We start from the raw sequence: 72,089 nt of genomic DNA, 5'->3' as shown, positions 1-72,089 counted from the left end.
TTTGCTGCAGCGCCATTGTCTCCGTAGCATTCTCCTGATTGGCCCTCAGATTAGCCAACTCATCTTGCAACACTCCTAGCATTTCCCTCAGTGTTTCAGAATCTAGTTCCTCCTTATCAAACTCCAAATGTGGTTCATTCTTGGCCACATTTGGGGGAGGAGGTCGAGATGGTACAACGCTAGCAGCCTGTCCAATCTTCTTGGATGCTTTCGCCATTAGATTTTTCACAGTTTTTTGTCAAACTCTCAATGAAAGCACCAGAATGTTGACCCACGATTTAGCCAACGACACAGAGTCAAATATATCACAAAGGATAAAACGGCAAGTAAGAAAGATGACCTAAAGGAAGAGAAGAAAACACCAAGGATTTATAGTGGTTCGACCCCAAAAGATGGTAACGACCTACGTCCACTTAGTGCTATTATGAAGATTGAATCTCAAAGAAGTGATCAAAGAACTAGCGTTCTTGAGTTTCACAAACCTTGGAAGAAATACAATAAAACGATGGATAATTGGACTATAGCTCTCTTTTTTTCTCTATCTTAGCAAAAAGATCCAGCAATCAAAAGTCCCTTCCTTGAGCTATTTCATGTATATTTATAGACTCAAGGAGGGTTACATATGCCAAAGTGGCTTATCTTTCCTTAACAATCGCGTATCAAGATAATAATGAAGAAATATTGCACGAAATTATTATAAGATTACAGTTTAAGAAGGAAATAAGTCAGGTTATACGACCAGCCCGGTCGTATGTAAAAGTTAACCCCTGGCGAAACGATGTTCCTCTGGTCGATAGTCGAGCAGCACTTGTGCCACGTGTGAGAAATCCTTTCCAGGTCATCTGCAGCCGTTTTTAGGGTAAACATATCGTTTTACCCCTCATAGTATTTTATCCTTGAAACACTTAGTTCCTTGTAAATGATATTTCAGTAAACTAATTTTAATTACAGAAATGAGATCTCTATCATTTAGCACATTGAACCAAACTAAAAGTAAACCATCATTTAATTCTTCAACATATGCTATAGATGTTAATATCTATGATTAACACTCCCACTCAATTATATTACTGAGTTCCCAAGATGTATGTATGGGCTAGTCCTTAGGGTAAGCTGATAACGAATAAGTCAAAGAACTCAAATAATACAATCAGTTAGAATACTAACCACTCAGAATTGAGATTGAATTGACTTATGCTGAACTATATGAAATGACTAGAATAGATAATAACGGTATGTTTACCTATCCTATCTATTGTCAATATTGGTCCAGTCCGATGTAACAAATACATCCGATCTTATCTACTTTGCTAATTTTATAGAAAGAACTTAACACTACAATTTGTAAGTAGATCATATCATAGATTGACAAGTCAGTTTAAATCCTGGGCACTGACTAATCGTAGGACTATCTTATTTTGAACATATAATCATATTTATATTCCACTGTGATTACATCACTATAAATATGATTACCTATATGCTCGGGATTTAATAGAAGTTTATATTAAAAAAAATAATCATAAAAATAAACACATGTGAGTAAAGTGAATGACCAAGTTAGAAAAAGATTTATATTATTTTATTGATAATAAAATGAGATTAAAAAGAAATTGGGTTTTAATTACGGCATAAAACCCCAACAAACTCCCACTTGCACTAATTGAAACTAATGCCTTAATTTTACTAATCCCATTTCCTTGATATGCTTATCAAATGTAGCTTATGGTAGTGTCTTTGTAAACGTATTCACAAGATTGTTTTCAGATGCAATCTTCATAACCACCACATCACCCCTGGCCAAATATTCTCAAATTATGTGATACTTCCTTTCTATATGCTTACTCCTCTTATGAATACGAGGTTCTTTTGAGTTGGCTATTGCTCCTGTGTTGTCACAAAACAATACAAACGGTTTATCCATATCAGAAATAACACCAAGATTTGAATAAAACTTCTTTAGCCACTGTGTACTTGATAGTGCTCGACTTGCTAACCAAATCATTTGGTCTAAAATGTGTAACTATGGTTAATGTCAAGGGTTAGGGTTATATTTTTTGATCAAAGAGTTGTTGACTTTTATTTGAAAAGATTCAAACATTTATGGGATCCCAAAATATTGCAACCAAACTTTTAAGAAGGTGAATATACATCAAAAGTCACATTCAGCCAGCCTAAGCAGCAAAAATAGGGCTATAACCCTAGTTCCTCTGAGATATCCCCGGTCGTGGTGGTCAAACAGCCGCATATGTACACGCCACCACTGAAGCTCTCGAACTCATGGCTGTTCATATGTCATATATAGGGCATTCAACATGCTTACTCAACATTCACTAGCATAATTATGATCGTGCACATTTACAGAGACTCAAGCTCTGATCAATTCCATATTCAATATTCATGCCACGCCCTAATCACATGTATCATATGCATCACATACTTGGTACAATTTTCTTACCTTTGGTCCAAGCATAAGTTACCAACCCTCAAACACGATCCTGTTTCCAAGCCCCCTAGAGATATCCTAGTCACAACCATAATATAAAACCCCATAAAAAATGAGTAAATAAATACTTTCGAACAAAGTCCTAGCCTTCGGGACGTTGAATCCAACTCAATTGGGTAGTAAGATCGATCCCAAGCCCTTAGAATTAAGTTCCCATGACTAAAAACCAAGTTTGAGCCGCAGCCTGCATTCAAATAGAGCCCGAGCCCTTCTCTGTTTGTGCCTAGTGCCGCAGTGCAACACCTTGCGTAGCGGCCCTAATTGCCCATTAGCCAACTTCACCTTCTTGGGCGCCACGACTCGACCACGAACCCAGCCATTTTTCCTCATTTTCTAAATTAAAAAACCTTCCAAAAATCTATCCAAACATATCAAAATTCCAAAATCAATGTTCCTATACATCCAAAATGTCCAAAACATTGAAACCCAAGTCTTAAACTATCCAAAAACTCATCAAAACATAAAATCCAATAAAAGCATAAAAACTTGAAAAATTAAAACTTGGATTACCTCTGATTAAGTTGTTTTCCAACTAAATCCTCTAGCTAATAAGCTTCTAATCTTTCCTAGAATCGCTATGCCTCGATCCTTGCTTGAATTCGAGTCCAAAAACTCGAGTTTCCTTCGAAAATGCGATCAGTGTCAAAAAGGGAATATGAGTGAGTGAGAGAACGTTCTTTTTATTTCTGACAAGTTACTACGAGCTTAAGTAACCTCAAGCAAATCCTAATGCTCGGGGTCCCGAAAACACCCCCTGGCGTAAAATAGTCAAAATTCCCAGAATTCCCTCCTGATCTCACTATTTCCCAATTTATCATCAAATATTTATTCCCAATATCCCTGTAATGTGCTAAATACCCAAATTATCCCTTAACTCACTCCGAGTCAAGTATGGATCACGTTGTGACTTTCCTAGTAGCTTGCCTCCTAGGATCGTCTCGTACCGAGTAACCCAAGCATAACCGAATAATAATGAAGCACCACACACATACCACATATATGCAAAATATACCCAATACGGACTAAATTATGAAAATGGACCTATTAAACAGAAATGGGTCCACATGCATATTTAATACACCTAAACATGCATATCAAGTCATATTATGACATAACTCACATAATCACATAATGACACACATAAATAGCATATAATCATATAATTCCACAATTCGCCATCCTAACCCCCTAATCAAAGCCCTAAGCCTTATTAGAAAATTTGAAACGTTACACCTGGGGCCCTCGCCCTTAGCTCTGAGTAACTGGCCATAAAGCTAGTCCAACCCCTTGGTTTACCAAAGACCATAGAGTCGCCCAACGTAATAGTATGTTATTGATTTAGGCCTAAGCTTTTCGACCAACGCGCAATGCGCTATTGGCATCCTTGACTAATAAGTCAAGCCCTGATCCATGAATAGAAACCTCAATACCAAAACAGATATGGATAGACATATCCCAACAAAATACACACGTATGCATGTTAATTACATAACACCATCGAATAATCATTCTCACAATACTAATCATACATATTTAATGGGGCCTTAAGCCCTAATCACAGAATTCATACAACAATCATAAAGCACTTAAGAAAGTATCATCCAATAAGTGAAGCGATAGGATAAATACAATTGTCCTTAGGGCCCAAGCCCTAGTCATGATAATTGACAATGGTTGGGACAAACCCTAATCACATATAACACGTATTGGGTTCAGTTTTCTTACCTCAGGTCCAAGTAAAGTGTAAATAAGAACGACCCTCGAGCACGATCCCAGTTCCGAGCCCCTAGCGATAACCTAGTCACAACCATAATATAGGATTCCATCAATAATGAGCAATTAAAGGCTTCCAGACTGAGTCTTAGCCTCCGAGGCCTCGAGTTCCACCAAATCGGGTAGCAAAATCGATCCTGAGCCCTAAGAAAAGGTTCCCATTTTTAAAAAGCTTCCTAAGGACAAGAATGCCCAGGTGGGCCACGACCTGACCCTGAGGGTCGAGGTGCACCCTTCCTATCAAAGAGCTTCCCCATTTATCAAGGACCGAGGCCGCGAATTTCCCTTGAGGGTCGCAGCGCGCCTCCCAGACAGAGACCCCCAAAGGCCCTGGGTCCAAGCTGAGTCGCGGCCCCTCAAGAACAAGGTCGCGACTTGGCCCCACGAACCCATATTTTGTCACACTTTTTAGCAGCCAAAATCAATCTTAGCTAACCCAATTTCACCCCAAACCATAGTTCAGTCCCCGCAATAGTTCTAACATCTTTCTAGCAACAAAACCCAACAAAATACAGTCTTAAAAATCATCACAGCATCACTTTCAATTCTTGAGCTAAAAGGTTCAAGAACACCTTAAAACAACCATGGATTCTACAGAAATTTAACCATAACAGAATGTTTGAATGGTTACCTTAGCTATGAGTGAAGTTCCTCTAGCCACAAGCTTTCCATATCCCAGTCCCACGCCTTTAATTCTTGTGTTTCTAGCCAAAATCTTCTTAATTTTTCCAAGGACTAGTTGAAGCGACTTAGAGAGAAAGAGAGTGAGAGGGTGAAGGTCGGTCAGTGGGGAGCTACTACGTGTTTCTTTGTGTATTGTTTCCTAAGCTTAAGTGACTTAAGTTAATCGTAAGGCTCGGGGTACCAAAACATCCCCAATGGAAAAATGGTCAAATTCCCCAATATTTCCTCCTAAATTCACTAGCTTCAAATATATCTCCAATTATTTATTTCCATTACCCGATAACCCAATTAAATGCCTAATACCCAAAATACCCCTCGACTTACCCTGAGTCGGGTATTGGGTCTCGTTGTGATTTTCCTGCTAACTTTGTCCCTAGGATAGCCTCGTGCCGAGGAACTCAAATAAACTCACATAATAATGTGGTCCCACTCATCTATCGCATATATGCACATAAATATACAACTATGCCCGCAACGGGCCAAATTTCCAAGATTGCCCATCTAATAAGAAATGGGCCCAGATGCATATTTAATACCCCTAAATATGCACAACTAGTCATATTATCACATATTTCATATAATTACGATTAAATATAACAAATAAGCATATAACTCCATATATTTCCATCATGGCTCCCTTATCAAGTCCCTAAGCCTTATTAGGTAATTTTGGGATGTTACAACTATGCCCTCACAGAAATTTCGTCCTCAAAATTTTACCTGAACTACTCGGGATACTTAGCTCGTATATCCGTCTTCAGCTCCCAGGTTGCCTCCTCGACCTTGCTGTTCCTCCACAGCACCTTAACTAAAGGTATAGTCTTGTTCCTCAGAGCCTTGTCATTCCTGTCTAGAATCTATACTGGTTGTTCTTCGTAGGACAAGTGTGCTTCCAATTCTAGATCCTCATAACTCCGTACATGAGTTCTATCAGACACATACTTCCTCAAGATGGAAATATGGAATACATCATGCACACTAAACAGTGCAGGGGGTAAGGCTAACCTGTAGGCCACCTGCCCGATCCTCTCCAAGATCTCAAATGGTCCCACAAACCTATGGCTCAACTTGCCCTTCTTCCCGAATCTCCTCACCCGTCTCAGAGGTGAACCCCTAAGGAAGACATAATCTCCCACTTTGAATTCTACGTTCCTCCGCCTTGGTTTTGAATAGCCCTTCTGTCTACTCTGAGATGCGAGCATTCGAGCTCTAATTTTTTCGATAGCCTCGATAGTCCTCTAAACTGCATCAGGACCTAAGTATTTTCTCTCACCCATCTCATCCCAATGAATTGGTGATCTGCACTTCCTACCGTACAACATCTCATAACGTGCCACCCCAATGGTAGACTGGTAGCTGTTCTTATAGGAAAATTCTATCAAAGGCATATATTTACTCCAGGACCCTTCAAACTCCAACACACATGCTCTTAGCATGTCCTCCAATATCTGGATAGTCCTCTCAGTCTGACCATCGGTCTGGGGATGATAAGCTATGCTAAACTTCAATTGTGTACGTATTGCTCTGTACAAACTTCCCCAAAACATGGAAGTAAAGATAGGGTCCCTATCAGACACGATAGACCTCGGAGTCCCGTGAAGGCGAATGATCTCTCTCACATAGAGATCTGCATACTGGTCAACCGTGTAATTCATCCTCATAAGTAGAAAATGAGCTGATTTCGTATATCGATCCACGATGACCCAAATACAATCATGCTGGCCTGCTATCCTAGGCAACCCTACCACGAAATCCATCGTGATATCCTCCCACTTCCACTCTGGTATATCCAGAGGTTGCAACTGCCCTACTGGCCTCTGATGCTCTGCCTTGACCTATTGATAGGTTAGTCACCATGCCACATATTCAGTCACATCCCTCTTCATCCCAAGCCACCAATATAAAGCTTTAAGATCGTTATACATCTTCGTGGTGCCCAAATGTAGAGAATAAGGGGTAGTATGAGATTCATCCAAAATCTCTCGTCTGACCTAGACATCCATCGACACGCAAATCCGATCATTGTATCTCAACATGCCCACACCTGACACCGAATAGTCCTTAGCTACTCAAGCTCCCCATCTATGGGTCATCTAACTGCTTCTCCTTGATTCTTTCCAAGAGAGTAGATTGTAAAGTGATGACGGCTAATCGACTGACCACTAACTCAATCCCTGCTCTAGTCATGTCATCAGCCAATTTCCTTGATATCTGCCTGGCACTATACAGCTGTCCCAGACCCTTTCGGCGTAAGGCATCTGCTACCACGTTCACTTTCCCAAGGTGATAGAGGATCTCAAAATAATAATCCTTTACCAGCTCTAACCAACGTCTCTGCCTCATGTTCAGATCCTTCTGGGTGAAGAGGTATTTTAAACTCTTGTGGTCAGTGTATATCTCACACTTCTCACCATACAAGTAGTGCCACCATACCTTCAATGCAAAATCCACCGCTGCAAGTTCTAAGTCATGTGTGGAGTATCTTTGCTCATATTCCTTCAACTGCCATGATGCATAAGCAATCACCTTCCCTGTCTACATAAGTACACAACCCAAACCCTTCCTCGAAGCATCACAGTAAACTACAAACTTATCTCGATTTGTAGGAAGGCTCAAAACTGGAGCGGTGATCAAACTATTCTTGAGCTTCTGAAAGCTGTCTTCACACTTGTCTGACCAAACAAACTTCTGATTCTTGTGAGTTAACTCTGTCAGTGATGACGCAACCTTAGATAATCTTTCCACAAAGCGTCTCTAATACCCCGCCAATCCCAAGAAACTCCTAATCTCTAAAGCATTCCTCGATCTTGGCCAATCTCTGACCGCTTCCATCTTCGCTGGATCTACCTTAATTCAAACCTTACTTACTATGTGACCTAAGAAAGTCACCTGTGGCAACCAAAACTTGCATTTCCTGAACTTCGCATACAACCTGTGTTCTCTTAACGTCTATAGTACCAATTTGAGGTGTTGTTCTTGTTCTGTCTCTGTCTGAGATTATATCAATATATCATCAATAAAGACGATCACAAATTGGTCCAGTTAGTCTTTGAACACCCTATTTATCAAATCCATAAATGCTGCCGGGGCATTAGTCATCACAAATGACATCTCCAAAAACTCATACTGCATGTACCTGGTGCGAAATGTTGTCTTTGGTATATCCTCCTCTCTGATCCTCAGCTGGTGATAACTAGATCAAAGATCTATCTTAGAGAATACCGTTCTACCCTGAAATTGGTCAAACAGATCGTCAATCCTTGGCAGAGGATATCTGTTCCGTCCTTTTTCTTCACAAAGAAGACTGGTGCGCCCCATGGCAAGAAACTGGGCCTGATAAAACCCAAGTCCAGTAATTTCTGTAGTTGAACCTTTAGTTCCTCCAGCTCAGCTGGAGCCATCCTGTAAGGTGCCCTAGACACTGGCTCTGTCCCTGGCGCCAATTCAATTACGAACTCATTCTCCCTGTGTGGAGGTAACCCTGGCAAATCCTCTGGAAACACGTCTAGAAACTCACAGACTAATCGGGTCTGTTCTGGTCCCACTGGCATGACCTGGGTGGTGTCCACTTCGCTAGCTAAGAATCCTATGCATCCCCCCTGTAATAGGTCTCTTTCTCTAAGTACATATATAATAGGTACATGGGGTCCATGCACAGTGCCAACGAAAACAAAAGGGTCCTCACCTTCTGGCTCAAAGGTTACCATCTTCTTCTTGCAGTCTATCGTTACCCCAGACCTATCTAACAATTCAAAACCCAGAATTATGTCAAAATCGGTCATCTCCAGCTCCACCAAGTCAACTGATAATTCCCTACCATCCATTGTAACTGGTAGTGATCTAACCCATCTCTTTGAAACCACTAACACCCCAGTAGACAACATCGTACCAAACCCCACAAGTTAGAAGTCACATGGTCTACATAATCCATCTACAATCCTACTAGCAACAAAAGAGCGCGTAGCACCCGAATCAATCAAAACAGTATAGAAGGTTCCAACACTAGAAAGCTGACCTGTAACTACTGAGGGACAAGCCTTGGCCTTTGCTTGAGTCAAGGTGAACACCCGAGCTGGTGTATGGCTATCCACCCTCTTCAGCTCCTCCTTTCTGGCTCTCGGATAGTCTTTCTTTAAATGCCCATACTACCACAAACAAAATAGGCCTTCACCCGAAATTCCCTGATATTGCTCCTCCTGCACCTAGCACACTCTGGGAATGCCCTCCATGTCTCATTGCCATTATGGCGGCCCATCTGTATGCCCCGTGGCCTCCTATTCGGCCCTAGAGATGAAGTTCTATCCAGAGTCTTCCTCTTCTGATCATTAGGGCCTCCGCCCTTACCAAAACCTAAAAATGGAGGTCCCGACCTCCTAGAATCCCTTCTGGCTGCATTATCACGCTAGAACTTGTTCTCTACGCTCTCAGCTACAAATGCCTTCTCCACAGCCTGTGCATAGGTAGTCATTCCTGGCACAATAGTAATACGAACATCTCAGTCTATCATAAGCTGTAGCCCATGAAGAAATCTCTCTCTTCTGGTCCCATCATTGGGCACCAGATCCCCGAAAAACTTTGCCAACCTGTCAAACTTCAGGGCGTAATCAGTCACTATCATGTTACCCTAAAGTAACCTGCTGAACTCCTCAGCCTTCATAGCTTTAACTGTGTCATTATAGTATTTCTCATTGAATGGGGTTCTGAACTCTTCCCATTCCATGGTGGTCACTGCTCTGATCTGGGATACCACCTCCCACCATATTTGGGCGTCCTCTCGAAACATATAAGTGGCGCAGGCCACTCTCTCGTTAACACCTACCCTCATAAAATCCAAGATGGTGGTTATCATGGTCATCCACTGCTCAGCCTTCAGTGGATCTGAGCCACCCTCAAAGACTGAAGGGTGTTGCTTCCTAAAACCTCTAATACAGGGGTTCCAACCTATCTTCCCCTGCCTGGGGCTGTACCACTGCTGGTACCTCTGGCTATATTTTTGTCAATACCGTGGGCAATACATTCCCTGCGGGAACCTATTGCTGTCTCAAGAGGCGTATCTCTTCTTCCTACTTCTCTAATCTGGCTCGCATGTTTGCAAGCACCTATTGCCAGTTTTTTGGAGCTGGCAGTGGGGCCTGGACCTGGTCATTCCCTTCTCTGGACTATAACGTCCTCCGAATCTAGGACCGTTATATTGTGTACTTTAGATAGTCCTCGACTTGCTAACCAAGTCATTTGGTCTAAAATGTGTAACTATGGTTAATGTCAAGGGTTAAGGTTAAAAATTTTGGTCAAAGAGTTGTTGACTTTTATGTGAAAATATTCAAACATTTAAGGGATCCCAAAATATTACAACCAATCTTTTAAGAAGGTGAATATACATCAAAAGTTACATTCAGCCGGCCTAAGCGTAAAAAACATGGCTACAAACCTAGTTCCTCTGAGATATCCTCGACTTTGGTGGTCGAGCAGCAGGATATGTACACGCCACCACCGAAGCTCTCCAACTCATGGGTGGTCAAGCTTTCCTTACACCTTACCTACACCATAAAGCACCCGTGAGCCAATGCTCAGCAAGAAAACTCAACATGTGCATAAGCAAAAAATATAAACTTCTAGACACTTATCTAGCTTGCCCAGCTATAATAGTAACCTACATAAACAATCATTTAGTTACGAACAAGTGCTCATTGGACCAATTAGGGATCGCTACCCTGAACAGTTGGCCATAGAGCCAGCCACGGGGCCTATGCCCTACCTATGTGACCATAGAGTCACCTAGGGCCCTCGCCCTTAGCTCTGAGTAACTAGCCATAGAGCAATCCCAACCCCTTGGTTTACCAACGACCATAGAGTTGGCCAAAGTAATAGTATGTTGCTGATTTAGGCCTAAGTCAAGCCCGAATCTAGGAATAGAAACCTCAATACCGAAACAGATATGGATAGACATATCCCAAATTTTTTTGCATGCATGCATGTTAAGGGACCCGGGCTGCGACATTCCCTTGAGGGTCGCGGCGCACCTCCTAGACAGAGACCTCCTAAGGCCCTGGGTTCAAGCTGAGTCGCAGCCCCTCAAGAACAATGTCGCGACTTGGCCCCACGAACCCAGATTTTGTCACACTTTTCAGCAACCAAAATCAATCCAAACTAACCCAATTTCACCCAAAAACCTTAATTCAATCCCCACAATAGTTCTAACATCCTTCCAGCAACAAAACCCAACAAAATACAGTCTTAAAATTCATCAAAACATAACTTTTAATTCTTGAGCTAAAAGGTTCAAGAACACCTCAAAACAACCATGGATTATACATAAATTTAACCATAACAGAATGTTTGAATGGTTACCTTAGCTGTGAGTGAAGTTCCTCTAGCCACAAGCTTTCCAAATCCTAATCCCAAGCCTTCGATTCTTATGTTTCTAACCAAAACCTTCTTAATTTTCCTAACGACTAGTTGAACCAACTTAGAGAGAAAGAGAGTGAGAGAGTGAAGGTCGGTCAGTGGGGAGCTTCTATGTGTTTCTTTGTGTTTTGTTTCCTAAGCTTAAGTGACTTAAGTTAATCTCGTGGCTTGGGGTACCAAAATATCCCTGAGGGAAAAATGGTCAAATTCCCCAATATTCCATCCTAAACTCACTAACTTCAAATATATCTCCAATTATTTATTTCCTCTACCCGATAACCCAATTAAATGCGTAATACCCAAAATACCCCTCGACTCACCCTGAGTCGGGTATTGGGTCCCATTGTGAATTTTCCACTAACTTGCTCCCTAGGATCGCCTCGTGCTGAGTAAATCAAATAAACCCACATAATAATGTCATCCCACATATATATCACATATATGCACATAAATCTACAACTATGCCCGTAACGGGCCAAATTTCCAAGATTTCCCTTCTAAAAAGAAATGGGCCCACATGCATATTTAATATCCCTAAACATGCACAACTAGTCATATTATCACATGATTCACATAATTACAATTAAATATAACAAATAAGCATATAACTCCATATATTTCCATCATGGCCCCCAAATCATGGCCCTAAACATTATTAGGTAATTTTGGGACGTTACAATTTCCTTAGTTGCTTGAGACGCAGGTATATACTTAGCCTCCATGGTGGAATTTGAGATCGATGATTGCTTTACACTTCTCCATATCATAGCTCCACCCCCAAGAGTAAACACCATTATAGAAGTTGACTTCCTGTAATCGACATCAGTCTGAAAATCTGAATCAATGTAGCCTACAGGTCTCAGAACACCACCCTTGTAGACTAACATATAATCCCTAGTCTGCCTTAAATACTTCAGAATATGCTTTACTGGTATCCAATGTTCTGGTCTTGGGTTTGAATGATACCTGCTCACTACTCCCACTGCATAGCAGATATTTGGTCTAGTACACAACATAGCATACATCAGACTTCCAACTGTAGATGCATAAGGAACACTTCTCATTGCATCTTCCTCTTCAAGATTCTAGGGAGACTACTTCTTTGAAAGATAAATTCCATGGTAGGACGGTAGACACCCTTTCTTGGAATTTTTCATTGAGAAACGTTAAAGCACTTTATCAATGTAAGTTGCTTGAGATAGAGCTAAGAGTTTGTTCTTTCTATCACTAATGATTTGCATACCTAGAACATAACTTGCTTCACCCAAGTCCTTCATCTGGAATTGAGTGCTCACCCAATTCTTCACATCCAATAATTTCTTAACATTGTTTCCAATGAGTAAGATATCATCTACATGAAGAACCAGGAATACCACTATTTGATTTGCCTTCAGTTGATAAAAACAAGGCTCATCAATTTGTTCAAAGCCATAGGTTTTGATTATTTCATCAAATCAAAGATTCTAGGAACGAGAAGCTTGCTTAAGTCGATAAATGGACCAATTCAACTTGCAAAATTTTCCTTCTTGTCCAACTACTTTATGTCCTTCTGGCTGATCCATATAAATGACTTCTTCAAGCTTCCAATTAAGAAAAGATGTCTTGACGTCCATTTGCAAGATCTCATAGTCGAGAGTGACTGCTATGGATAGGAGGATGCGAATGGACTTGAGCATGGCTACCAGACTAAAAGTTTCCTCATAGTCCATGCCTTCTCTTTGGGTATAACCCTTTGCCACTAATCAAGATTTATATGTTTCAATATTTCCAACAACACCTCATTTCTTCTTGTAGATCCACTTGCACCCAATGGCTCTATAGTCACTAGGTGCTTCCACAAGATCCCAGACAGAATTTGAGTCAATGGACTCCATTTTCTATTTCATGGCTTCGAGTCATAGTTCCTTTTCAGGGCTAGCCATTTCCTGTTTGAAAGACAATGGATCATCGTCACTAGTGTCTCCAACAACCATATTGGTTTCACCATCCAAACCATAGCGAACAGGGTTCCTAGAAACCCTCCCACTACGACGAGGTTCCGTGACTATTTGCTCAGGAACAGTGGTACTTTATTCATTTAAATTGACCTACGTCGGTTGGACATGAAGAGTGGAAATTTAATCATAAACTTCCATTGATGATGAAGGAACATTGGCCGGAGTCAATTCTTCAACCATTTCCTCTAAAACTACTTTGCTGCGCGGTTTGATGTTTTCGACATAGTCATTTTCCAGGACAACAACATTCGTAAAAGTAAAAACTTTCTTTTCTGAATGAATATAGAAAATTCCACCCCTAGTGCCTTTAGGAAAGACAACAAACAAGAAAACTTTGGTTTGCGGTTCTAGCTTTCCTACCTTTTTCCCTAGGACGTGGGCGGGACACCCCCAGATTCTAAAATAACGCAAGCTAGGTTCACAACCATTCCAACGTTCTAAAGTTGTTTTGGGGATTTATTCCTATGGTAAAACATTTAGAATTTCGTTTGCAGTTTCAATTACATGTCCTTAGAATGAAGTTGGTAGAGTTGAGTAACTAAGCATGCATCTAACCATTTCTAGTAAAGTTTTGTTTCGGCGTTCCGCTACACCATTTTGTTGCGGAGTACCCGGGGCAATAAGTTGTCATAAAATCCCAATTTTAGTTAAATGATCTTGGAACAACATATCCAAATATTTTACCCAAAAATTACTCTTGATGACCTGGCAGGATTGACCTACACGCGGTAGGCACGTGACAACTTTAAGTAGATAAATCATATTCTACCATCGTCCAGAAAGTTATTTTATCAAGTATCACGCTTAGGTGCGTCCAGTCTGGTCATATATTCTCATTTACTTGCTTTTGGATATGCAATCTTGTAATATTTTCATTAATTGCATTTTCTTTTATTACCTTGATATGCAAGTCTTAATTGTAATTAAGGCCCATGAGCCCATGTAATCTTCTTGAGCCTATAAATAAGAATCAAAGGGCTCAAGGAAGGGACTTTTGAACTTTTGATCTTTGTATTCTGAGAGAAGAATATAGTGTGATTTTCACTGAAGTTGTAATCTTCCCAAGGCTTGTGAAACTCGTGAACCCTAGTTCATTGATCACAGTGTTGGGATTCAATATCAATAAGAACACTAAGTGGACGTAGGTCATTACCATCCAATTGGGACCAAACCACTATAAATCATTTGTGTCGTTTGCTTTCCATTTGATTTTTCTTCTTGTTTTCAACTCATTTTCTATCATTTATCTAACTCCATGTCATTGACCAATTTGAGGGTCAACATTTTGATGCTTTCATTGAGAGACGAACTCAAGATTTCAAGAAGATAAAATGGCTAAGACATCCAAGAAGACGGGGTAGATTTATGGCGCTGCATCCCCCTAGCCTCCTCCACCAAATGTGGCCGAAGATGAGCCACAGTTGGACTTTGAAGAGGAAGAAATGGATTCTTAGACCCTGAGGACAACACTGAGTGTGTTGCAAGAGGAGTTGGCCAATCTGAGGGCCAATCAAGAGAATGTGACTGAGATATTGGCATTGAAACAGAGGGAAATTGAATGCCAACGCCAAGAATGAGCGGCAGGCAGACATGGACCGCCGGCAGAAAGCTGCCACTGCTGCCCTAGAAGCAACCATTCACTTGGTCTAGGGGCAAGTTCTGCCAAATTCTCAAACGGATCAGCCACCAAGCGCACCACCAGAATGGGCCCCAAACCTGAGTCCTCCGCTTCAGCCAGGGACCCCTCAAAGGCCGGAGTAACCACTTGTTGCTCAAAAGGATATCCCAATTCAGGATCCTGAGCAGCAGCCACCTTCTCGCACTGGTCGAGATAATCCCCAGCATCAAAGGCAGAATAGGGCCGGGCAACCTCCTCGAACCCATAGACGCCCAATGGATGATGAGCAAAATCCACCGAGAAAGGGCAACATCCTTTTGCTAACAGAATGTACGCCGAATCAGGCTCTGCGATCAGAGGACCCCCACAACATGATAATACCTGGGGACTTACCAACCAGCGCAGGCCTCACCCTAACGCTTGGGAGGTTCCAGCTAGAGGGGGCAACAACATGACAGGCCGGTCGCGCCATAGTCGGTCATAGTTTAGTCACGACCATGATTATAATGAAGCTGACTCCAGCAGAAGGAATGCTAGTTGAGGGAGAGAAGAAAGAGGTGGAGAAAGGAATCCCCCACCAAGAGAAAATAGGCCTGCCAGCCAGAACGCTAGGGGGCAACCTAACATCTTTGATCGGTTGGGCGCTAGCGAGCAAAGTTGCAGAGATGATGACCTAAGGGATGTGCTCAACGACAGGCGTGAAAGACAAGATGAGTACGCTCCTTCGACACCAGTTGCCACAGCGATCCTTGATGCCGTACAGGCCCAGATCGATGCATTAAACAAGGCTATCCAACAGCTGGTAGGGAGCCAGACATCCCACATCGAGTATGATTAGAGAAGAGGCACTCCGTTCATACAAAGAATAGCTGTGGAGGAAACCCCCAGCAAATTCAAGATGCCATTATTGCCAAACTACGATGGGTACGGGGACCCAGTATCTCACGTGAATAAGTTTGAGATACAAATGGATATCCAGAAGGTGTCAGATGATGCTCGCTGTTGAATCTTTCCGGCCACCCTATCTGACATGAGTGGTTTTTTAAATTCCCTCCTGCCAGCATAGTATCATGGGAAATGTTCATGAGGGAATTCTACGGACAATTCTACGCTGGTCGTGTGCACGCAACTGAAGCCAATCAGCTGGTCGAGATACGCCAGAAGGAGGGAGAATCCTTAAAGGAATATGTCCAGTGTTTCATGCGAGCAGCAGCTGGGGCTAAAACAATTGGCAATGAAGGGAAAATGATGACCCTTATTGCTGGAGTAAGGTGCCATTCTCCCCTCTCGGACAACTTAAGAAAGAATGGGATGAAGAGTATCCAGGAGTTTCTTGATCGAGCAGATTGATACATTAAGCTCGAGGATGCAATTGCCAACGAGGGGAAATCGCCGGCGAAAGACAAAGGTAACGACCCAAAATCACTAATTTGGCTTAAGGGCCTTGATTAGTGTGCCGGGAGGGCATAATTGGTTTGTGTGTGAATTTATTAGTTTAATGCATGATTTTATGATAAGCATGCTTGTATGATTATATGTTATATTTGTGAAAGCCACATTATTATGTGGGTAAATCTGCAGCATGCGACTTGAGGCGATCCTAGGGAGCTAGTTCGCAGGAAAGTCACAACGGGGCCTAATATTTGACTTGGGGCAAGTCAAGGGGGTATTTCGGGTACGAGATGGTTATTTGGGTTATCAGGTCATGGAAATAAATAATTGGAGATATATTTGAGGTTAGGAAGTTTAGGCGGGAATATTGGGGAATTTTACTATTTTGCCCCCGGGGATGTTTCCGGTACCCCGAGCCTCGGGATTGGTTTAATTGCTTGAGGATAGATAGATCAAACTTAGAAAATAGTGGAAACTCAAGGAACCGACCCTTTCCTTTCTCTCTCCTCCTCTCTTCTTCTCTCCCAAGGAAATCACTGAATACTAAGGGGATTTGACTGGGAATTGAAAGGTTTGAGCTGAGGAATTGGAGGATTAACTCAGTGAAGCTAGGGAATCAAACTAGAAACTAAGGTAAGCACCGCATTTCATTTTGATCAGTTGATTATGAGGTTTTTGGGCTGAAATCTAAGGGTTCTTAGGTTCTTAATTTCAAGGTTGAATTAAGGTAGAAAGCTTGGGAGCTTGCTCAGAATTTGCTTAGAGAAGTGGTTCTGCAGTGGAGGTAAGCTTGAATTTATGATCTAATGGTTGAATTCTGGTGTTTCATGGCTGGTTTTTATGTTCTTAAGCTTCTGTGTTTTAGAAATTAAAATGGGATTTTAATGAGTTTCTACGCTAGGCTTTTGCTGGATTATGTTGCTAGAATCATGTTAGAAGTTTTGTGATCAATGGGTTTTGGAATTAGGATGGTTTGGGGTGGTTTTCAGCAAGGTTGGGATGTTAAAAAAGGTGAATTTTCTTGGCACAAGGGGCTGGGCCGCGGCTCTGTTCTAGAGTTGCGCGGCCCTGCAAAGCAAAGAAGAGACAAGGAGGCTCTGTGGTAGGGAAATGCCGCGGCGCGTGTTTTGATCAGAGAGGCTTAGCCTCTATTTTAGGGGGTGGGCCGCGGCCCTTAAGGGCATTTTTGGTTATTTGAAGGTTTTAAGCGCAGGAACCTAACCTAGGGTGCTCGGGATCGATTCCACCACTGTGTTTAGTGGAATTCGATGTCCCAGAAGCTAGAACTTCACCCAGAAACCTTTATTCGAATATTAATGGAATCCCTTATCTTGAATGTGACTAGGTAAAAGCTAGGGCTCGAGAGATGGATTGTGCTCAAGAGGCATTTCTTGTAATCGAAGCGTTTGGAAATTAAAGGTAAGAAAACTGCACCAAGTTGTGGATTCATAATGGGACTAAGGGTTCCCTGTTTTGTATGCTTTATAGAGGATGGTATAATGCCATGTAAATAGTAGACAAATGGCCAAAGAGTGCCAAAGTTTACATTAGCGCACATGCAGCAGCTCGGCCACTGGTAGCTCAGGATGGCTTATTATACACTGAGCTTGGTTTAAGCGGGCTGGAGTCAGTGGGGTAAATAGAGGGTGCGACCTAAGGGTGTCGACCCTCTTTATTGTGTAATCTAGTTGTTGTGGTTGATTGTTGAGTACGATGTCCTGAATGGCTAAGTGTTAGTTTGTGAATTCATGTTTATATCAATGAGTTATATGTTTATTAGGGATTGTTAAGTGTTTAAACATGCTTAAAGAGTTTATGATTATTATCAGTACTTGTATTATGATATTATGCTTTCTTGCTGGGCCTTGGCTCACGGGTGCTTCGTGGTGTAGGTAAAGGCAAGGGCAAGCTTGATCAGCCCTGATTTGGAGAGCTCTGGGAGCAGAATGTACATGAACAGCTGCTCAGCCGCCACTGTTGAGGGAAGACAGGGACAGGAGAACGATAAACATCTGTTTTACCTTTAGAATGGCTAGTGGTTGTCTGTAAACTGGAAATTTTGTAAACAGACTTTTAAATGTTGTTTCTTTTGGGATCCCATGTATAAAATGTTTAATTATATGAAAAATATCTTTTGAGACCAAAACCTTTAACCCTACTGCATTAATGACTTTAGCAAACACGTTTTTAACTAGTTTACTTGATTAGCAAGTCCTGCACCTTTATAAATACATAGTGTAATGGTCTTAGCTATCCAGGGCGTTACAACAAGGGACCAAAAGAAGATCCCGCTGGCAATGGCAAAGGCAACGGGAACGGTAAAAATGGTGGAAAAAGGGCAAACGCTGAACCATTGACGTTCGAAAATAAGTGCCCTAAGGGCAGCAGGTACGAGCCAAGTTTCACCAACTACACGACCCTTGTCAAGAGCAGACCAGAGGTGTATCAGGCGACCAGCTCCAATGTCCCTTACAAGCGACCAGCACCAATAAGAAAGGATATCTCCTAGAGAGATACAACAAAGTTTTTTCGTTTCCACAACGACTATGGTCATGACACCAATGAGTGTAACCAGCTGAAAGACGAGATTGGGTTCCTTATTAGACAGGGACATCTGAGGAGATACGTACGAGCCACTAGAGCTTTTCAGTGAGAGGCTCAAGGAGGCAATGAGCAGGTGCCTGTACACCAACACTCATGACCTTTACAGCCAACACCTATGGCAGGTACGTTACTAACCATCTATGGCAGCCCGCACCTTGAAGGAGACAGTGGGAAGGCAAGGGAACGATACGCTCGGACCTTACGCCATGACTAGAACATCGAGATGTTGAATGTGGAGGAACGAATGCCCAAGAAGGCTCAAGCAGAGGAAGAACTAATAACTTTCTCTGAGTTTGACCCTCAGCATATCCGATTTCCTCATTCGGATTCCCTGGTCGTGGACGTCCAGATAACCAACATGATGGTCAAAAGGGTGTTAGTTGACACAGGAAGCTCAATAAATATCTTGTACAAATATTTAGTGGAGAGAATGAAGTTATCCGTGAAGGACCTAGAGCCATGCAACCAAACCATTTATGGTTTTTCTGGCAAAGGGCTCATGCTAACAGGATCGATTTGGCTTCAGGTTATAGCAAGAACTGTGCCCGCGAATAGGACATTACTCACTACTTTATTAGTAGTTGATTTTCCTTCCACGTACAATGATGTGATTGGAAGGCCTATTCTGGTCGATCTTCGAGCTATAACCTCGGTTTGGCACCTTTCCATGAAATTCCCAATTGACGCAGGGGTAGGATGCGTGTTGGGAAACCAGCGAGAAGCGAGGGAATGCTATAATTCCTCAATATCTAAGGCAAAGAGAGGTGGATCGATGGAAGATGCTAGGAAAGGGTTGCAGTTGGCCAATGAAACACAAGCCCAATCAGGTGAGCACGTCACCAAATAGGGTGTTGCCCAAAGTGAGGATAGGGATTTGGATCCTCGCTTTGACGATTTTGATGAGGAAGTAGGACTGATTGAGGACCTCGAAGAGGTCCAACTCGATGAGGTAGATTCGACCAGGGTTGTGAAAGTTGGTAAAAACTTAGCGACAACAATAAAGAAAAAGATGGTGGAATTTTTTAAGAAAAACCAGGAAGTCTTTGCCTGGTCGCATAAAGACATGGTTGGGATTGACCCAACAGTTATCAGCCATGTCCTGAACATAGATAAAAGCTTTCCACCAGTACAATAGAAAAGAAGGCTGCTCAACGAAGGCAGATCAAAAGCTTTAAAGGAAGAAGTCGAGAAGCTAAAGGAGAATGAATTCATTAGGGTAGCATTTTATCCATCGTGGGTCTCTAATCCCGTACTAGTACCCAAGACGAAAGGCAAGTGGAGAACATGCGTAGATTTCACAGACCTTAATAAAGCTTGCCCAAAAGATTGTTTCCTGGTCCCAAGGATCGACCCACTGGTCAATGCCACTTCAGGGCATGAGATCCTATCATTTATGGATGCATACTCTGGGTACCATCAAATCATTATGCACCAACCTGTTGAGGATCACACTAGCCTTCGGACCGATACAGGGCTTTACTGTTACAAAGTAATGCCCTTCAGTTTGAAAAACGCTGGTGCGACTTACTAGCGACTAGTTAATCACATGTTTAAAGAGCTGATCAGTACAAACATGGAAGTATATGTCGATGACATGCTGGTTAAGTCGAAAAAGGTAGAAGAGCACGTAAGGGACCTGCAAGAGTGCTTCAACATCTTGAACAAATATCAGATGAAGTTGAATCTTATCAAGTGTTCCTTCAGAGTTGGATGAGGGAAATTTTTGGGATTTATAGTGAACTCACAAGGGATTGAAGCTAATCCCGAAAAAATCAAGGCCCTGATCGAAATGAAATCACCAACAAAGATAAAAGATGTTCAAAGTTTAACTAGGAGAATTGCTGCTCTAAGTAGATTTATCTCCAAATCGATTGACAAATGTGTCCCAGTTTTCAATCTACTTAGGGGCAATAAGAAATTCGAGTGGACAGAGGAGTGCGAGCAGGCTTTCCAGGCTTTGAAGTCCCATATGTCACAGCCACTGATTCCATCTAAACCGGTTGAAAAAGAAACTTTGTTCATCTATTTGGCGGTCACGAATATGCTGCTAGTGCTATCTTGGTAAGAGAGGAGGAAAATGTGCACAAAGTCGTATATTATGTAAGAAAAAGGCTAATAGAAGCAGAACTGCGATATCCGCCCATTGAAAAATTAGCCTACTGCTTGATCTTAGCCTCCAGAAAGCTGCGGCCATACTTTCAAGCTCACCCCATCACAGTACTAACCGACCAACCCCTACGGCAAGTTCTGCAGAAGCCAAAAGCTGCTAGTCGATTATTGAAATGGGCGGTTGAACTTGGGTAGTTTGAAATTTCTTACCTACCACGAGCGGCTGTAAAAGGGAAAGCTCTAGCTGACTTCATCGCAGAACTCACTGGGCTTCCAGACTGTGAACAGATAGAAGAGCCTGAACCTCAAAGCCAAACTCCCTCTTGGAAATTGTTTACAGACGGTTCTTCTAATGAACATCATGCTTGAGCTAGAGTGATTTTGGTAATGCCTAAAGGACATCGATTCCACTACGCAATTAGATTCAACTTCACAGTGTCCAACAATGAAGCCGTGTATGAAGCGCTGCTCACAGGTGTACGATTAGCCTGGTACATGACCATAAAGTCACTTGGAATCTATAGTGACTCCCAGTTGGTGGTTAATAAGATTACTGGAGAATATCAAGCCAGGGGTCTGAAGATGGTTGGTTACTTGAAAAAAGCAAAGGATTTGTTGGCACAATTTGAGAAATATACTTTCCAGCAAGTACATCGTGATCAAAACTTAAATGTTGATGCTTTGGCCAAATTGGCAAGTGCAAAGGATGCTGACACCCTGAATATAGTGCCTGTTGAACGAATTTCCGCACCAAGAATCAGAGCAGAAGAAACTTCTCTTGTAATTCAGGCAGAAGATACGTGAATGGCACCTTTCATTGAGTACTTGGCGCACGGAGTATTGCTGACGGACAAAAACAGAGCAAGGACCCTTCAAAGGCAAGCTGCTCGGTTTATCCTGGTCGATGGAATTCTATATCGAAGGGGGTACTCAATGCCACTAATAAGATGCGTCTCAAAAGAAATGGCCAAAGAATTAATGCGAGATGTCCATGAAGGTTTCCGTGGAGATCACACTGGGGGACAGAGTTTATCGAAAAAGATCCTAAGGCAAGGATACTTCTGGCAAACAATGAATGAAGACTCTATGGATTTTGTTTGGAAATGCGACAAGTGTCAGAGGTTCTCCAAGATACCATGATCAGATCCCAACGAACTAAAGCAAATGCAAAGTCCGTGGCCATTCACAGTATGGGGAATAGACTTAATCGGTTATTTTCCCACAAGAAAGGGCGGCGTCAAATACGCCGTGGTGGCTGTTGATTACTTCACGAAGTGGGCCGAAGATGAGCCACTTGAAACCATAATGAACAAGAAGGGCTGGATTTTTTGGTCAAGAACATAGTGTGTCGCTATGGATTGGCAAGAAAAATTTTCTCAGACAACGACACGCAGTTTGATAGTGATCTATTCACAGATTTTTGTGAAAGACATGGAATTATCAAAGGTTTTTCTTCAGTAGCTCATCCGCTGGAAAATAGACAAGTCGAGGCTGTCAATAAGACACTAAAGGATACTCTGAATAAAAGGTTTGAAGAAGCAAAAGGATCATGACCAGAGCAGTTGCCTGAAGTTATCTAGTCGTATAGAACGTCGCATCGAATATCAATAGGTCATACTCTGTTTTCCTTGGATTATGGATATGAGGCTACGTTGCCTGTTGAGTTAAATACGCCATCACATCGACGAATGGCATACGATCAAGACACTAATAGCCAGTTATTAATGGAATCTTTGGATTTGGTTGATGAAAGGTGCGAGCAAGCCCAACTTCGAGTAGAAGCTTAGCAACAAAAAGTCGCCCGATATTATAACTCTAAAGTGCTTGAAAGAAAATTTATTGTGGGAGATCTGGTACTTAGAAGAAAATTTATTTGAGATTGCCTCAGGCGCTCGGAGAGGTAGCTGAAATCTGCTTCGCGGTTATGCTTCCAGAACGCGTTAGAAGCAATTGAAGATGGCACCCTTATACCTCTCCAAGTTGCTGACATTGGTCTCCTCGAGCTCCTTGACGCGCTCCTCCAACTCCTTGGTCTCTTTTCTGCTGATGACCAGGTCATCTTGAAGTTTAGAGGCTTCCTTGAAATTAAGAAAAAGAAGCCTCCTTGTACTTCTCTTTGGTCTCGATGGCTTTGAGCAAAGTAGCCTGGTGCTGTCTTAGCTCTTTGGACAGCTGAGCCTTCTGTTTGAGTAGCTCGGCGTTTTTCTTCTCGGCTGCCTCGAGCTACTCACTGTATTTTTCCTCAGCCATCTTAAGCTCCTTAGAGCGTCTGACCTCGGACACTTTAAGTTCCTCAATGTGTTTGTCCTCGGACACCTTAAGTTGCTACCTAAGTCTCTTCTCATACTGAACAGTCTGGGCTCCTGAACGACGCCAGCTAGCGGTCATAGTTAACATTCCCTGAGATTAGAGAAAAAGTTAAACTGATGGCGGAAAATGACAAGATAAACAAATGAACCTCAGCAAGAAATGGCAACTTACATTGGCTATTTCATTCAGCGGACAGTTAATTATTTGGTCGACCTCCATGGAGTCAGTACCAATGATGGCCTCTCAACTGTGTCGATGCCTCGATATTTTAGTCATCCTCTCCTTGGCTGAGCAAAGCGCGATTTTCGTCAAGGCATCTCCTGTTTGATCAGGAGGTGTCAGGTCGACAGGTGCGGGAGGAGGTGTCTGGTCGGCAGGTGCTGCAGGAGGAGTCTAACCGACAGGAGCCGGGGGAGACGTCTGGTCGAGGGGGGCAGGAGGAGGTGTGGTTTCATGTGAAGGAATTGACACTTGAGGATCCCCGGTCCGAGCTTTTTTCATCAGGGGGTTCTTGCTTCTTTCGCCTCGATGTGGCCTACTCCCTGTTTTCTTGCTCAAAGAAGCAGTAGGTATAGCTATTGGAAATGTGCCCTGAAAGCATATGTAGTAGACATTGTTTTTATGAAAGAAATAAATGAATTGAATTTGTTATGCATATATTTTATGGACTATATTGTTCTGTGATAATATTAAGTAAATATCAGGAAAATTCCTAAGTTCATATATGTGATCTCAAACACGTATTGGTACGGGAGGATTGTGTTTGAGATAAATGAACTTGAATAGTTCGCAGTAAAATAAAGTTATGGAATCTTTAGATTAATTACTGCAAGAACGGTCCACTAGTATTATGAATACATGTGATCTAGATCCGGATCACTAGTGTGGTAGGACACTTTAGTGGAGGTGCTTTATATATTAGAGAATATATAGAATCGGACCAGATATGTTTATTAATACTTAGTTAAATACCGTTTCGAAGTATTAATTAAATATATCAACTGATGATAATATACAAATAGATCTTAATCCTGAAGTTACTATGAACTCCTGTTTATGTTATATGAGTTCTTTGATTCACTTGTTAGGGTCTGTCGGAATGATCAGGCTAGAAACTTTTGTTTTGGGAACTCATTAATGTAGATGGCTGGGGACATAGTATACAGATATGGAATCTATGCCTTCTCGCGAGAGATTGAATGATGGTTCTCTTAAGGGTTGACTTTTGGGACTGAAAGGTTATTGAGCTCAAATTCATAATTTAGTTATGAATTAACCTCCACTAGTAGAGTCAATGGTTCTTAAGGAAACAAGAGATAATTAAAAGGGTAAAACGGTAATTTAATTCCCGATTAATTATGAACCATTATTAGAGGGTCAAGTTGTATGCAATGATTATATCAATGGACGCTTTATGATTATAAAGTACTCAGTAAATGAAATGTCTATAATTACAAGAGTGCAGTCTCATATTTATAGTGGAATAATCATAAGATTAATAAATTAAGATTATTTAATTAAAGAGTTTAATTAATAATCTCAAATTTATTGGAGCTTTGAATTATAGGTCGATAGGTCCCCATAGCGGCTCTATCAACACAGTTCAAGGTAAGAGTTGATATGAAGGGAAAATAGTTTAAAGACATATTTAAGAAGAAATTTGTTCTTCAGGCCAAATATGCAATTATATGATAATAGTGATTAATTAATTAATTACAAATTAGTTGTAGTTAACAAAATTAATTAATATTTAATTATTGTATAATTTTTGAAATTATATTAAATAATTAAATTAATTTCGAAATTTAATTAAATAATTAATTAATTATAATTTTCAAAATTATAATAAATTAAATATTTATTTTCGAAAATTTTGAATTTAATTAATTAGTAGAATTAATTAAATATCTTTATTTGAGTGGGAGATAATAATCTGATAAGTTCAAATTGGATTTGAATTTAAAAGATTAATATTTATTCAAATAATTAATTATATTTGATAATTAATTTGAATTAGTTATCAGGTTGTTAGATCTTATCTGACAAAGTAGTTTGAATAAATAATTAAATAAAAATTGAAAAACCAACATCCCTAAAAATTAGGAAGGCTAAACGTTCACACACAGTCCATGGACTGTGTGTGGCGTGTAGGGCAATTTTCAGGGATGTGATTTTCATTTTTATTTAATTAATTAATTAATTAATGGATAATTCAAAAATTGGTTTTTGAATTTTTTCATTAATAGAATAATTAATTATTTAAAAAAGTAAATTGTAAAATGGTTACAGATTTATTTTTTAAAATTTGAATATTTTCTTTTAAGTATGACTAATGAGAAAAATCTTAAGCAAGAGAAGTGAGACAACTCTGAACATTCGCTCTCTGAAAAATAGAACGATAGTTTTCTCTCCCTGAAAATAAAGAACCAGTTCTCAGGCCTATTCTCTTGATCTCATGTGTTGACTACATCAAGTAGAATCACAAATAAACTATCCTTCATTCTCTAAGTGCCCACACATTTCTTAAGTTGTAGAGAACGCTTTGGAAGATCTTGGTGTGAGTACGTGGGAGCGGCTTGGATAGGAAGATCGTTCTAAATACGAAAAGATAGCAAGGATACTTGATAGGCTTCAAGAGGTATGATTTCTATTATTATCTTGCTTATGATTAATGTATGTATATTAATGGATCCGCATATTTAAAGGTAGTTTAAATATGTTACAAAATTTTTGTTGTACATTGGACCAACCACACCACCATTACGCTGCGTATTGGGAAACTCATTCCTAACAATAGCTTCACTGTAAAGCTCGAACAGATCTTCAGATGACATGGCTTCAAAATAGAAGCGAACAGTTGGATAACGTGGATGGAGGTATCTACTAAATCAAGAAAATAAGTTCAAGGAAATTATAAGTAAGATACCTGAGCTACAACTATTGGTCGCTACACTATTTACTGCACTACTGCTACACTCACTCTCTGGCTTGAAGAAGTCTGAATTTAAATTAGGAGTGTATTTAAAGTTGCCGTCCCCGTCAAATAAATGATAGGGAATAGGCAAACAATCTAAGAGTGAGAGGTCAGTACCGTTCTCATATGATGATTCAAGAATAGGTTCGGGGTATTCAGAAACCTTTTGTTTGCCCTTTCCTGAAGGAGCAGGGGCAGCAGCTGCTCACTGGGTGCTGGAGGGTTCCCTGATAGTCAATCCTATTGTCCTCCTCCTCGGAGGTTGTGACACATCGTGGTGCTGCTCTGGAACTTCTCCACTGGTAGCACTCCCTGCAGTTGTTTTCCTCACATCCTGGTGAGGAGCCAAAAGGCCAACTAGCCTTAGATTATTCTCCGTGACCAGCTCTTTAACACTTTTTTCTATGTCGGTCATGCTGGCCAAGGATGTTGCTCGTATCTCTTTCTCTGGCGTAGGAGCTGGTCGGTGCCATGGACCTGAGGAATACTAAAATTCGAAGGAACGTGTAGAAAAGCTAAAGGAAATTAAATGACCATTAAATGAAGAATTTATCTCATTCAGTGAAGGCCAAATTGTTGGCCACCAGATCTAGAGATAAAAAGTACTCCTGGAAGTACTTTCCCAAGTTGGACTTGTGGGTGATCTCACTCAGGAAGGTGCGAGCAGGCTCTTGGTGGTAAAAATGGAAGAACCCCGTGTTGTTGTGATTGGGGTTGGACTTGAGATCAAACAGATAGTTGAACTTGTGTGGCGTCAGGACGGGCCACTTCTTATTACTATAAATGGTATAGAGAGCAGAAAGCACGGATGAAGAGGCAAGGTTGCCCCTGCCTCGATATGATATCTCGACCAGGCCCTGTAAGCGTCCCCAGGCAAGTTTGACCAATGGTCGATGGTGGGCTTGATTAGGGTTATCCCAAGAGGTCCGTTCTTCTTGAGATAATTCCCTACCATCCTATCTGTGATGTTGCTAGGAGGTACCACGTACCATTCAACTTCTGGTCGAAGGACATCCCTAGGTTGGGCGTTTGTTTGGATTTCTGGTTGGGAAGTGTTTTCAGACTGAGGTCTGGGTGATGGATTTTTAGCCTGAGTAGCAAGCTGTTTGGCAGGAGGAGAGGTTGTTTTCCTTTTGTTTTGAGTGGTGGATTTTACTTGACCCATGTTTGATGGACTGGTTGAAGGTCTATTAGAAGGGGTATGCGAAAAAGGAATCTCTGGGATAAGTAACAACGACTGTTCCTGATCTTCAAGCAACTGGGAGAGCAAGTTGTCGTCGATCAACCTCTCACCTCCCCACTGATCGTGCATGAAAATCTGCGAATATAGAAGGGGCGATGAGAATCTACGGCTAAAAGACCAAGAAAGTATTAAAGTTGGAATAACGTTGCTCGTGTATAAAAGTTAAGCTTCTATACGACCAGCAACATTCTAACAAAAACACTAAATTCTATGCAAACAGTTTGGAAAATGGATTAAAAAGCAGAAGTGAAAAAAATTTCAAGAAAAAATTTTCGACTCTGAAAGGGCGGGAAAAACCTTGTTTTTTCTACATGCTTAAAAATCCAATTTTACATCGATTTTACGCCCTAAATTAATAATCCTAACCCCCAAACTGATTCCTAAGCCTCATGTAGTGTTATTCCCTTATACTATCATGCTTAGACTTACATACCCATTTTCCCCAAAACAGTTTCTGTCAAGAAAATTCAAGAAATCAAGGTCCGAAATAGATATAGAATAGATATTGCATGGCATCTCGATGATTGAAAAATTCAAGAAACTTACTTGGATGAAGATTGGAGTAAATCTCTGAGACGCTAAGTCAGGTGGCTGGGCAGATTCTTCGCGGATCATCAAGATCACCTGAGTTTCTGGGTTTTCTACGCATTGTTTTTCAATGTTCTTAAGTAGAAAGTGAAATGTAAAAAGTAAAAAGTGATTTTGAAGGGTTATTTATATTGGTCGAGGTGCAGTTAACTAGGTAATCATAAGGGGTAACTTTCCAAGGCATGGGTAAGTGTAATAGACGTCAAACCATTTTTGGAAAACTACAATGATATGATTGGTTGCCTTTTTTGAGAAGGCATGGACGGCTCTGACAGATTTGACAAGGCATACGAAAGGTCAACTATCTAAGTTTACTTTATGCTGGTCGTTGTAAAATAAACTTGGGGGAAAATGTTTACCCAAAAACGGCTCCTGATGACGTGCAGGATTGACCTACATGCGGCAGGCATGTGACAACTTTAAGTGGATAAATTCTATTCGACCATCGACCAGAAAGTTATTTTATCAAGTATCACGTTTAGGTATGACCAGTCTGGTTGTATACTCTCATTTACTTCCTTTTGGATATGCAATCTTGTAATATTTGCATTACTTGTATTTTCTTTTATTACCTTGATATGCAAGTCTTAATTTTAATTAAGGCACATGAGCCCATGTAATCTTCTTGAGCCTATAAATAAGAATCAAATGGCTCAATGAAGGGACTTTTGAACTTTTGATCTTTTTATCCTGAGAGAAGAATATAGTGTCATTTTCACTGAAGTTGTAATCTTCCCAAGGCTAGTGAAACTCATGAGCCCTAGTTCATTGATCACAGTGTTGGGATTCAATATGAATAAGAACAGTAAGTGGGCGTAGGTCATTACCATCCAATTGGGGCTGAACCAATATAAATTGTTTGTGTCATTTGCTTTCCATTTGATTTTTCTTCTTGTTTTCATCTCATTGTCTATAGTTTATCTGACTCCGTGTTGTTCACCAATTTGAGGGTCAACACAAATATTCTCCACCCCTATCGGATCGCAAGATCTTTAACATTTTTCCTATTTAGTTCTAAGCCATAGCTAGGAATTCCTGAAACTTTGAAAATGTTTTTGATTTCCTATGCATTAGGTAAAGACATGAGTATCTACAGTAATCGTCAATGAAAGTGAAGAAATACTCAAAACCACCCTGGCATGTACATTCAAAGGTCCACAAACATCTGAATGAACAAGTCCAAGTGGTTCCTTGGCCCTATCACCCTTTGCAGAGAATGGGCACTTGGTTAGTTTGCCTTCCAGACACGATTCACAGACAGGAAATTCACTTGTGGTGAGTTCCCTCAAAGGCCCGTCCTTTGTAAGTCTTTGAATTCTATCATAGACAATGTGGCCTAGTCTCAAATTCCATAAATACGTCATGTTATCGTTATCGGTCTTTTGGCATTTATTGACCCTAGGTTTAGCTACGTTGAATAAATGATTGATAAGAGCGAGGGGTACGTTAGGTTGCAGAATATAAAGCCCATTTTACAAACATGGAATACACAATTATGATCCATTTAATGAAATAGATATATCAAATCTTCTGAAAGTCATAACAAATTGTTCTAATTGCAACATGGAAACTGAAATTAAATTTCTACTACAATCTGGAATAAAAAATAAATCTTAAAAAATTAAATATTTATTTTCGAACTTCAGGTGAGCTCTTCCTTAAGCTTGGACCGTAGCAGATGCTCCATTCCCCACTCTGTAGGGTCCCAATTTTTCTAATAAGGCTTGGGGCCTTGATTAGCGTGTCTGGAGGGCAATAAGTGATTTATTATATTAATGTGTGAATTTGAAGAGTATGTGATTAGAAATGCATGTTTAGGTGAATTAAATATGCATGTGGGCTCCATTTGGTTATTAGGGGCATGTTTGTAATTTTAGCCCATTGAGGGTATAAATGCAATATTTGTGATTATTATGATCTTTAGCACGTGTGAGTGGTGATTTATTTGAGATGCATGATCCGTGACAATCCTAGGGAGAGGCTTAGCTAGGAAGTCACAACGGGACCCTTTACCCGACTCGGGGAGAGTCAAGGGGTATTCTGGGCATTAGACATTTAATTGGGGTTATCGGGTTATGAAAATAAATATTTGGAGATATATTTGAAGTTAGAGCATTTAGGAGGGAATGTCGGGGAAATTTACCATTTTTCCCTCGGGGACGTTTTTAGTACCCTGAGCCTTGGAGGTAACTTAAGTGACCTAGGTTAAGTAAGACAAAACATAAGAAACACTTAGAAACTTGGCATAAACTGATCCTACCTTCATTTTCTCTCCCTCTTGTTTTCTCTAAACTTTACCAAGGGAACCATTGAAGCTTAAGCAAGGAATTTGGGCTCTAGACTTGAGGATTAACTCAGTTTCAACTTGAGGATTCAAGCAGAAGTTAAGGTAAGCTTTGAATTGTGATTTTAGCCATTAAATTTTGTAGTTCTTGGCTGAGTTTTAGCTTTCTTGGGTTTTTGAAGTTGAAGATTGAATTGGAGTTTTGATGAGGTTTTAAGCTAGCTTTGTGTTAGGTTTTGTTGCTGGGGCCATTCTAGAACTACTGTGATGTTAAATTTGAGTTGTTGTATTGATTTTGGGTTAAATTGGCTGGGTTTCGGTTGTTAAAATGGGGGATTTTCTGGATTCGAAGGGGTCAGGCTGCGGCATTGTTCTTGGTGAGCCACGACCCTCTTGAAAAGATGGGAGGCGAGAAAGAAAGGCAGGCCTCGACACCCCTTTTGTTGGGCCGCAGCGCGTATCTGGGATTTTGGGGGGCTGAGCCTCTGGTTGAGGCGGGCCACCGCTCTTAAGGGGTTATTGGACCCCGAGAAGGTTTTTTGGCTCGGGAATCCAAAAGTTAAGGCTCGGGATGGATTTTGTCACCCAGATTGGTAGAATTCATGGTCCTGGAAACTAGAAATATGTTCCAAAGCTATTAAATAGATTAGGGCTTGATGGATGGATGTTGTTGATACGTTGTGACTAGGTTATCAGCGAGGCTCGGACTAAGGGACTGTGCTCAGGATATCGGTGCTCGGGAAGCTTGGGACAAAGGTAAGAAAGTTGTTGTACCCGTAGAGCTGGGTGTGGCCCTATAGTTTGTATTACAGGGCACGACCCTATGTGATTGTGATGCAGGGTGTAGGCCTATTATTTATGTTTGTATTTGTTTAAGTATTTGTTGAATATATGTTGTGTGTTGCATATTTATTAATGAACGGCGAAGGCCGGGAATGGCGAAGGCCGAGAACGGCAGGAAGCTGGGTACGGCAAGGGGCTGGGAACGGTATCAAGCACGTGGAGTGCAAGGCCAAGTATGGAAAGGGCCAGGAGCGGCGTTGAGCATGCGTAGTGCAAGTCGCTAGGGTGAGACCCTCCTTTGATGCTTGAGATATCCTCACGGTGTAGACCGCGAACCTAGGGCCTGGTAAAGCACCTAGGACGACATGGGCTCTATGTGTTTAGCCTCCTGGCTGCCTTGTTGTATGCTAATTGATAGTTATGCATATGTTGATTGTTTGTGTTGAGTTTTCTTGCTGGGCTTCATCTCATGGGTGCTCTATGGTGCAGGTAAGGGCAAGGGAAATGTTGACCAACCATGAGTACATAGAGCGTGGAGCGACATGTACATGTTCGGCCTGCCTGGCTGTCATGGCTAGTGGTATTTTTGGGAGATGCTAAGTATTAATCCAAATTTTGTAGTTTAGTCGACTTTAATCATATTTTTGAGTTGTAAATATTTCTAAACAGTATTTTGGGATCCCAAATGTATAACATTTTATAATTTCAATAAATGATTACATTTTAAAATTATATGACTTTTATTACAGTTTAGCTACACTTTTAACCTACAACCTCGATTAGTGAGTTAATTGCACGTTTAAAACTCACTCAGTAACGACTCTAAGGAAGTAGGGCATTACATACTCTAAGCTTTAAGCTGCCTTCATCCACTTCCTCCCACAATTCAAGAAGCTATAAAGAGTTACAAACATGGTTAGTAGATCCAGGATCAATAATCCAAATAGATTTATCATACTTTAAAACACATGTTTCGAAGATATATGAAATATAATAATTACCTTTGTTTTTTGTTGCTGGAAACTTGGGGCAATCCCGTTTCTAATGCCCCTTCTCTTTGAAGTGAAAACACTTACATTTACCTTTCTTGTTTTTCTTTTTCTTCCCCTTAGGCATTTGTGCACTCGTCCTTGGAGCCTTTGCAGGTCTGGGGTTGTTGTTTTGTCCATCATTCCACTTGTTTACAGCTTTCGAAGATGAAGCTTGGTTAGCTTTAGCCTTAGTTTGATCAATAGCAGCAGCAATATTCTTCTTTTTGCCTCCCTTACTTGGTCCACCCATGATAGACTCAAAAGTTTTAAGCTCGTTCATGAGCTGCGTTAGACCATAGTTGAGTTTATTCATCACATAGTAGGTGGTGAACTGTAATGACCCAACTACTCTAGACTTTTGGACCATTAATGAAAACTATACATAAACACTAATTCTTAATAACACTTACAAGTGATAAGATCATAACTTTATTAAAACTTAAAAAGAACAAAGGTCAAACTTAAATAAAATTTAAGTTAGGATATGGGATCCCATTGTTTTAAAACCAAAACATGACCTAATGATAATTTAAAAAGAGATTACATAATAAAATGCGGAAAAATACATATAAAAACAATAAGAAGAAAAACTACATCCTCGAATCGAAACTCTCGACTCTTTGAATCCATTCTGCCTCAATACACATTCCCCAAGCTGCCAAGAACCTTACCCGCCACTAAAACTATTTTCCTGCACATATAAACAAAAAGAAGTGAGCCTAATGCCCAGCAAGGAAAATCTAACATATAGCCATATACATAAAAATTCATAATGCAACATAAAACATACTATAACACTTATGTCACATACATACTATAATGGCCATTATTACTTGGGGTCCCATAAACTAAACAAGTCATATGCCCATTAGATTAGTGGGGTCTTGCTAGCTAAGCAAGTCATATGCCCATAATCTATTTGGGGCTTGTTAGTCATATAGGTCATATGCCCAAGTCTACAATCATACTCAACATAACATATTACATAACATAAAATCATAAGATAACATATAAAAGCATATAACACATAAATCCTATCCTATTTTCCTTACCAAAATAACCGGGATATGGGAACTGATTTGGGACCTTGGAACACTCCTAAAAACCATTTATAAAATGGTGAGTATATTGAAGAAAAGGGATGAAAGTGAAAAAGGGACTATGCTATCAAAAGATACTTACCAAAAACCTTGTGTTTAAGAACTTGGATTTCCTAACCAAGAATAAGGATAAGGTTAGAATGAGTAGAAGACTATGAGAATTTTTAAACATAATACAGAAATGGACTAGAGTTTGGAAATACCTTGAAGACTTATATGACCAATCTAAACCTTGAACCGAAATGTGAATAAACCTTACTTCCCCAAGTGTTTGATAAGCTTATAGTTGTCAAGCTTAGAATTCCCAACCCAAGTGTTTACACTTTCACACTCACCTAGCAACTTGCAGCCTCTGAACATAGAGTAATAGATGAATAAATGGCTGGGTACTAGGTCCTATTTATAGAGTTTAGGAATGAAAAGATCTTCATTTAACTTGAATAAAAATAATGGCTTTTTAAGTGAAAATAATTTGAATTATCGTTCAGCAGAGGCTGGAGACTCGTTCAAAAAGATGCTGGACTTATCAAGAGGTTGAAGGTTTGAATGGAGAACATTTTTGAAAACTTTCAAAATATGCTGAGAGGGGCGATATATTGCCCCCTGTAGGCGATATATCGCCTGGGCTAGTATGCCCGAGGCAATCGTGCAACGTTTCGTGTTTTTTGTATCTTCGTGCTGCGATATATCGCGCCCTATAGCTGTAATATATTGGCATACGCTGATTATTTAAACACGAAATTACACATTTTTAGCTTAATTTGAATTGAGTAAACAGCCTTGACTAAGCCCCCTAACATTTTCAAAGCTGCTGACTGACCTTAGAGTATTCCAATTTTAACCTTAATAAATTTAATCCTCAAAATACTTAATCATTAATAAACCCATACATAACATGTGTTATTATCTAATTGGTTCTTATCTAAACCTTGCAGTATAATAAATATTATCCTCAATATCAGTCATATTAATGAAACCTTAGGTTAAAATTAATATTCCTAAACTATAGGTTAAACTTAGAAAATTTACAAGTACTACTATGAGTGTCCAAATAAATCCCGGTCTGAACCAAAAATCCACAGTCATAAAGATAATACTATTATTACTATTATACTACTATCTAACTTAGCTAAGTAAAGTTCTTTGGATTCTACATGAACAGCAGGAAAGTTGGAGAGAGATTGTTGAGGATTAAGCCAACTTGAGTCTCCTCAGCTATAACTGCTCCATGCAGTTCAGCTTCCTGAAAGTAGTTTGTCATTTTGATCAGATAATCGCGGACATGTTGAGAAGGTTCCATTCGATCATTGGCATATTTCTTGGTGGTCTCAAAACGAGTCTGCGCTGACTTGGCACCAAACATGTCTTGGAGCTGATCCATGATTTCGTAGGTCGTTTCGACATTCTCCATCTTTGTCTTGAGAGTATCGACCATACTAGTCAACATGTAGTACCGTGCCTTGTTGTTAGATGCCTGCCAACACTCATACTTATCCCTCAGAGACATGGTAGCTCCTTCAGCTGGAACTTCTGGGGATTCCTCAGTCATGACGAACTTGGAGTTGTCACCAATCAACACACTTTTGATGTTTTGCTTCTAGTTAAGGAAGTTTTCTCCAGTGAGTTTCTCCATCGAAAGTTGAGAAAGGATGGGAGTAGACACAACCATACTTAAAACTAATTATTATCAATAAAATAGAAATCAATCACATTTGCTCAATATAAGTTCTATTCACTCTAATTTCAAGAAATAGCACAACATCTACCATAAATATGTAAGATATGGAAAAAAATACTAAAACAATCATATCTCTATTTCCTTAGGTTTTTAACTATTCAATGATATCGTTGTCCAGGTTGGTGAGAGAAAAAAAGTATCATTAGTTAAATAGAGTTGTAAACTCATTTAATAATGAACACCATTATTAACAACCTACTATTTGATCAAAATAAGAAAACAAAATCTTTTATTTTATGAACTAGACCCACAGTTTCGATAATCCATAGATTTAGTCCTAGTAGTCATTGTAGGGGTGAGTCTAGTAGAATTTGACCTATAATTATCTATTTAAAATCTAACCTTGTCAAAATAACTAATGAACACCTTCCGTAGGGGGACGGATCAAAGAGTCTCGAGGCCCCATTAAGCTATTGAACTTGTTAAACCAACGGTGAAGATCGAATATAATTCTTAAAATAAGCTCATTATTAACTAAAACTAGTATTTTTATTATTTTTCGAAAATTAATGATTGTGGTTCTCCAAAATTTTTTTAAAATAAATGTAACAACCTGAATTTGGTAATCGGGCTTAGGGCCTTGATTAGTGTGCCTGGAGGGAAATAAATGATTTAATATGCTAATAAGTGGATTTATGTGAATATATGATAATGATGCATGTTTAATTGAGTTAAATGTGCATGTGGGCCCCGTCTGGATATTAGGGGCATAAGTGTGATAAATGTGATAAACGTTATATATATGTGATATGTCTGTGCAGCACGATCCGAGACAGTCCTGGGGAGCGGTTAGCCTGAGAGTCACAACGGGGTAGAGATTCTGACTCGGGGCGAGTCGAGGGGGTAATTTGGGTACTAGGTGTGTTATGGGATTATCGGGACATGAAAATAAATCTTTGGAGATATACTTGAGGATAGAATGTCTAGGCGGGAATATTGGGGAAACTTACCATTTTGCCCTCGGGGACGTTTTGGGTACCCCGAGCCTTGAGGTAACCACATAGACTTAAGTGAATAAAACAAAAAGGGAGAATTGTTTAGAAGCTTTAAAAACTGACACATATTTCCTCCCAACTGAAGATAGCTCTTATTCCTTTCTCTCTTTCATTCTCTAAGACATATCAAAGGAGAACTTTGGGGGAACTAGTCATGGAATTGAGGACTTTGGCCTGTGAAGTTAAGGAGCTAGGAGCTTGGGGATTAAGGTTCAACTTGAGAGGTTTAATCCAGCAAGAGGTAAGCTTTACCATGGGAGTTATGCTTAAATTTTAGTTGTGTTTCTAAGCTATGCATGTGGTTAGAATCTAATTTGTTCTTGGGGGTTTTAGTTGAGTTTTGGAGTAGATTTTGATGGGTTCTGATGTTGTTATTGAGTTGTTATTGAGTTGTTATTGAGTTGGAATATATGTGTTAACTATCTGGGTTCGATAGATGAGTTTTGGGTGAATTGGCTTAAGGAAAGGTGTGGAAAAATGGTGAGAAAATCTGGGTTCGGTGATGAGGGTCGTGGCTCGTGTGCTCGCGCGGCTGAGGGTGGCTGAGGAGTTCATGCACGTCGCAGCGCTTGGTGTGCGCGTCGCGGCCCGTGTGTGTTGCAGGGGTGTGCTAGCCTCTGTTTTGAGGCTAGCTGCGGCTCTTGGGGGTGGGGCCGCGACCCTTAGTGCCGGTTTGAGTTTTTAAGGGTATTTAGGCTTGGGAACTCAATGGGTATGGGTCAGGATGGATTTTATCACTCGGATTGATAAAATTCAAGGTCCCAGAGGTTAGGGTTATGGTTCGGAGCTACTTGTGGGATTAGAATTTAATGGATGGATATTGTTATATGTTGTGACTAGGGATTCGGAGAGGCCCAAGTTAGAGGACTGTGCTCGGGACATCGGTGCTCGGAGAGCTCGGAACTCAGGTAAGAAAACCCTTGTTCCCATAGAGCTTGTGTGCAGGGCTGAGCCCAGTGTGTTTGTAATAGAATTGGTATGCAGGGCTGAGCCCAATATGTTAGAAACGCAGGGCGTAGCCCTTTAACTGATTATGCTATAATTCTGTATTTTCTTGCTATGCTATGTATGTTAACCTGTGAATGGTCGGCAAGGGCCGGGAACGGCGAGGGGCCAGGAATGGCGTTGGGCACGTTGAGTGCAAGGCCGAGAACGGCAAGGGGCCGGGAGCAGCGTTGAGCACGTGGAGTGCGAGTTGCCAGGGCAAGTCCTTAAAAGGATACCTGGGATATCCTCACGGCATGGTCCGCGAACCCAGGGCTTGGTAAACGCCTGGGACGGCTAGGCCGTATGTGTTTAGCCCATTGGTGGCCTGTTTATATGCTTGTTGTATGTGTTGCATATGCTATCTGTTTATGGGTTTTCTTGCTGGGCTTCAGCTCACAGATGCTCTGTGGTGCAGGTAAGGGTAAAGAGAAGATCAACCAACCATGAGTACAGCAGGCGTGAGGCGGCGTGTACATGTTTGGCCAGCCTGGCTGCCACAGCCAGAGGGTTTCGGGAGATGCTTGTAAATGAACTTAGATTTTGTCGTTTAGCCGACTTAATTCTATTTTTATGTTGTAAATCTTTCTAAACTGTATTTTGGGATCGCAGGTGTCAAACTTTTACGATTTTCAATGATATGGGGTTAATTCTAAATTTTTTTCCTCTGTTTATGGCTTAATTACACTGTTTGACTTAAAACCTCGGTTAGCGAGTTGAAAGCACGTTTTCAAACTCACCAGTAACGGCTCTAAGGAAGTAGGGCGTTACATAAATTTTTAAAACCAAAGTCCTATAATTTTCTATTGATTCTAAAATTTCACATTGAAACAAATCCAATTAAAGTAGAATTAATTTGTTGCTAATCAATATTTAAGTTTTACTATTATAATGAACCTATACAATTAAGTCAAACGCAGGAAAATGAGCCTTAACAATTAAGCTTGTATGGAGGAGGGTTGGGTCCTGTATGTCGTTCCCACTACTAAGTCCCCCATACTTCCATACAAGGTCCAAAAGACAGGAATTTAAACCTTCATTTTATTAATTGATATTAATTAATTAGGCCCACTATAGTCATGTATAGCAAATGGGCCTTCACAAGTGGAACCACCCACAAGAGAGGAATTTAAACTTTACATTTTCTAATGGGCTCAAATAAAACCTATCATTGCATGAATATTTTATTTAGCAAGATCCATATATTAATCAAACATATGGGCCACTATATGCATCTAAGCCCAATTGTAAAAATACCACATATAGTGCAAACATACATGTTATAATTGGATGAGCATAATCATGTTACTATATGAGAAAGTCTATAAATTTATGCAAAAATACAACAATTTATTCCATTTGCAAATATACCACAAGTAATTTTCTAGAATTTATCCAAAAATTTGAATTAATTAAATTTTTGCAAAAATAAATAAGTCAATTTAAATGAACTTAGAATTTATGAACAATGAACTTAGTTTAGGTTATTTTGAAAAATATTAATTTAATTTAAATATGATTTATCAACAATTAACCAAAGTTAATTTAAATCCCATTTATTAAAAAAGTATTTTATTAATTGGTTTGAAAACATGATAATTTTTTAAAATTTAACCAGTTAGAAAATTTTAAAACAAATATCATTTGGTGTTTTTGAAAAAAATATCTTAAACAGTTAAACAAATCAAATATCTATAAAATTATCTAGTTAACAAATTTTCAAATTCAAATTATTTAAATATTAAAATTTATAAAATAATAAGATATTATTATTTTCAAATGAAAGATTTCAAAAAAATATCAAGTATTTAAAAGATATCTGATAATTTAATTATAATATTTTAATACATTAAAATATTTAAAATTAATTAGTTAACCTATTTTTAAATTTGAATTTGAATCTTTGTAGAAAATAAATATTTTTTAAAAGATCAAACAACAATAATATCGTATTTAATTTTTTTTAAAATAATAGAAAAGATCTCATATTTTTGTATTAACCCATTAAAAAATACATTCAAAAATGAAATTTTAAGAAAAGTTTATCGCTGGCCGCGACCACAGGACAATCTGGGCAAAAAAAATGTGTGCTGGCCGCGGCCAGGAGTTGATGGTAGCCGCGGCCACAACCCCAAAGAATTTTTTTTTAATAAAATTTGTGTAATTTTTCACCCAAAAATGTTTTCTAAATAATATTTAGCATGTTTTACATAAAATTAAGCATTTATATAAAAATCATTTGCAAAGAAAACACAACAAATTACCCAAATATGCTAATAATCACATAAAATTCAATGTGCAGCATAAAAAACATTAAATCCATCCAATTACGCAAAACATCAAATAATTCAATTTTTACCATGTTCATGCATGAAAATAAAGATTACCAAAGACTCTGAGGCCAGTTGTTGGGAAAACTTATACAGGATCTTAATTATTTTCATGTAAATCATATATTAAACACATTAATATAAGACAACTTAGAACATGTTTCTATAGTTGAATTCAAACAAAAATAATGATAAGAACACTTACATTATACACAGCAGAATGTATTGGTCCTTCCTTCAATTTCTCTAACCCTTGAATCATTTTTGTTGCACTGTATCACCAAGAACTGAACTGATCTTCAAATTTTTTCACAGCCTTCCAAAGTATCCTTAGAATCACCTATACTAGAGTGGAAAATTCTCAACACATGAGATAGATACAAAGAGAAGAAGAATAGAAGAGAATATTGAGGCTTAGAAAATGTCTTATGCTGTAGAGAGAATCTAAAACCTAGAGCATCAATAATGGTTCTTCTGATCTTCACAATCATATAATTCAAACATCTGATTTCAACTCTCGCTTAACATTCCTTTTATAGGCTCAATTATGTTATTTATTTTAATTAAAAAATCAATAAAATAATAGATAATATCAGCAATTATGTCGACATTATCAAGGGCTTTAGGCCAGTGAAATTTCTCATTTTATTATAAGCCCATTGGACTTAAAATCAAGGCCTTTATTATTTTCTATTGATTAATTAATTAAATAATTATTTAAATCCTTTATCAAATTAATTATTTATAATTTGAACCTTGATTTAAACTTATTTATTAATTTAGACAGTAATTTGTCTTAATTAATAAATCTGCGCTAAAATCTATTTTCTTCTCTAGATTGTATAACTCAATGAAACTATCCAAAATCGGCATGGTCAACTTTGATAATTCTAATTGATAATTAAATCAATTAATTGAGACTATCTAGATGATTTTATCCAAGGTACAGTGGGGACCATGGACCTATGAAATCAAAATCCAATAAGTTATCATAAATTTACTAACTTATTAAGTCCTCGTGACTCCACTAAAGACTCTGAATTGCACTCTTGAATTCATAGAACGCTCTATAACAAATATAGATACATTTTTAATTATCCATTGTTACAACAATAATTGTCACTCAATCCTCTATAGACAGTCTACAATGAGATGGGACTAAAATACCGTTTTATCCCTCATTGTATTTTATCCTTAAAACACTTAGTTCATTGTAAATGATATTTCAGTAAACTAATATTAATTACTAAAATGAGATCTCTATCATTTAACACCTTGAACCAAACTAAAAGGAAACCATCATTTTACTTCTTCATCAGAAGCTATAGATGTTCATATCTATGATTAACACTCTAACTCAATTATACTACCGAGTTCCCAAAATGTAAGTATGGGCTAGTCCATAGGGTAAGCTGGTAACGAACAAGACAAATAACTCAAATAATACAATCAGTTAGAATACTAACCACCCAAAATTGAGAATAAATTGTCCTATGGTCAACTATATGATATGACTAGAATAGATAATAACGGTATGTTCACTTATCCTATCTACTGTTAATATCGGTCTAGTCCGATGTACCAAATACATCTAATCTTATCTACTTTGCTAATGTTTGGAAAGAACATAACACAATGATGTGTAAGTAAATCATATTGTAGATTTGCAAGTTAGTGTTACTCCTGTGCACTGACTACTCTTAGGATTTATTTATTTTGAAAATATAATCATATTTATATTCCACTGTGATTATGTCACTATAAATATGATTAGCTATATGCTCATCATTTAATAGAAGTATATATTAAAGAAATAATCATGAAAATAAAACATGTGAGAAAAGTGATTGACCATGTCAAAAAAAGATTTATATTATTTTATGGGTTTATACGTTTTTGGACCCTTTGTTTTGTCCCACTACCTGTTTGGACCCTGTGTTTTGACAAATTACTTTTTGGATCCTATATTTTATAAAATGGTTAAAATAGAACCCTAAACCCAATTTTGGTCAATGTTTTCTCAACTAAAATCACAAATAATTTACCAAACTAACAATTCAGAACAAAAATAAAATCATTATGCTTAAAAACTGTGTTGTTATATTCAATTTTATCTTCATCAAAATTTAGTTTAGGGTTCTATTTTAACCATTTTACAAAACATAGGATCCAAAAAGTAATTTTTCAAAACACAGGGTCCAAAACGGTATAAACCCTTATTTTATTGATAATAAAATGAGATTACAAAGAAATTGAGTTATAATTAGGGTATAAAACCCCAACAAATCCTTCGTGAGCCTTTAGATTTAAGTTCCCTAGCTTAAAACCATTAATTGGCCAATATTCTCCATTTGAGTTGCAGCGTGCTACAAGTCAGAGGGCCTCGAGGCACTTTTCTGGGGACTTGGGCCTTAACAGGCCTCAACTTGCTCTGCGGTGCCTAGACCATTTCAGAGGCTCCCAAGCCTCCTGGGTTCATGCGGGCCTAGACTCGAACGTGCAAAACCAATTTTTTCCAGCATTTTCAAATTCCTAAACTCCCTAAAATCATTTCAAACTCAGTTTTTAACCTAAATAAAACACCCAAATCATTTCAGCAATTCAAATACACGATAATTAACAACCTATAGCTTATAAAATATTCCTACACAAAAAAATTTAAAAGTCCCCAGCAATACTTAAATAATTCAAGGCTCTACTCCATACCATTGAATCTCAGCAGAATTCAAATCCCCTCCTCTTAGCTATTGGTACTGCTATCTGACTTCAATTTTCAGTCACTACCTCAAGTCTAATTCAGATCATCACCATGTTAAAAGCACCAAAATTCTACACTTCCAAATTTTGAGAGAAAAAACATAGAGGGAGAGAGATAGAAATGTGAGAGAGAGTGTTTGTACCCATTTCTTTTAGTTTCTAAGGTCTTCCATCTTAGCTGAGTCTATCCCTTGATAAAAGATGAAAATGCCCCTTAAGCATAACCTTATCCTTTAATGTCCCCAAGGGCGAAATTGTCATTTGCCACATTTCCTGCTAATCCTCAAGTAGCCCTATAAATTCCTAATTAATCCTGACATACGCAAATAATCATTAAATAATGACCCATTATCTGATAAAAATGTCGCAGACTCACTAGGTTTCCCCAAAATACCCCTACGCTCACCCCAAGCCAGGTATTCGACCCCGTTGCGACTATTCTGCTAATCCACTCCCTGGGACCGTCCTGGACCACACATCTCAAATATATCCCCATAACACCGGGGTCTCACTCAAAACATATACATAAAGCAAATATACCTTAATAGGTCAAAAATTACAAATATGCCCCAATTAACAGAAACGGGCCCATATGCATATTTAATTCACCTAAACATGCGTATATATTCACATTACCATATAAATCATTTATTCCACATAATCACACATATGTTCCACAAATCCCGCCCATAATTCTGATTATGCCCTCCAGGCACAGTAACCAAGGCTCTCAGCCTTAATGGAGAATTCGGGACGTAATAACTATTCCCTCCTTATCGAAATTTCATCCTCGAAATTTATTGAGACATCTCAGGATACCTATCCCGCATAGCTGACTCTAGGTTCAGAGTCTAGTCCATTGCCTTGCTATCTCTTTGTAACACCCTCACTAGAGTGATAGTCTTATTCTGTAAGACTTTATCTCATTTTTCCATAATTCCACTAGCTTTTCCTTGCACAATAAACTCCACTAAAATTCTAGGGTCCCTTTAGCCAATCAGTGGTAGTACCCGACACCCCATTCCTTGACATTGGCACCAGTAACTCCTTATGAGCCTTTACCCATGTTGGGGTAAGGCTAATCTCTAGGCTCCTTGCCCTATCCTTACTAGGATCACATAAGTCTATCAAATTTCTTCTTTATTTCCCAAACTAGCTCATCCTTTTTAGTCTACAATACTCGGAGAGGTAGAAGTCTCCAATCCTGGAATTCCACGTTCCCATATTTAAATTTCTGAACTCTTATGTCTTTTCAATATAGTAAACACTCCTGCCGAAATAATCCTGAACAACTTCATTTGTCCTTTGGACCAATTCCGAACCACAGTATTTCCTGTTTCTTGTCTCAGTTCCCTCAAATAAGTAATTCTCATTTCCTATCTAAAAATATCTTATCCAGAGTCACTTTGGACATCGACCAGTATTCATCACTGTGACAATCAACTCTAAGGATCGTATCCACCTCAATATCTCAAAAAATTACACATCCGAGGTAAACTATTTAGAGTCTGAGTTGTTCTTCAAGTTGTCAGTCTGTCTGAAGGTAATCATTAATTTCAAATTCCAATATTATATTCATTGCCCTCTATTACCCTTTTCTAGAACCTATGAACCTCCTTCAAGTTGTCGGTCTGTTTGAAGGTAATCATTAATTCCAAGTTCAAATCTCATATTCATTGCCCTCTATGACCCTTTTCCAGAACCTATGAACCTAAGGGTCTCAATCCGACACTATTGATTTTGGTGTCCAGTTGAGATGTACAGTCTCCTTTTGTACACACTTCCTCTTCCGATATTTCACTCACACAAACCATTGTGTGTTAACCTAATGTGTCAAGTTACAACTTTTTGCATCCACTCATCTCATCTGTAATCTGAGGTGATCCACCCTTTTGGTCCATAATAATATCCCTCCATACTAACTCCAGGATACCTAGAGTCATAATAGCCCTTCTAGCTTTTGTTTATCGTTTCTCACTTACTAATAGGTTAGGCAGTGCGTCTCCCGCTATACAACTTTTAGGCCTTAATACCCATTCAATCTTCCTCGATACAATAGTTATAAGGGGTAACCTAAGACTCGTCCCGAATCTCCCCCCCGACGCCAACATCCATTGGATCACTCATCCAATCTGCATATCTTAACCTATCCATACCAAATTGGTAGGATTCTTAACCATTTCTACAAGATCTTCTATCTGTGTTTCATTCTTCATAAAGGTATATCTGCCAATTATCATTCACAGGTTCAACACCAATCTCGGTCGTTACCCCACCTGGCTTTACCGTGGTCCATTACTGTCAACTTAAAGTCCCATGCAGAGCATCTATGTTCTTATTCCTCTTTCCACCCTGAAGCACGAACAACCACCTTTTTCAGTGTACACACAGGAGCACCCTAATCCTTGATGCACCGCACTAATACTCCACGTTTTAGGCAATGTAACTCCCTCCTAATCAAGGACTATTACACTGTGTACTTTAAATTGTGTCAGACTTGCTAATCAAGTCATTTGGTTATAATCGTGTAACTAAGGTTAACATCAAAGGTTAAGGTTAAAATTTTTTGTCAAAGGAACTGCTGACTTTTATTTAAAAAGTTTATACATACATGGGAGCCCAAAATATTACAAATAAATGTTTAAAAGAGTGTATATCCATCAAAAGTTACAACTGGCCGACCTAAGCGGAAAAATCAAGGCTACAACCCTAGTTCCTTTGAGATAACCTCAGCTGTGGTGGACGAGCAACCGCATATGTACACGTCGCCATTGAAGCTCTCCAACTTATGGATGGTCAAGCTTTCCTTTTCCCTTACCTGCACCATAAATCACCTGTGAGCCAAGGCTCAGGAAGAAAACTTAAACATGTCCGTAAACAGGGGTAATAATCTACTCATATTGACATACAATCATAAATAAATGGTCATTGGACCATTCTGGGGCCGCTGCCCTGAACAATTGACCTTAGAGTGAACCTCGGGGCCCTATCCCCTAGCTATGTGACCATAGAGTCACCTGGGGCTCTCGCTCTTAGCTCTGGTTAAGTAGTTGTAGAGCAAGCCAAACACTTTTATTTTCCATCGACCATTGGGTCGGCATACAAAATAGTACGTTGGTGTTTAGGCCTAAGCCTTTCGACCAGTGCGTAACACACTATTGCTGTCCTTGATTAATAAGTCAAGCTCTGATCCAGGTATTCGAATATCAATGTAGAAACATATATGGATAGGCATACCGCAACAAGAAAAACACACATCCATATTAATCATATAACATCATCAAGTAACCGTAATCATAGTAATAATCATGCTTATTTAATGGGGCAGAGCCCTAGCCACGTAAACCATGCGACCAGTCATGAAATGCTTAAGCAGGTATAGAATATTCAATCATGTTTAATCAATAAACGGAGCAATAAATTAATCATAATCATTCTCTAGGGCCCAATCCCTATTCATAATTATTATTAACAGTCGGGTTAAGCCCTAATCACATATAACACGTATTGGGTGCAGTCTTCTTACCTCAGGTCTAAGTATAACGTAAAATAAGAACAACCCTCAAGCACAATCCCAGTTCTGAGCTCCTAGTGATAACCTAGTCACAACCTTAATATAGGATTCCAACAATAACGAGCAAATAAAGGCTTCCAGACCGAGTCTTTGCCTATGGGTCCTTGAATTCTACTAAATCGGGTAGTAGAATCGATCCTGAGCCTTAAGGAAAATATTTCCGTCTCTAAAAACTCACCATGGCCAAAATAGCCCAGGAGGGCCGCAACCTGCCGTTGAGGGTCACGATGCGCCCCTCAAGTCAGAGGCCCTCCTCCCTTGGAAATGTAACACGGACTGCAACCTACCCTTGAGGGTCACGACCCACCTCCCAGAAAGAAGACCCCAAGGGCCCTGGGTTCGATTGTGTTGCGTCCCCTCAAGAACAGGCACTACAAGAAAAAATGCTTTTAATAACACCAAAAATGTGTTATCAAAACCTACGATAACACTTTCTGATGTGTTAAGACAGACTATGTTATCGTAGGTCAGGGTACTTTACATAACACTTTATCAGTGTTATACAGATGTGTTATTGTACTGTCAACGATAACACAATTTCTGTGTTTTTTTAATATATAGATAAGTGTTGAATTATGTTATTTATAGTCGATACTATAACACTTTTTTTGTATTATACTACACTTTAGTATAACACTTTTTTTGTGTTATACTACACTTTAGTATAACACTTTTTTTGTGTTATAGTACTCTTTAGTATAACACAATTTTTGTTTTATACTACACTTTAGTATAACACATTATTTGTGTTATGTAATGAAGTTTCCATAACATAATTCTTTACATAAAAAGTGTTATTGTAATATATATTATAACTCAATTTTTGTATTATTGTTATATTTAGATATATTTAAATTCGCATTATATATTTTATTTATATTACACTAATTTATTCTATTATATTTTAATTTTTTTTATATAATTAAAATTAGCTTTCTAATATATACTAGCATCATCAAATGAACTTGATTTTCAAATAACAAAAAGTAAGAACATTCTACATTGAATTAACAATCCACAATTTAGTTTAAAACATGCAACACTGTCATCAACAACAAAATATTTTTTAAGTATTCAAGGAGTCTAAAATTTACTACTTTCAACACAGAAATAACGCTTCGCTGGATTTTTCCTCTACTTCTGCATCATCTATTGACAGGTTCTTAGAATTGTAGCTGTTTGATGGTTCTTCAATAACCTATTTTTCAAATCCATTTTCCTTACCATTCTGGAGCTTAAATGAAGGACGCGTTCTCTTCAAAGGTGACAACAATCTAGTAACAGCGGCTTCAACACTGTCTGACGGGCACCTGAAAAATCCAACTATCTAAGTTGGGAAATCCAGCAGAAGTCTAACAAGCAGTCTGCGTAGATGATCTAAGACATAAAATGACTAGGATACAAAAAATTAAAACACATATTTCTCAAAAGCAGATAATATAGCTAGTATTATCCAGTCAACACTTGACTTGGAGCTCTTGAACTTTATTCATACGGACTTCAACTTCTTAATGAACAAGTAGCCAATAATTATTTTAATTGATACTATAATCCCCTTCTGAAATTACTTAGTTAAAGCTATTTTTCAATAGATGGATTGGCAACACCAGTTTGTACATCACATGTTTACCAGTGCTATTTACCAATTACATAAGGATAGGGATGCAAGCTTACTTTTCATGTGGTCGATGAATTATTTCAACTCTGGATCTTCCCACGACGTTTTTAGAAAGTCTATAAGTGGTCATCCTCCTTAATTGGAGCCAATATCTCTGAGGGGTTTTCCAAATATCAAAAAATCTTATGTTCATAAACCTCGCAATCGAAATTACAGTTACTCAACCACTAGAACTAAAATTAAGGGAATAAATAAAATAAATTGTAGCAGATATCAATGGAAACCAAATTTACCTCTGCAAGCAGAAGAATCTCATCAGCATTCAAGCAACAAGCAACAAGCATTACTTAGTTGTTCACTAAGATCTTTACAACAACCTTGCTTTAGCAAACTAACAGTGTATAGCATAGGAAGACCACTTCCATCGCCGTAAAACACAGTCACAGTTATTTGCCGAGTTGTAGTTGAAGGTAGCGGCAACGACAAATACAAGAAGGGATCAAAAGTGATTGAAATCTTTCCACATGCTGGGCAAACCAGTGTCGACTTATATTGACCCTGACCATTAACATATAAACATTGTAAGAGAAGAAAATACTTTTGTACCAGTACAGGAAAAAATAAATGCTTATGGTTCAAGGAAAGAAGAAATATAGCTTTCAAGAAAGAAGACTTTAATTCCCACTCACCTGGCAAACATCCACTATCAATGAGTCATTCCGGGTCCTGTGATTTTGCAAATGATGAAGATCCAATGCCTACATCAATCTGCAAAATAGACAGTTAAGCTGTCATTTTCTACAATTTAGTATCCCATAGAGAAAAAAAAAAGAGGTTTGCAAATTATCATATTACTTAAGTAGCCAAAGGGCAAAAGTAAATGTTTTTGTAAAACTGAAAACTTAACTTCTCTTTATTTAGTGTAACAATAAAAATAATTAAAGAAATAAATAATACTTAACGTGACATCTAGGCAAGTAAGATGTTTGACAAAAGAAAGTATTAAAAAAAGAAATACCCTGAACTATTAAAAAAGAAAGTAATCACTATAGATTACTTGGACAAAAGAAAGATGAAACAATTAAAATATTATCTATTATTAAAAATAGTCAACAATATTCATAAGAACTCATTAGCCTAAAAAATTATAGAGGTATGTTTACTTACAAGACCCAGTCTTGGATACTTGCCTAAAATATGCCAAAAGGTACCTAACATAGTGACATGGTGTGCTAAAAATATAATGATATATTATTATGGACAATTTACCGTTAAAGAGGGTGACACAATTCTATATAAGCAATCACTTGTCACGGTTGTTTCAGACATTGTGAAAGGTAAAATCAGACTTGATGGCTATGAAGGAATGGAAATAATGGCCAAAAAAAATTCCAATAATGTAAACTAGAAAATAAGATATAATACTCTGTTTTGTCTTTAGAAAACATAGCCCCCCAAAAAAACTTAGCAATGAAGGCTGGAAACAGACAAAAATCAACAACAAAGACTTTGAAGAAACTAACCTAGAATAGAGCCAAGCTCTGACACATGACTCATTCAGATCTCTCTAAGTGTCTCTGTCTAAATGTAAATACATGATATGTGTGCATGCTATGAAGAAATGTAGATCATGTTAGGCTAATTCTAGTTAAAACCTGGTTCATGTCAACAACAGCTGCATATCTTCCAACTAACAGTGAAAATATACTAATCAATTTAATTGATGAAGAACAGAGAAATAACAATCTTTACCGCACAAAAACTACAAAAAATCATAATTAAAATGCAATGCAATAAATCCAATATGTTAATAATACTCTGGAACTTTGACTCTTTTATCTATGAAAGAGAGCTAAGTAAAACCTCCAATTATAGCACCTAGAACCTTAATCAACAAGAATGTGCAGATTTTTTTATAAAATAAACAGGGCTTATAATCAATAACCAAAACAGAGTGTTAGTGGCACCACACATATGAGAACATAATTTATAAGCAAGAAAGTTTCATGCACCTTTAAACAAAAATACAAATTTCAAGCCATGCTAAGTCAAGGTAATTTCAGCAGCAAAAAAAATTGTCAAGCTAATTAATAAGTACTATTATAGCTAATAAAATATATACAATATAAGCAATACATGCCAATAGAAATATCTTGATTGCATAGATACAAAAATAGCATTAAATAATCTAAAAGGTTAAGTTGATATACAATAAGGTAGTATGTACTACTTAACAATACCAAACAATGTAATTAAAGTTCCTATTAACTGCTACGTTGAGTTAACAATTTTGACTAATTCTATATAAATATATCTTGCATTATACACAAAGCCATGTCCTAAAGAAGCTACCTTCCCTTCTTCACTTTGTCAGATACAGCTCTATAAGCATACTTCCACCAAGAACGAGGATCAGATTTCACGGAAACATGTGGACGAAAATGTGCATATTTTAAGCGTTGATTAAAGGCAGAAAAGTTATCAGCTAGTTTTAACATATCCTTGTATCCATCCTGCAACAACAAGATACTAAAAATTTTCAAGGCCAATCAAAACATGCCTCCAAGTATCCAATCACAGTTGAATTATGAAATTAAACCTTTGATAAACAGAGAATGACATCATCCAGAATATACTTTGCATTTCCTGTAATTGGTTCCAGAATATAAGTGTGCTATTTGACAATTCTATCAGCAGGTTTGCCTTCTTCAGTGCCATATCTAAAAGCTGAAGCAAATAAATGATCAAAGTTTCATAGTTTGAACATGCCCTCAACATATGTAACTACAAGAATAAACTAAATATTGGTTCTACCTGGACCCACTCAGAAGGAAGCTAAGAGTTTCTCCAAGGTCACACCTGCTGCAAATGGGTGACCAGGATTGCTAGAGAATAGGAAATTAAAATTCAGACAGAAAATAAGAATGTTAAGATTCCAAAATATAAAATTTAACTTGCCATTACACACCTTTCACTGTCCTCGTATCTGATATGAATATTTGAAATTGAGAGTTTCAAATTTCCAACTATAGTGTTGATAAGGGAACCCAACCATGATTGATTCTTCAAATAAAAATATATACATATTAATACAGTTATAATCATAATTGACAACCAAATATATGTATAAACATATGTATGGTTCAAAAAGATCAAAAGGTAAATCCTAGAAAAGAATAACATCACAACATTTGAATACTACAACCAAAACTTGATACAATATTTGTTATCAAAGATTAAAAAATAGCACATAAGACGCTAAGAACCAAATACTAGTTACAAAGACCCGTTACCAATTAGAAATAATATGAGCATCCTATGCAAACATAAGTGCTAAAGTCCAAAGATAAGAAAATTAAGAACCTCATTTCTGAAAGCCTGGCCAATTTGAGCAGCAACAAAAGGAAGCTTGTTCCCATTGTAATAGTACAAGTCTTTGAAGTTAACAAATATGCCCTGTGCAGTTTCTGGCCGCATGAACCTACAGCAGAGGAGATTTAATTACATATCATTACTGACCAAACAAGAGTCTTAATAAAAAAGAATCGCTAAGAATAATTAGTACCAAAATGTAACGTGCTCACCCAGGGCTCAAGCCAGATTAGAATCAGACCTTGCAAAATGGGTCTAATATAAGAAATAACAACTAAATCAAACATAAAATAATAGCTTAAAAAATATCATATTTTCTTTGGTCGTCTTGATTGTAAATATCCGTATGGAATCTGAGTCTATTAGTTCTCCCTGTGTCATTTGAAAATTTGTTCATAGACACCATTATCAACTCAACTATAAATAGAGGTTGGAAAAATGGTATACTTACAGTTAAACCCTCGCATTTATCATGAAGACAAACTGTTTCATTCAACACCTCACCAACTCCTCTTGAATCATCATGAAGTAATCTCCTACAAAATCAAAGCAGCTTGTTCGAAGTCATGAGGAAGCAATCCTAGCTGATTAAATCAAATGCATTAAACCAGGGAATAATAATTAATCTTGGAAAAAAAATTAAAGAGAATAGAAACCTGTGGAGCATAAGCTCTATCTGACCATCCACTAAACTGGATCCCCCAACTGAACGGTCAACCAACACTGACAGTTCTGAGATACTGTCTTGCATGTATATTCCAAGATTAATCTGAAAAATTATAACAAAAGGAAAGAAAGCAGTCAGAAATATAATACATAGAGAATGCTGAACATGAGAAAAACAAAAACAAAGCATATGTTTTTGGATTTCCTCTCAAAAACTGAATTGAGACAGTTGAACTAAGTACATGCTCAATAATTGATGCTTACTATAAAAACTGTAAAATGGAATGGAGGTAAGATCAATGCAGCTTGAGAATAAATTGAATCAATACCATAACATATCTATATGAGTCGTATGTTTCAATGCGTCAAGAAACAGAAGCACACAGGATAATAACTTCATGTATGCTTCCATGAGATGGAATAAAGACTTGAAAATAAACCGTAAAGATCTTCAACTTCCATATATTTAACTGTACAATGATATATAAAGTAGCACAGAATCCTGAACTTCCATATATCCCACTAGAATCCTGAACACTAATTCTGTCAGTGGAAACCTACATAAAATTTCAGTTGCAAAGCCATTAGTAAACATGAATAAGTTAATATATACAACCTTAAATTTTTTGCAGTTTTCTCCAAGTCAATGATGGTTACTTCTTAAATTAAGAAAGTGTTTGACACAGATAGACATAGAGTTCTGTCCTCAAGTGTTCAATATTGGAACTCTTTTTGGTTGAAAGTGTGTAATAGAAATCATCAGTTCAAGTAGACCTTTTCAAATTTATGTTGATCAGCATATGAAGTACAGTTTAGCTACTTACAGGAATTCGTATTACTTCTTCTCTCTTCCACCCTAGGGAATTGTAGATGACAACGACCTAACAAGAAAATACATGATGATAGGATGACATAAAAAGGGGAATGCACTGATACTCAATTGAGTTGGATATTACAACTTACAAGTAAAAATGTAATTACCAAACTTTTCCCATCAGACAGGATAACTTCATAGGAAGTGATATACTATGCAGAGCTACAATCAATTGATTAAGGATTTCAGTAAATTTTTATATCATACAACTTCATCAACTGTATAGCTACAATGAATTCTAGCAGGCTAAGCTTTTCAAACTTTAGGTAGCTACCACTTTTTCTATTTTTCCATATAACAGGCAGAACTAATGCTTCACAGGAAGTGATATACCATGCATGTAACACATATTATGCTAAATTTATAACAATCTGGCCCACATCTCACGTCTTCTCTCTCTACTCTCTTATAATTGTCTTTTCTTCTCTTTTGAAGCTATGCATTTCTCCTATTCCTGTTATTATAGTATAACCAACAGCAATTATCTCATTCATTATTTGATCCAAATTCCAATAACGTATCAGATCATTTCTTGTTCTAAAAATAAAGACATGTCTGCAATCATCTCATCCCACCACATTTTGATATCTTTCAAGGGTATCCCCTCGTCTTTATTTAACAAGAAACAGATTGTATATTAATAAAAAGTTGATAAGCCTGTTTAAAAAAAAGAAAAGAAAAAAAGAAAGATGACAAGGTGTCAATTATATTTTACAACCTAAGAAGCCAATCATATACCAGCAAAAAAGGGTATCCACTAAATCTTATCAATTATGATTATCTACCGTCAGAAACACAAACCCGAAATCACCACCCATTTATACATGCAAGGACCTCTATCAAATTTCAATAACAGTTTTACAAATTATTCCAAAGGGGTTTGCGCATTCAAATAGTTGTTTTTTTATAACAAAACTTGCATCAATGAGTTAAGTCCAGTCAAAATAACTTAGAATTACAAATTTGGCATGGCAAGGTAGTTTTCCAAATATTAACCCGCCAAAAGCCCAATTCATAGCACATTAAGAATAGTAACAAAAAATTACTGCAAAAAAAAATAATAAGAAAAAAGAACATGTGTATTATTATCAAATATTAATTTTTTTCCAATTGACTTTCTATACAACCTATGGGTATCATCAAGTGACCTCTGTAGATATAGTAACGCAAACAAGATATTCCATGATAAGTCCCATGTAAGAGATTATCTTCTCTCACCCCTGAACTATCAAAAATCATAAGCTTTGTAGTTTTCAAGTGAAGAACCAAGGAACTAAAAGGTACAATCTCTTAAATAGGTGCAAGCAAAAGAAATAAATAATCTTACTGGAACGCAACTAGACTGCACCTTTTCGAGATTTTTCTTCTTGCTTTCATCGGCATCCTCACTTTCGTCACTTTCAACGTACGACACCTTCCGCACAGACCTACTAGAAGTGCGTACCTCGTTGTTTCGTCCAGTTGCATTTATCAAAAAAGTAGATCGACCACTAGTTTTCTGTTGATGTGAACCTTTCCTCGTGCTTTTGAAACCGACATCAGTGTCACTTTCGGAGTCCTCCCCCAAAGACTCATCATCTTCAAATGATGATTTACCTCTTCGCTGCCGACTAGATCCCTGATACAATTTACGTTCTCTGGTAGATTTAACAATATGTCCACCTTTACCACGTTGTTTACTTTTTGATTTCCTTGCATAATAAGAATCGTCTTCATCAGACATATCCAGCTCATTATCACTGTCATCTTCTTCTTCAGATTCTGCACCTCCCCAATTTTTATCCTGGTATCACTAAAAATACATCATTAACATGCAGAAAGAACCAATTTTCACAGTAGCACACCCAAAGAATAGTTCAGTAAATCTAATCTATCAATGGAAATCTACCAAAAGATAAATGGAAATGAAGAGCAAAGAACAAAATAAACTCATTACAATACCACATCTAACATACAAAATATATAGACACAAAAATAAGTGTTCATTGGCACCATGTTTTTCAGGGCCAATCTCTAGAAATTGGCATTGGAACAATAATAAATGTAAGATTTATCACAAGCACAACCATAAACACAGTACAGTCTAGTGTTTGTATTTTATTTTCCCAACTCTAAATTAAGTCATAAAAGTTATATCTTTTTTCTAAAAAACAAAACAACAGAACTTGTATTTTTTATTTAAGAGAAATAATACAAGGCAAAGAATGAGAATCACCCTGACAAAACAATAAAAAGAAATTACATAAAAGTTATATCAAAGACAACAGTATACCTCAAAATCAAGATTAATTCATCAATTATTCAAAAAAGAAAAAAGTCCATAGAAAATCAAACTACAGAGTGAGAGAAACATGGAGATTGTTACCCAACAAACCAGCTAAAGTATACTACAACTACATGAAAGGTTTTACTAGGGCTGAATAATAGCACGATAAAAAGGAAATCGGGACCTTCCATTAGAAAATATACTGTGGCGAGACTAATACAAATATAAGAAACCAAAACTACATTGAGATTAATTCTCCAATTATTCAACAAAACAAAAAAATCAAAGGAAAATCAGACTTCATTCAGATAAAGAAATTGTTACCCAGCAAGCCAGCTAAGGTACCTGGTATAGTACAACTAGATGAAATGTTTAACGATGGCCGAATCATAGCCCAGAGTAAAAGAAAATCAAGGCCTTCCTTTAGAAAGTTTATAGTGGCATCATTGATCCAGTTATAAGAAACCATTAATATAAACAAAAATAAAAAAATTAATAAAAATACAAGTTTGGATAGCATTAAGATAGGGCTGTTCATTTATTGCTAGAGAGAGGGTTTCTCAACTTAGAGTACAAGCAGGTACAGGCATTAGCATGTTGTCTTTGAAGAATAAATCACCTGTTATAAAATTAGTGTGAAGATTTCCAAACAAACCAAATACTCTGTGGCACAAAGTTATCAAGAACTAGATAGTTTTGATTATAATTGGGATGTTGGTTTGGATGGTGAGGCTATATAAGATTGAGATAATAGTAGTTTTGGGAGATTCGAGGTGAGGGATTACACACACATGGCTGGTAAGACTGTATATCATAAGCCACAGATAGATAGACAGTTCTAACCGTTATCTTTTTTGGGTTGGAGTGTTCTTTGTAAAAACAAAAGATGAAAGTGTGAATCATATTTTTGTTCATTTCACATTTACACTATCTTTATGGTCAAAGTTCAGGTTGGATAGGCTGCTCCAAGAAGCTTCCGTGGTTTTTAAGATGAAGATTATGGTGGGGATTGGGTTGTTGTAATGACCTCATACACGTTCCTTTAATTTGTAATGTTTCATTTTTATTAATATCTTAGTTTAATTTCATACCAAACAATAATAATAACAACAATAATTTGGGAACCCTCAATACCCATTCATAAACTAATGACAGTATCTGAAGAATAATTTGTTGTTTGCGTGCATCTAGTATTAGCTTCCAACATAGAAGTAAAGCAATCCTCTCTTGGTTTTGATATCATGAAAACTGGTCAAGAATCGGACAAAAAGATAAAGAATTTGCATCAAAAACATAATGCCCAGGATTTGGCTGCTTAATCCAATATTTTAGGAAGAGCATAAAAGCAAGAAAAGAATCACATGAATGAAATAATATGGTACATCGCAATAGTCGCAAACCTTTTTCAATGCGCATTCACTTGTAATGCCATAATTAGGTTCAAAATCTGCATCATCAGGATCATCTTCTGCCATTACACACAAGATAAATTCAGTCTTTAACTCTTCATGAGTGGGAACAATAATATAATCAGAGTTCATAAGTTCCATGCCAATTGTCCACAAGCACGCAAGAACTAGAGTGAGCAGCACTAATGCAGCAATATCCTAAAATTACAAAGGAGAATAAAGCAAATTACCATCTTCATCCTCTTCATAATCAGCATCATCATTATTGTTGTCATCTTCATCACCATCGCCAAAATTTTCACTGCCATTCAAGACTCTAGAAGATATTGCAGTATTCTTATTCCCTGCAGCTGGCTTTAGTTATTGCTCAGAATTAGCCCCCAAAGAATGAGGAAACCCTCTATAATGCATTAAATCATTCTGCTCTTTCCCATCTTGCTCATAATATTCATCAGAAAGCATCTCATCTGTAGGGACATCAGAAGGGCCTTGACGACCCTTCATTGCATCCTTTGGCCCATCATCATCCTCTGAATCTAATCTCTGCTCCCTCTGCTCCCTGTCATCTGACGAATTATATTCCAAACCATCTACATTTTTACAGTCAGAATCTTGCCCAGAATCAGAACCATTCTGAGAGTGCATAGGTTGGAAATCCTTCCAAAAGGTTGAACCCCATTTTCCAGCCAAGGCACTTCTCCTCCCAGATGGTTGCAAGTTTGCTACACTTATTACACCGTCATTAACAGTTGCCTCATTTTGTGACCTACTAGCATCATCCAGCTCACCTTCACTTTGATCTGGTGCATCCATGTTTATATTGAATTCCTTTTCACTCGATGTTACATCTACATCCTCATTCCCTACTGAGCTATGAATTCTGTTTACAGTTTTTCCCTGAGTTTTTTCTTCCAGGTCACTGTGGAAAACTGATTCACTAGAAAAATTCCTAAAAAATGCCATCTCTCACATGGAACTTATAACTTATTTCTTCACATAATCTCCCATGCCATAAACATTTAAAGTATCAAAAAGAAAAGAGTAATTGATTGACCAGTGCTACTCCTGCCGTCTCTGTCTCCCAGAAAGTCACACCAAAAGATCTGGATAACGACAAAGAAAAAGCCCTTTAGTAAAGAAAAATACCATTTTCAGAAAAATAACAAAAAGAAAAACAATATACATCCATACAAAACACTTAGGAGAGGTGTAGACGAAAACTAAAGAAAAGTCTAATGCGAGAACATTTATGATCCTGAAGATGGGACGAAAGTTCTACCTCACTTATAAACAAAGAACTAAAGACAAAAAATTCAATAAAAGACACAATTACCAGAAAATGTTTTAAAAAAATAGTAAACAAAGCATGCCCATCATCCATCAACCTATATTCTCCTCCACCTTTTTCTTCAAATATCCCAAACCTTCTCACCATTGTAAAAAATTAACGTATTCTTCTTCACGCACATTTTTCTCAGCAGCCGAAGCGTCCAAGTTAGCTTTGAGAAAAATTACATTTAATCCTAATTCGAAACCAGTAAAAGCAAAATTCAAATCCACTACTAACCTTTGACTGTAAAACACCATGGGAAGCATGACCACCTAAATCACTTACAGTGGAACCAGCTAACGCAACAAAATTCTAAGACGATAACACAGCGTGCTTCAACAAATGGTGAGCGCTAATCGATAATTGAATCAATGCCAAGAAACCCAATCACACAAACGAATCAATCCAAACAAATAATAGATCAAAATAATACTTCAATAAAATCGAAACTCAAAAATCCAAAGCTAAACCCCTTCAAGTAATTCAACAAACAAACTCTAGAATCGAAAACGAACGACAAATCCGAAACCATAAAGCCCGAACTCCCAAACAAAACACACAGAAATTAGCGAATCGTAGGACCAAAGAAGCAACTAGTGAGAAACAACGAAAGAGAGAGAAGAAAGTAGGAAAAAGAGACTCACCTAGAAGATATTAATAGCCAAACTAATTGGGCCAATACCGAGAGAGATAGACCAGGAAAGGACCAGGAAGGGAAAGACTGAAGAAAGATTGAAGATTGAAGGAACCAGGAAGGGACTGAGAGACCAGGAAGGGAAAGACTGAAGAAAGATTGAGGAAATGGGTATAGGGGAAATGGGTACACGGGTTGAAAAAACTTAAGTCATTTGGCGGTACTTATTTTAACTTGCCGCCCGAAATTTTTGACATATACAATATCTCTTTTTAAATACTATTATAATGATGTGTTATGGTAATGGGTGTTTGGTGTAGTGAGGGTCGCGACTTGGCCTTGCGAACCCAGATTTCCTCCATTTTTCATCAGCCAAATTCAACCAAAACCATCCCAATTCCACCCTAAAATAATAATTAAGTCGTCATAACAGTTTTAATATCCTCCCAGCAACAAAACCCAACTAGAACCTAGATGTAAAACTCATCAAAAAACCTAATTCAACTCTTGAGATTTAAGGCTCAAGAACACCTCAAGAACAACTATAAACTCTAACAGAATTCAGTTAAAACCTAAGATTAAAAATTTCCTCAGTTGTGAATAGTGATCCTCTAGCTATAAGCTATCCCAAATTCCAATCCCGAGCCTTCAATTCCTTGGTTTCTATCCACAATCTTCTTAATTCTTCAAAAACTAACTTAGGAAACTGAGAGAGAAAGAGAGAGAGGGAGAGTCAGTTGGGTGGGGAGTGTTTTGAGTGTTTTTGTGTTTTCTTAAGGCTTAAGTTTACTTAAGCTAATCCCGAGGCTCGGGGTACCAAAAACGTCCCCGAGGGCAAAATGGTCAAAATCCCTAGTATTCCCTCCAAATCTTACCAACTCCAAAATATCCTCAATTATTCATTCCCATTACACGATAACCCGATTTAATGCCAAATACCTAAAATACCCCTTGACTAACCCCGAGTAGGGTATTGGGTCCCGTTGTGACTTTCCCGCTAACTTGCTCCCTAGGATCGTCTCGTGCCACGTAACCCAAATAAACCCACATAATAATGTAGTCTCTCACATATATGAACATGTATACAATTATGCCCATAACGGGCCAAATTACGAAAGTTTCCCTTCTAATAAGAAACTGGCCCACATGCATATTTAATATCCCTAAACATGCATAACTAATTATATTATTGTACGCCCTGATTTTCCCACGGGCTGATTAACGAGCTGAGATACGGCCTAATCGTGACTACCACGTGGATATTCCCAAGACCGGAGCTGCCATCATAAGATCCTACCTCCTTAGCTCGAGGTAACCCAAGGGTTCGCCAAGATTGCTTAAGGACTAAGTCTGGACTCTGAAGACCACAGGTCGAGGGAATCATCCAGCTCGTGGTACGAGCTAGAGTTGGAGGCTGTGACCCTTTATAAAGTCAACCACGCAAGGTAAACGTGGATATATCAGACATCACGTGTCTGATATACCCCTGACTTCTCGGACACACAGCAAGAACGTGCGTATTCAGACACCCACGACTGGGTTGGGCCGTGCGACCCATTATCCCCTTACCTATTAATTTGACCACACTTATGTGTCAGGTTTAGGAATTAATCATGAATGTCCCAGAGTTGACATGATAGGTAAGAAGGTCACGGGATGACCTTCTTACCAACTCTCAGGTGCCTTCTCCTATAAATATGGAGACCCTGGGAGTTATAAGGGGTTGGATTCTATATTATAAGATATACCCTGTAAAAGAATACCCAGTATATAGCAATAATACTGACTGGTGGAGTAGAAGGATTTTAACCTTTGAACCACCTAAAAACGTATTTTGTGTCACCATTCCATTTCCAAGATCATTCATCTATTTCGGTTCTACATAAGCACTAATCCCTTTCTCTTTCTTTTCTTAATTACCTGTTGGCGAAGAACCGCGTCAACAATTATCATATAACTCACATAATCACAATCAAATAAAATATAATTCCATATATTGCCATCCTGGCCCCCTAATCAAGGCCCTAAGCCTTATTAGGTAATTTTGGGATGTTACATGCAAGGACAGTGTCCATTGCATCGCTCTCCTGTACCAACCCATCACATGCATATCCTAATACAATGGTGTATGAATCAACCCTTCGACCTTTGAGAATCTATTCAGACAAACTTTAGGTTTCTATGTTACTTTAATCAAGGGTATAACAATCCCCGAAGATGCTTCAAGTAAAAGTCGAGGTGTCTCACCAGTCTCACTGTGTTTCTAACCCCCCCCCCCCCCCCAAGGCGTTCCTTTAACAATTGCCTTGCGGCTTCTATCTTAATAGAATCATATGTAATCCCATCACTTCCCGTAATGTGACCTTGAATATCATCTGGAGAAATGGAAACTTATCCCTTCAAGAGCCTTACTTGTAATCCCTGCTTCCTCAGCCTCAGTGGTATCAATACATGTATTACTGATATTATATTCTTAACTGGAATTAGTCCAAAACATTCTTGATCGAGCTAGATATGACTTGTCCAAATCATCCCCATATTCTCTACTTGTTGAATTCACGTGGGTCTCTGAAGCATCGGTCAGTTCAAGAGCCTTCGCTAATAACCCATCACATTATACTTGGTGTGATCAACAATTCTTGAAATGCCTCTTTCCTTGATCCTCAGCTTATGTGGCTATCCATATGTAGTACACACTCTTGCAGGCTTGGCCTTCTCCTTAACAAATGTCGTTGACATGTCCCAAGGTGAGATGCTCTGTTTGATCACCCTTCAGTCAGGTAACTACTTTGACTGAACCTTTAATTATGTCTGCTTAGCTAGTGTCATTCTTCATGATTTCTCTGATACTGGTTCTATACATTCTTTATTCTCATAGCACACTCAATTTCCTAGTTGCGACAACAATCCAAGCGAATCCTTGTAAACCCATCTGAAATCCCACTGACTTAGTCTAACTGACATAACCTTGGTCGTACCTACCACAATGGCTAGGCATCCTGTAATCGCAGCCGGGTCCTTTCGTTTTAAATGTGGAAGTCACCATTCTCTCTTACAGTCCATGGTTGTCTCTTACTGGAAAACTAATCCATTCTTAGGATCATTCAAAGATCCTCCTATAACCATCTCAATTAATTATTACTACTAACTTCCTACCCATTGTACTCTAACCCACTTCCTAGAAATTTCCAACTTTCCCTAGTAGACACAAGATCTCAAGCCCCATAACGTATAACCGTACAGTATGTACCACATATCAATGTCTGCACTAAGATATATGTAGCATCAGACTCAATCAGCACAATGTAAAACAACAAGAACTAGAAACCCAACCTATCGTCTCCAAGGAACCAGCCTCGGGCTCTGTCTGCATTAAGGCGGACACTCGAACCAGAGTTAGGCTATCTGCACTCCTTGGTTCTCCCCTCCCTGATCTTGAGCAATCCATCTTAAGGAGCCCAACTATTCCACACAAAAGACACGTGTAATGCCCTGGATAACCAAGACCATTACACTGTGTGATTATAAAGGTCCATGACATGCTAATAAAGTCATTTAATTTAATAATGTGACATTAAACCATAATCGAACTAAGGTTAAAAGATAAATTTCATTTAAATAAATTTAGATACACGGGAACCCAAAAACAAGGTTTGAAGGACGGTTTACAAAATTTCAAAGGTTATATACAATCACAAGCCAATCTAATGGCAAAATAGGCACTTTAGGTTTTCCTGTCCCTGTACCATCCCTCGGCCGTGGCAGCCGAGTAGCCGACTATATACATTCCTCCCCCAGAGCTCTCCAATTCAAGGTTGATCCATCTTACCCTTGCCTTTACCTGCACCACGTAGCACCCGTGAGCCAAGGCCCAGCAAGAAAACCATAATACAAAGCATAACCAATAACAATACTCAAATAATTCACAAAACATTAATCAAATATTCAGTAGACCATAGCGTTCACATATTCAATGATATCAATGAACAAATCAATAATCTATTATCCAGGTAATCAACATGCCATAATAATCAGATTAACAACAGTAAATACTTCATACAATACCCAAGGTCGGCGCCCTTAGGCCACACCCTCTGTTTATCCCACTTACTCCAGCTCACTTAGGTCGAGCTCAGCGATTATATAGTTAACCTCAGCTACCAATGGCCGAGCCGCGTCTTGTGCGCAAATATCAATTTTGGCACTCTTGGCCGTTTATTTCATGCTCACATGGCACATCACAATCACACAATATATGCATTCAAATACACGGAATCTTAGTCCCACACAATCACATAAGGGTGCAGTTTTCTTACCTTTTACACTTGCATTAAATTCAAGAGTCGGCCCCTTGAGTACAATCCTGTCCCAAAATCCAAGCAGTCACCTAGTAACAAATCGTAAATAGAACCCTCATTATAATTCGATTTTGTAAACCAACTTCGGAACCAATCCCAAGCTCTCGAGAAGCCTAATTCCACCAAACGGGGTGGTGGAATCGACCCCCAAGCCCCTGGAAAACAACCCAACAAAGTACCCAAAAATCAGGTTTTGAAAGCAGGGTAGCACTACAGTGCCACCAAACGGGCGCTACAGTGCTAAAGTCAGAAACCCAAGCCCCCCAGAAACGCAGCCTAGCATTGTAGCGCTCCAAACCTAGCGCTAGCACCAGAAATGAAAATTTATGGGTTTCTCCCTTCGAACTTTCCCGAGCCAAAGCTCCAAAAACTTTCTCCAATAATCAATCAAACATAAAATTGAGTCCATAATTCCCTATATCTCATCCAAAACGACCTAATAACATCAAAACTTGGCACCAAACACAAAATCAAAACTGAGCTTTGAAGCTCAAGAACACCAACTAAAAACCAGAAAATACAGAACAATCAAGGGCTAGAAATCATTACCTTAGAGAGAAATTCGACCCTAGGCTGCCCCCAATACCACTCGAAGCTTTAGCACTCAAAGTTCCAAGCTCAAGTTCTTCACAACTTCATCACAAACCCAAATTCAGAAATTAAAGTCCAAAATTCCCAAGAACAATTGTAAACCTAAAACCAGAACATGAAATTCTTACCTTCCTCCCAAATTTCAAAATTTATGCTAATCCTTCTTCAAATTGATCATGCTCTTTAATTCCTTCAAAAACCAGCTCTCAAGACCTATTCCCTGTTTCTCTCTTCTTCAAAATTGAACCAAAAATGTTTATGGAAGTCTTGAGAAGTCCAACACGTGAGAGCCTTTTCCTTCACCTGTGGGTTTCCAATTTTAACACCAAAAGACCATCCTACCCCTCCTTAAACTAAGCCCTACACTAAACTTCAAGGGTAGCTAGGTCATTTCACCACTCTAACAGAATTACCACTTTTCCCTTCTTATTTCACTAATACCACTACCTCGTTGTCGACTATCAGGGGTCTTGCTTTTCTAGTTACTAGGTCCTTCGCCCCTACCTGATCCCGCAAATGGGGGTACCATTGTCTGAGTAGCCTGCCCCACGACACTCTCGATCCATATCTCACCTCCTGCATCTTCTATAGCAAGGGCCCTCCCTACAGCCTGAGCATAGGTAGAAATCTCATTGAATGGAGCGATCCAAACTCTCTGGGCTACCCCAAGGTTCAATTCTTGAATAAATTGTACCTTCGGAGCCACATCCGTTTGTACCAAATCAAAAGCGAATATTGCCAACTCATCAAATTTGTTGACATATTCTGTCACTGTCTTACTCCCTTGAACAAAATTCATAAACTCATTGGTCTTCGCAATTCAAACTGTATCACAGTAGTACCTCTTGTTGAAAAATTGTCTGAATTCCTCCCAACCCATCATAACAACATTCTGGGTCTGGAATACCACTTCCCACCACGTTCGGGCATCCTCCCGCAACATGTACATGGCACAAGCTACTATGTCATTTCCTGACACTCCCATATAGTCAAGGATGGAGCTAATCATGCCCATCCACTGTTCAGCTCTTAACAGATCCAAGTCTCCCTCGAAAATGGGAGGATAATGCTCCTAGAATCTTTCATACAGTAATTCCCATATGTTCCCACCCTCAGGTTGCACTAAAACTGGTGCTATTATTGTCAAAACATACAGAGCCACGTTCCCTGATGGAACCCGCTGTCTCAACCACCTAATCTCTTTCTCTTGCTTTTGCAATCTAGATTGCATGTCGGTGAACATCTGTTGCAAATCCTGACTATCATTCACAACCTTGGTATTAACAATGCCTGGTTAAGTTGATTGCCTCATATACATAGCTTCAAAATCTGTCTGTAGTCAATGACTTAACCTATCGGGCATGATACTCATATCTGAAGCTACTCCACGAGTAGGGCCAAACAACACAATAACCACAAATAATAAGCATACCAAGACACAAGTGTATAATGCTCATGCCCCCTATATTAACAAGCAGATAAGGCAATTCAGATAAGCAACTAGACAAATATTACACCTAATACCAACCAACCCTGAGTCAAGCTTGTCACTGACAACGATCATACATGTTCAGTCAATCTCCACGAACCATAAACCTTGGCTCGCTCTGATACCAAGTTGTAACACCCTGCTACCCTAGAGTCGTTACCACGTGACTTTATAATGTGCAATTAACTTGCTATTCGAGGTTTTAGGCCCAAAAGCGTGATTAATTAAAATGAAGACTCATTTAAATAATAATTTTGTATAAAAGGCCAGACATTCATTTAAATCATAAAAGTGTTACATTGGCATCCCAAAGTATCGTTTAAAACATGTTTACAACTAAAAAGTTACTTTACAGTCAACCTAGGCGAAAAAATCAAACTTTTACAACACATTCCTCAAAACTACCCCAGCAGTGGCGGCCAGGTAGGCCAAACATGTACATGCCCCTCCATGCCCTCTAACTCATGCTTGGTCGGCCTTTCCTTTGCCCTTACCTACACCATAGAGAACTTGTGAGCCGAAGCCCATCAAGAAAACTTTGCAGCACAGCATATAATAATTTATTTCAATGAATGTAAAATTAATCAAACACGACACACAATTACAAGTTTCTATCAGAATTCACAACACTAGCCTACGTCGATCAGGGTGCTTTACCAGGCACCAAGTTCACGGTCTTCACCGAGTGGATGAGTACAACACTCTTAGAGGGTCTCGCCTTGGCGGCCTACATTAAGCATGCTTAATTTCGATCCCGGCCTATGCCATTCCCGACCTCTACCGATCTTGGTCTTCGCCGCTCCCGGCCTTTCTCGTTCCTGGCCTTCGTCGTTCCCAGCCTTTGCTGCTCCCGGCCTTTCCCGTTCTTGGCCTTTGTCGTTCCCGAACATTGCCACTCTGTCACAAACATATATATGATATAATAGTTACAAAAAATATACATAACACTAAGCACAACATAGCTCTACGGGCACAAACAATTTTCTTACCTAAGTCCCAAGCTGAACGTATAGTTCCATCCCGAGCACGATCCCTCAAACTCGAGCATGAGCGGTAAAACCTAGTCATAACTTAATAAGGAATAACCATTAATACCTAATCCAATTTAAAAGCTTCAGAATAAAATACTAGTCTCCAGGACCTAGAATTCTTCTAAATCTGGTAGTAGAATCCTTCCCGAGCCTTTAGATTTGAGTTCTCGAGATGAAAACCCTCAATTGGCCAATATTCTCCATTTGAGCTACGACCTATCCCCTTAAGGCCGTGGCACGCCTCAGCTTGTACCGCGACACCTGGACCATTTCAGAGGCTCCCAAGCCTCCTAGGATCATGCGGGCCGCGATGCCTAAAGAATAGGGCGACAACTTGGACCTGCGAACCTAATTTTTCCTAGCATTTTCAAATGCCTAAACTCCCCAAAATCATTCCAAAGTCGGGTTTTACCCTAAATAAACCACCCAAATGTTTCTAGTGATTCAAATACACGATAATTAACAACCTATATCTTCAAAAATATTCCTACACATCAAAATTCAAAACTCACCAATAACACTTTAATAACTCAAGATTTTACTCCATAACTTTGAATCTCAGTAGAATTCGATTCCCTACCCTTAGCTATTGGTACTCCTAGCTGCCTCCAATCTTCAATCACTACCTCAAGTCTAATTCAGATCATCACCAATTTAAAAGCTCCAAAATTCTACGATTCCAACCATTGAGAGAAAAAACTTAGGGGAGAGAGAAAGAAATGTGAGCGAGAGTGTTTGTACCATTTTTTTTTAGTTTCTATGGTCTTCCAACTTAGCCGAGTCTATACCTTTGATAAAAGACCAAAATGCCCCTTAAGCATAACCTTATCCTTTAATGGCCCTAAGGGATAAATCGTCATTTGCCACATTTCTTGCTAATCCTCAAGTTGTCCTATAAATTCCCACTTAATACCGACATACCCAAATAATCACTAAATATTACCCGTTATCCAATAAATCCCCAATGCTCACTAGGTTTCCCCAGAATACCCCTAGCCTCACCCCGAGCCGTGTATTTGACCCCGTTATGACTATTCCGCTAATCCACTCCCTGGGACCGTCTTAGACCACACATCTCAAATATATCTCATAACATTGGGGTCTCACTCAAAACATATACATAAAGCAAATATACCCTCAACAAGTGAAAAATTACAAATATGCCCCAATTAACAGAGATAGGCCAACATGCATATATATTCACACTACCATATAAATCTTTTATACAACATAATCAGACATTTGTTCCACTAATCCAGCCTATATTTTTATTATGCCCTCTAGGCACATTAACCAAGCCACTCAGCCTTAATGACACATTCGGGACGTTACAACAAAACTTTGAGAATAAAAATTGTGAACCCTTTTAGAATGGTGCCCTAGCCCTATTTATAGAGGCTGAGAGCTGTTAACTCTCTTAATGAGGAGTTAATACGGGAATATTCCCACATAATTGGGATTAAATGCCTAAGTAAAATACATTTATGTGATAAAGGTGGCAGTGGGCCCATGCGTTTCGCACAAGGCCCAATTCGTAGGTTACAACCCACTCTTTTATGGGGGACATGCCCCTGACATGGTTAGAATGCAACCGTACATCTCCCATGTCAGAAGAATCCTTGGGACATACCAATTGATGAATGTACGACCTCAACACCACTACTCAAGGCACAAAAAGCTGTCGGGTGGCCTCTTGATGTCCAAAGTCGCTGGGACTAACATCTAGCACTCCTTCCATGTCCCTAGGAACAACTCGTTAAGCTTGGAGGACTAACCGACCCATCAGACGGGAGGACCCGATGTAGATCTTCGAGACGTGCCCCAACTTGAACACATTCTCGATAGATGAAGGAGCAAACCGCATCAGGAGGAGCTCTGGGCGAGCCCCACAAGACTTCCTTAGCCTCCAAGAGGCTACTTCTCGAACAACCGTCACATGTCTACTGATGAAATCACAAGTCTACATTTGTCCTTAGACAATGGAGGCTTAAACTGAGGAGTTATTACAAAGGTTCTTAGGGGATGATGCTTTGGCTTCCCATGCCGTCAAACCCCAGAAACGTAACACCAGTTGCTGACTCCCCATTACTAGGCTCGGCAATCGGTGCAATTTTTTAGGAGTCCACTACACGCCCAAAACATCAAATTCATATCCATACTGAAGTGCCCCTTCACCCTTTACCCAAGGCTCTCTTTTCCTATACTAATGTTTGCAATCCACGCCTTAGCAACCATGACCATTGGATCACACTCGAGTACCTACCCCGTAGGTGATCAACGACTAGGGGGGATTACTTCTTCTCTAAGTTTTCAAGTATAAGCTTGAAATTCCCCCCTTGCCTCAACATTTTTGGAATTTGAAATGTAATGTCCTCCTAATCCAGGACAGTTACACTCTGCACTTTAAGTACTGTCAGAATTTCTAATCATGTCATTAGGTTAAAAAAACGTGTAACTAAGGCTAATGTCAAAGGTTAGGGTTAAAAAATTTTGTGAAGGAACATTGACTTCTCATCTAAAAGTTTCATACGTACATGGGATCCCTAAATGTAACCTGGCTTACATATCAGCAAACACCTGTTACCAGTTTTCTGGAGCTGGCGGTGGGGCCTGGCCGTAGTCATTCTCTTCCCTTGCTTGAACTCTTGGCCAGCCAACCACTCTGAACTTAAAGGAAGCATACTGATAACTATCCCACTACGAAGTGATCAAATCGACCATTAGGAAAGTAATACTATACCTATTACCACCTGACTGTCCAAGACAGAACAAAAAAAAAAATGCAATGTTAATAAGCATGCCCACACATAATGGTAATAAACACTTCCTGATATTCATCTGCAAATAACAATGCTAATAAGAATTTCTGGCATTCATATGCAATTAACAATGCAAATAAGCATGTTCAAGCATATATACATGTATAGCAATGCTAATAAGCATGTTCTTTAATCCCTGCAAGTATTAATAGTGCTAATAAGCATTCCCTTTCCTATATGCAATTAACATTGCTAATAAGTGCATTCTGACCTACATGTCCATATAGCAACGCTAATAAGCAGTTCCTTTGCATTCACAAGTAATAACAATGCTAATAAGCATGTTCTTTATCATTCATGCAACAGCCAAGGGCCAGACCTTATCAAAATATCTCATGCTCCCTAATCTGGCATGTAGATAAGGCATATACAATTATTTTAAACAGTTAAACACTTAAGCACATAAGTAATTACCAAACCCTGAGTCGAGCATGTATTTAGTGGTGAGTGTACATGCCCGACCAGTCTTCAAGAACCCTTAAACCTTGGCAGTTCTGATACAAAGTTGTAACATCCTCCTAATCTTGGACCTCTACACTGTGTACTTTATATAGTGTCAGACTTGCTAACTAAGTCATTAGCTTAAAAAGAACGTGTAAATAAGGTTAATGTCAAGGGTTAGGGTTAAAAAATTTGGTCAAGGAACATTGATTTCTCATCTAAAAGTTTCATACGTACATGGGATCCCAAAATGTTACAAGGAAATGTTTAAAAGGATATATAAAACTCAAAGGTTACAACCAGTCGACCTAAGTGGCAAAATAAGGGGTATAATACTAGTTCCTTTGAGATATCCTAGGTCAAGGTGGACGAGCAACTGCATATGTACACATTTCCATCGAAGCTCTCCAACTCATGGTTGGTCTAGCTTTCCTTTTCCCTAACCTGCACCACATAGCACCCGTGACCCAAGGCTCAGCAAGAAAACTTAAACATGTACATGAATATTAAATACATATTCCAAATAGATATTTACCATGTCCAGCAGTAATAACCTTCTCATGAATGCACATAAATACAAATAAATGATCATTGTATCATTCTGGGGCCCGCTGCCCTGAATAGTTGACCATAGAGTCGACATGGGGCCCTATGCCCTAGCTATGTGACCATAGAGTCACCTGGGGCCCTTTCCCTTAGCTTTAAGTAATTAGCCATAGAGCTAGCCAGGAGATTTGTTTTCCAACATCCATAGGGTCGACCAACTATTAATACGTCCCTGACTCGGCCTAAGCCTCTCGACTAGCACACAGTGCGCTATTGCCGCCCTTAACTAATAATTCAAGGCTTTAATCAGACATTCAGATAGTCAGACAATCAGATACAGATACTGTACTGCCTTGGATAACCAAGACCGTTACACTGTGTGTTTATAAAAGTGCTAGACTTGCTAAACAAGTCATTTAATTAAAAAAACGTGTTACTGAAACTATAATGGAACTAGGGTTAAATATTTTTGGTCTTAAAAGTTGCATTTCTTATATATAACATTTTTCGTTTACACTGGATCCCAAAAACAATAGAATTAAAACCATTTACAAAAGATTCGAGAATTAAATACAGTATTAGCCATATTAAGGCAAAATAGGCAGTTAGGCATTCTCTGTCCTGATCCACTCCTCGGCCATGGCGACCGAACAGCTGACTATGTACATTCAGCCCCGCAGCTCTCCATCTCAGGTCTGGTCTAACTTGCCTTTGCCTTTACTTGCACCACGCAGCACCTATTAGCCAAGGCCCAGCAAGAAAACACAATAACATAGCATAAGCAATCAACAGACGATTCAATATCTCATATTTCATAAACATGTTCTCAACCATTTAAATATTCAGGATAACCAAGTATTCAGCATACCAAACATATCAACTTATATCATACATTAATTACAATTATAACTAGGGTTAGTGCCCTCAGGCCGCACCCTCCGTTATCCCATTGACTCCGGCCCGCTTAAACCGAGTTCAGTGAATATTAAGCTGTCCTCGGCTACCAGTGGCCAAGCCGTGCCCTATGCGCAAATATTGTGTACGGAACCCTTAGGTCGCTATCACATGTCCCATGGCATAATACCATCATTGACATTATATAGATATCGGGAGCTCTTAGTCCCATCACAAACATATAACCGGGTGCAGTTTTCTTACCTTTGGATTTGCTAGCATTGTTCGCTGTGATCCTTGAGCACGATCCCCCTTGAGCCCTAGCGCTCTCCTAATCGTCAAGATCATTACCAAACCTCAAGTCTAAAACCTAGCTTCGGGACCAATCCTGAGCCCTTGAGAAGTTCTAATTCCACCAAACGGGGTGGTGGAATCGAACCCCGAACCCCTGGGCAAAAACCCTTGAAAATAGCTCAAAAACCCCTTTCTAGAAACAGGGTAGCACTACAGCGCCCTAAGGAGGGCGCTACAGCGCTACAAGCAGAACCAAAACACCCTCAGAATGCTTGGCCTAGCGCTACAACGCCCAAAGGCTAGCGCTGTAGCGCTAGTCACAAATAGCCACTTCTGCATTTATCCTTCCTGCGTTTTCCTCGAGCCAACCCTTACCAAAACTCTTCCAATCCCCAACCAATCTTAAAAACAAGCTTATTAACATACTCCACTCATCCCAAGCATCCCAAACACTCAAAACCCAAGCACATGCATCCCTAATCTCAAACTTCACCATAGCTGATCCTAAACTTAGAAACTCAGCAGAAACCATAGAAATCTCAGTGTTGAAACCAAAGTTCCTTACCTTTAACTGGAGAGTTGATGCTGGGATACCCTCTACTCTTCCTTGGCTTCCTCCTCCTCAAATCCTTGGCTCCAATTCCCTAGAATTCCCCATCAATTCAGTATAGATACCTTAGTTAAAAATTAAAACCAGAACTGAAGAATCTTCAAAGTTTTACCTCAAGTGATAGAGTGTTTTTGCTAAGCCCTTGCCAATCCTTCAAGCCTAGCTCAGAATTCTTATGGCTCAACTTGATCTAGCTATCCTCTAAACTTTGCTCCAAGAACCCTCAAGAAAATGCTGGGAAAAAGCCTAAACCGACCTTGCCTTCCTTCCCTTCCTTCTCTTTCTTTTCTTTCCTTCTTTTTCCTTCTTTTCATGCTTCTATTTTATTCTACAAACTCCACTGAGCATAAAGCCTTAGTAATACCTTTCTCTTAAAAGCCAAGTGACCATAATGCCCTCCCCTTTAATCCTAAATCCTTTAATCCACTTAGGGGCATTTTGGTCATTTTTCCCAATTCCCGCTAATTTCCTCGAGTGTCTCTAATATTTTTCGCTTACTTCCCGATACCTAATTAATCACCAATTATATTCCTCAATGTTAGAATATACCCCAATATATTCTCTAAATTCCTATTTATACCCCCAGGATCCCCGCCGTGACTTTTTCAATAATCCGCTCACTAGGATCGTCTCGAATCATAGATCACAGATATATCCACATAATAATGTCGTCTCAACAATTATCGCATATATATACAGTTATGCCCGCAACGGGCCAAAATTAAGATTATGCCCTTCTAACCTATTCAGAGCCTACATGCATACTAATACACATAGTCATGCATCTCAAATATTCAAATAGCCATATAACATGCTTTAAATCATTAAATCACATATATTCCAATTATGCCCTCCAGTCACACTAATGAAGGCCCTTAAGCCTTATTAGTAAATTTGGGTCATTACAGATACAGATACAGATAAGCATACTTCAGACAATACAAGTATGCATACATATAAATCATGGTATCTTAACAATTCAAGCACAAACACAGTAATAACCATGTTCTTTAATGCTGCCTATGCAAACAAGGCAAGCATTCATTAAATGATTATCCAGACACAGAG

General features: G+C 38.7%; 2 long non-coding RNA genes across 8 annotated transcripts; both read right to left on the bottom strand.

Annotated features, from left to right (window-relative positions):
• Positions 1 to 47,298: 47,298 nt before the first annotated feature.
• On the bottom strand, positions 47,299 to 51,543 carry LOC133829153 (uncharacterized). Of its 7 annotated transcripts, XR_009891580.1 has the most exons (9): positions 51,426 to 51,543; positions 51,221 to 51,305; positions 50,963 to 51,010; positions 50,761 to 50,878; positions 50,366 to 50,460; positions 50,212 to 50,282; positions 48,087 to 48,165; positions 47,691 to 47,955; positions 47,299 to 47,594 (listed from the first exon to the last, which is right to left on the bottom strand). It is a non-coding gene; the product is annotated as an uncharacterized LOC133829153 (long non-coding RNA). The 7 variants fall into 7 exon arrangements; XR_009891579.1 differs by having other exon boundaries at positions 47,691 to 48,165; positions 50,963 to 51,024; XR_009891583.1 differs by having other exon boundaries at positions 47,691 to 48,165; positions 50,982 to 51,024.
• A 409-nt stretch (positions 51,544 to 51,952) lies between these two features.
• LOC133829152 (uncharacterized) lies at positions 51,953 to 52,440 on the bottom strand. Its single transcript, XR_009891576.1, has 3 exons — positions 52,417 to 52,440; positions 52,260 to 52,316; positions 51,953 to 51,992 (listed from the first exon to the last, which is right to left on the bottom strand). It is a non-coding gene; the product is annotated as an uncharacterized LOC133829152 (long non-coding RNA).
• Between the last annotated feature and the right edge of the window lie 19,649 nt (positions 52,441 to 72,089).

Source organism: Humulus lupulus, chromosome 4 (genome assembly GCF_963169125.1).
Source record: "Humulus lupulus chromosome 4, drHumLupu1.1, whole genome shotgun sequence".
Lineage (NCBI taxonomy): Eukaryota > Viridiplantae > Streptophyta > Magnoliopsida > Rosales > Cannabaceae > Humulus > Humulus lupulus.
This window is presented reverse-complemented; position numbering and strand designations above follow the sequence as displayed.